This window comes from Eptesicus fuscus, chromosome 15, assembly GCF_027574615.1.
Source record: "Eptesicus fuscus isolate TK198812 chromosome 15, DD_ASM_mEF_20220401, whole genome shotgun sequence".
NCBI classification, from domain to species: Eukaryota; Metazoa; Chordata; class Mammalia; order Chiroptera; family Vespertilionidae; genus Eptesicus; species Eptesicus fuscus.
Window position 1 is genome coordinate 71,398,230 of NC_072487.1, and position 64,114 is coordinate 71,462,343.

The following is a 64,114-nucleotide window of genomic DNA, read 5'->3' on the forward strand; positions in this document are numbered from 1 at the left end:
GGAGGGCGGACACCTAACTTAAGGTTTGGTTGCTGTGCCCCACTTTCAATTTTCATGCTTTCCAAAGGAAAGAGATATTCTACATCCTCCTCTCCTGCCTCGGTCCCCCACTTTGCTCAGAGAACCTCCTGGCACCACTTTGCCCTTTTATGGTGTGTGCTTTCACCTGGCAATTCTGTGGCTAGAAAAAGGCAGTTTGCTCTCTGACAGACAAATGCACGAGTCTGCTGAGAACATGTGGAAAAGGGAGGCATGGTCACACCCCTCCCTTTCCACTGAGGTAGTCGTCTTTGTCAACATTATGGAAATAGTCATCTCAGCCCATCCCACCCTCCCGCAAAATACAAAAGAACTATCTCTAAACAATGACAACACTGTTACATTAAACATCTTCACATTCTGTAAACTGCAAGGAAATGCATCGGCTGCATTCACACAAAAGCATGTGCATCATGTTGAAGGCCATACATTCAACTCTGTCGTGAAATAAATATATAGAAAAATGAGCTTAAAAAAACAGACAAACAAACAAACACTCTTCTTGCTATGGAGGCAACGGGAACGCTGCTGCCCCCATAGCCTCCACCTTGGTCTCTGGCTCTTTCTTCTGGAGCCTGTCCCGCCCACCCAAGGCTTTGTGGCTGGCCTGAGGAGGGGCGCTGGGAACAGCTCACTCCTTGCTCACACTTGTCTTGCAGGAATGCAGCACCACCTTAAAGAGGAGGGGCAGCTGCTCCAAGGGCACATTCACCATTTTTCCTGGGGACAAAGTGGGAAAACAAGAGTTAGCAGTGGCTGCTAGTGGAAGAGCATGTCCCTCTAGTTGGGCTGAAGAGCAGAGGTGGCCTTTTTGAGTGCCTGGGGCAAGGAAAGTACAAGGAGTATCACAAAGACACACACTGGCTAACGTCCTGATACCCAGGCCCACTGGGTGAAAAGTTATAATCATTGTTATTATCCAGGGAATACTTACTCTGTGCCGGGTGTTTAAATGCATCATTTCACTTAATTCTCATGCTATTTCTGTGCGACAGATACTACTTTTTACCCCTATTTTACAGATGAGGAATCTGAAACTGAGAGGGATTCCTAGATGTCCTCTTAAAGCCAAAATACCATGAGAAACTTACATCCTGTTTTCTCTTTTTTCCTGATGGATGCTCAATCATTCTATAAAAATTGCTCTTCAGAGTAGTATAATGGGTTAGTAAAAGTACTGAGAAATCCAGGGTTAAAAAGGACCTACAGGTTTCTTTACTGGAGGCCTTCTCAGAGCACTCGGTGTGCTAGTGTACAAGGTGTACCAGTTAATAATGCGGATTCTGTAATCAAAGAAAACACGATAATTTCAAGAGAAACATCAAAAGTGCTTTATTCAAAGTAATGTCCATCGCTAGCTACACATTTCCTCTATCTTTCAGGTAATCTGTGGATACCGTCCCAATAGAACTTTTCTTGTTTTGAGGCAAACCATTCAGAGAACCAATTTTCCACTTCTTCGTACGTTTTGAAGTGCTGCTCAGAAAGAGCGTGGGCCATCGATCAGAACAAGTGGTAATCTGAAGGAGCAAGGTCTGGTGAATACGGCGGGTGGGTTAATACTTCCCAGGCAAGATCTTTTAACGTGTCTTTAACTGGTTTTGAAGTGTGTGATGGTGCTTATCATGAAGCAAAATTACTTTGCCGTGTCTTCTGGTCCATTCTGGTCGTTTCACGATCAAAGCGTGGTTCAAATTGATTATTTGTTGTCGATATCGATCAGTATTAACTGTTTCACCTAGTTTTAGAAGCTCATAATACACCACACCTTCCTGATCCCACCAAACGCAGAGCATTGTCTTCTTTCCGAAGCGATTTGGCCTTGCAGTCGATGTTGATGGTTGACCTGGATCAACCCATGATTTTGTGCGTTTGGGATTCTCAAAATAAATCCACTTTTCATTGCCAGTCACGATTCGATGCAAAAAAGACTTTCTTTCGTGCCGTTGAAGCAACATTTTACTGATGACTTTGCGGTTTTCCATTTGTCTTTCGTTCAGTTGATGTGACACCCATTTTCCTTCCTTTAAAATCTTTCCCATCGCTTGTAAATGATTGAAAATTGTTTGCTGAGCAACATTTAATCTTTCTGCAAGTTATTTTGAGTTTGACACCCATCTTCATCCAATAATGCTTGTAATTGTTGGTCTTCAAACTTTTTGGTTGACCTGGATATTCTTTGTCTTTCACATCGAAATCATCACTTTTAAAGCATTTAAACCAGCATTCACAAGTATCTTGAGATGGAGCATGTTCACCACAAGCTTCCCGAAGTATATGATCACTTTCAGCAGCACTTTTCTTCAAAATAAAGTAATGAATTAAAACTTCCCGCAAATGCTTTTTGGCACAAAATTCGACATTTTTAAGTGTAAAAATATCTATGATGTTCACACCTTCAGCAAATTTGACATATGAAGTTTTGAAGCTTGCTGTCAATACAACAAAATAGCATACATATCAAATCACATATAAACGTATGTGTAACTCCATCTTTTGAAAAAAATCCGCATTATTAACCGGTACACCTGGTAGACAATAAATATTGGGCTGTGATTCTCCTTGACGCACCAAGAGTTACCTGTGGAGTTAAAAAATACTGATGCCCAGGCCCCCTCACACCAATTGAATCAGGCTCTCTGGAGATGTAACCCACGCTCGGGTATGTTCTAAAAGCTACCCAGTGAGCCCAAATGCTGCCAGGGCTGAGAAGCCCGCTCTGTTTATTTAAGAGAGTGCCTGATGAATATCTCATCTGGTAGAATATCACTTTGAAAATGCTGAGACATAAATATCAAAACATCCTTAAAATTCTAACAGCTGAGCTCCAGTTCACATCTGTAGATTACTCTGGGCCCAAAAAGTAGAATAAAAATTCCTTTGTCAAACTGAAAAATTTTCCCTTCAAACTTGTAGTGCTGAACGTGACATGAGCAATCTCTGTCTAGAGCTCCACTTCTGAGCACCCGGGTCAGTGCTGGTGACTACAAACAACTATCTCTACCAATGAAGTAAGCAGCAATGACAACCAAAACCAGGCCTTTCCATCTCAGGCCTATTTAAATATCCAACTCTGCAGGGGTCAAGACCACAGAACAACAACAAACATTCCTTTACAAACACAGGATTTGAGGATTATTTTTAAAATATTGCTTTAAATGAATGATCCCCTAAAAACCTAGAGGCAATTCTATGAAACAAAGTTAATGTTTAAAATTGAGATATAATTAATTCACATACCATAAAATCTACCCTTTCACAGTTTACAATCCAGGAACAGTTAATTTGAGAAACTCTGAGTCATAATACCACCAACCACCAGTCTTGCAGAGCTTGCTCTGAGGTTCAATGATAAAGGCCACAAAGTACCCTGCACAGCATAGGCGCTGAGGAAATGCTAGATCCTCCTCCCCACAAAGAAAACTCGCACTTCTCGTTACAGCGTGGACTGAAACCGAGGCCAAGGGTAGGACTGCTTTTACGCAGTTGGTCTTGGGCCTGGAATGAGGATCTGAAAACACTGCTTGTCTCATCCCCTTCACACAAGCTAAGAGAAGCAAGGAGGGGTGGAAAGCCAGCACCCAGAATGTTACCTGCAATATACCGAATCTCAGGTAAGCACATCATGAGGTCAGGAAAGCGGTTCGGCTGATGTGTATATTTATATTCAGTGAAATCCTGGCAAATGTACCAGTATCGCTTGTTCAACTGTTCCAGCTGCGAGGCACTGGTCAGACCCCTGATATCTGGGAAGAAAACCACACAGGATATGAGAGAGTTTTCTAATGTGGAGGAAATACCAACTCCTTGAATAGATGCATATTTCAATGAGAAGTTATTAAACACTGCCACACAGAGGATCTGTTCTCTTTATGACATGGAGGAACCAAGTTCTAAATAAGGGAAGAGAATCAGATAAAGAAGAAAAAAAAATATACAGGACAACCACTAGACTGAGCCCCTGAGAACTAAGCGGTATCTTTCTCAACTTCATACCTGGTTTCCCAGTACAGGGCTTGACACAAACAGGCACCAGTAGATGCTGAACCACTCACTATCTGACAATCTACCTTTCCTAATTTATCCTTCACCGTATCTTTAAATTTGCCCTTTGCTGGAGCCAATCAGGAACTGTGCGGACACCTACACATTCATGCTTGTACAGATACTCACATGCTCTCCTGTGTTTCTGCTCATACTACTCTAGAAAAGAGTTCTCTCTCATTTCTTTTCATACACACCTAACCCCTTTTTTATATAGAGAGTATGGATACTCTACATATTAATCTTTCCCAGCCTTTGAAGCCCAACTTAAGACTTCTCCTCCAGGTAGTTGCTACTTATCTCCCCCGATCTGAGGCTCCAGTAATGTGTCACGTGCCATCAGAGTATATTTCTTGAGGCCAGAAACCTGGAATCTACTTTATTTTTCAATGTTTTTAATGGTCACCACAGGGCCTGGCCTATGGGAGACACACAGATCAATGTATGAATGGTGCAGAAGCAGGAGGAGGTGTGTGGGGGGGAGGGGAAGGGGGGAAGAGTAAGCAACGAGGAGGGCCGAGAGTCTCTGGACAGGGCAACTGACTACAGAACAGAGCACTTCAATGTCACAGGCAGCAAAAGAGCCCAGCTCCACTCAGAGCAGAGCACTCACACGCCGCTTTGGAAAAAAGAGAACACAAATTCTCCTTTGTACTCTGGTTACCAGCAGCTACCAAGCCACACTTCGCAGGGAATACTCCACGTTAATCACATCCAGCACACTTCTAGTTAAAAGCCATGCTTGCTATGCGGGTGTGAGCTTTGGTGAACCCCACTCTGCCCTGAAGGGGACTCAGACGCACGGCCAGCCTGTCGCAGAGGCCTTATCTCCAATAGGTTCATCAGTCACTCTGCTCTTCTTCAGTCACTGGCGAACTTGGTACATATTTTAAATGACGCATGTACTGTCCTTGGTGTCTGCATTGAATGCATTGAAATTGACTAAACAAAGCGAATCCTCTTCCTTCCGCTATGAGTTATAGAGACTGTGGCATTTAGGTTTGAAGAAAAAAACCAAAGCACGCCCTGCACTACAGAGGGGCACAATGATGATAGGCCCTCTAAGACTGGTACCCACATGGGGTGTCACATTCTGTGTGACAGTGCTGAGGGTAAAGGGGGGCATGAAACAGGGAAAATGTTCACTGGCAAAAAAAAAAAAAAAAAAAAAAGGCCCCTTCTTCCCACCCAAGCCACTCACCTTGATTTAAGAAGTTAATTGCTTTCATGCAAGCATACTCCTCATTGCTGACCTTTAGCTGATGGAACTTGTGATACAGGTAGATGAGCCGCTCGATCACCTCCATCCCTTCATCACTGAATCTGGGGAACAGATACAGGTGTGAACAGTGGGCTCCGATGCCAGCAGAGGTCAGGCCAGGGAAGGCAGGTTTCTGACAACTCTATAAGGCATCTGACATAGGAAAGAGGCTGAGCTCGGGAGAAATGGAATCCAGAACTATTAGTGACGGACGGGGGGTCCCTGGTTTGTCTAGAGGCCATGCAAGGCAGCTCATACAAGCTGTTATTCCTAAAGTCAGGTAGGGTTGATCAAATCTAAATCCAGTTCCATCATGTAAAAGCTATGAGACCTTGACCTGGCCGGGTGACTCAGTTACTTGGAGCGTCATCCTGTACACCAAGCATGTCAAACTCAAAAGGCTAACACAGCCAAATAAACAAGGTTTAAATTTATGTGGGCCACAAAAAAACAAAAGCTTCAATTTTCATAGAAACGTAGGTTTATTTCTATAGAGACATGCTGAATACAAAGGGCTGAAATAAATGAGTAATTGTTAATATAAAATAATAGAACATTTTAATAAAAATTAATATTTTTTTCTTGAACATTAACTTACCAGACACTAAATAACTGCACAAATTAATAAGCATAACACAAATAAACCTATTTTTCTTGTTCTCCGAAAGTGAAATACTTCCTGTTGCGCATGCCAAACAAGTCAGTGCAAGACTAATGGTGTGGCGATTGGCTGCTAAAATATTCGCTGCTAGTATTAGTGGAGAGGAATGGTGTGCCTGCACATAAGGCACGTAAGAGAATGAATGCAACACAATTATAGTAATCAGTCATTAGCGAATGTTGTAGCTCATTATTAATAATTATGTATAACAGGATACTACAAAAAATAAGTTATGAAATTTTTATTAAAACGTTTCTTACATACCATTATATTGGCTGGGCCACAAAAATATTTGTTGTGGGCCGCAAGCGGTCAGCAGGCTGCGAGTTTGACATGCTTGCTGTACACCAAAAGGTTGTGAATTCAGTTCCTAGTCAGGGCACATACCTAGGTTTGATCCTTTGTTGGGGCATGTATGGCAAACAACCAATCAGTGTTTCTCTCTCACATCGGTACTTCTCTCTCTCCCTTCCTCTCTCTAAAATCAATAAAAGCATATCCTCGGGTGAGGATTTTTTAAAAAAGCTGACCCTTGGAAAGTAATGTGACCCCTCTAAACTTTGAGGTCCTCCTCTGTACAATAGTGCCTGCCTGCTCGGGTAACAAGGGACAGAGGAGTTTGGGATGTAAGTGTGGAGAAATATGACATCATTAACACACGGCTACTGTTGAGATGCAGCTTCAGCTTCAGTGGCAGCTGCCTTGTGATTCTATGCGAGCCTCAGCCACATGCACAGAAAGCTGCTGATTGTATTAACGTAGGTTCACTGATGCCAGCAGGGCTGAGGTTATGCACAGTGACATATTTTATTGGCAAACTTGACTTCAGCTAGGGAGGAAGGGAAGCATTAACTGAGTCTCCGTGCCAGGCCAGTCTCTGTGCTAGCACTTTGTGTGCATTATCTCATTTAACTTTCTCAGGCCTACAGGTGAGATGAGATTGTCATCACCCCTGTACAGATAAGAAACTGAAGTTCAAAGAATAGAGGGGACTGGTCCACAGCATGCAGCTAGGTGGTGGCAGAACTAGAACTTGGAACCAGGGCCAATTTCCCAAGGCCTTGGTTTTTCAGGTATCTAAGGTGACATCCTCTAGCAGAGAACTCCTTTCTTTAGATTAAGTGTAAGCTCCCTGAGGAAAGACCAAGTTTTAGGCAAAGAGGAGCCCGGATAGGGGACTAATACCCTGGTCATAGAGGGGAATCCTATCTAATAAATTAAAAAAAAAGTAATATGCAAATTGACCGTCACTCCAACACAAGATGGCCACCCCCATGTGGTCAAAGATCCTGCCCCCATGTGGACACAAGATGGCTGCCACAAGATGGCCGGCAGGGGAGGGCAGTTGGGAGAGACCAGGCCTACATGGGAGGGCAGTTGGGGGCGACCAGGCCTGCAGGGGAGGGCAGTTAGGGGTGACCGGGCCAGCAGAGGAGGGCAGTTGGGGGGGACCCAGGCTTGCAGGGGAGGTCAGTTGGGGGGACCCAGGCCTGGAGGGGAGGGCAGTTGGGGAGGACCAGGCCTGCAGGGGAGAACAGTTAGGGGTGACCAGGCCAGCAGGGGAGGGCAGTTAGGGGCAACCAGACTGGCAAGGGAGGGCAGTTAGGGGTTATTGGGCCAGCAGGGGAAGGCAGTTAGGAGCAATTGGGCCAGCAGGGGAGTAGTTATGCATCAATCAGGCTGGCAGGGGAGTGGTTAGGGGGTGATCAGGCTGGCAGGCAGAAGCGGTTAGGTGTAATCAGGCAGGCAGGCAGGTGAGTGGTTGGGAGCCAGCAGTCCTGGATTGTGAGAGGGATGTCCGACTGCCCATTTAGGCCCGATCCAGGTGGGATCGGGCCTAAATGGGCAGTTGGACATCCCTCAAGGGGTCCCAGATTGGAGAGGGTGCAGGCTGGGCTGAGGGACACACACACACACACACACCCCCTGTACGAATTTCGTGCACTGGGCCTCTAGTCTATATATATATAAAAGCCTAAGCAACCTTTACGACTGGTCGACCGAACGACTGGTCACTATGATGCGCACTGACCACCAGGGAGCAGACGCTCAATGCAAGAGCTGCCCCCTGGTGGTCAATGCACTCCCACAGCCAACCTCCCACCGTCCCTCCCCCCACCTCACCCCCCCGCCGGCCGGCCGGCCCCGATTGAGACTGGGCGAGACAGCTCCCATCAGCCCCGATCACTGGCCAGGCTGAGGGACCCCGCCCGTGCATGAATTCGTGCACTGAGCCTCTAGTGTTTGATAACAGAGATAGAAATATCACCAAACCAAGGAGGTGAAGGCTTAATGGGGAAGCCAGCATTTATAAAAGCTGGGGTCAGGCCAGCCTCCACCCTTCCAGGGGTGGGCTGGACTGTGGGCCAAGGAGCATTCCAAACAGGTCTTAGATGCATCTCAGCCACAGAGATACTCGGCCTAAGGCTGCTGCCTGGTAATTGTGTTCAGATCTGGTACTGAACATAACCATACAGCCCCATGCCAGGCAAGAAGGTCCTAACTGGGAAGGGTCCAGGACACCTGGGGATGTACTACTGCTTTCTGCATTGACTTTGTAGGCTTTGCAAGGGATTGGCTTCTGGGGCAAGCTGGCCATTTCTCTTCCCTGGGAAAAGCCTGGCTCTGGTCAGGTCCAGCAGCACCTGCACTTCTCAAGCACCAGGGGGAGTCGCAGCAGCAGCTCCTTCCAATCGGATCTCTGACCCTCGGCCTCAAGGTTAGGCTCCCAGTCAGTCTGCTGATCTGAAGTTCAATGGCTGATTCCATTTCTCTCTGACCCAATGGCTTTTATGACTTTATGATATTTTCCCAGACTGACTGATAAGGCAAATTTACTAGCTGTACCGCTTAATAATGCGGATTTTTTTTCAATACTAGTATATTGAATAACCACTATAAATAAGCTTATCTACCACTGTACCATTTGTTGATTGTTTGCTATTTGCCAGGCACTTTGTTAAATAGTCTACATATGTTATTCCACTGTACATTCCCAATAAATCCCCAAAATGGATGCTATAATCCTCCTTGTTCACAGTGGAAACAAAGGATCAGAGATTACTGCATTCTTACATTTTGCCCTCCTGATAACCTGTGAGATAAGTAATATCACCTCAAGTTTAGGGTGAGGAAGCAGAAGAGGTACCTTCCCAAGGTTACATAGTAATTAAATAAGTGGTGGTAGGCCAAGGTTTAAACCCAAGTTTTCTAATTCCAAACCTGCCATTTTCTCAGCACTACACCGTCTACTCTCTGACTGCCTTGCTCTTAACTGGTAACTACAAAAGGCTACCACAGGGGACCAGAGGGCCTCTGTATTCCCACAGGAACTCAGGCAGGGCCCCACTCAGAACTGCCTTGCAGGGCTTCCGTGATGCACTGTGCCCAGGAGTGAGGATCCCTCCTCATCACAGTACTTGGTTGGCTACTTCTGTTCTGGGGAGGAAAAGGTCTTTAGTGCAAACTCCCGCTAGTATCTGCTTGGAGGGGTGAGGCAGGGATGGCATGGGGTAGGATACAAAAAAGGGGGGGTGTAGGCTGAGCACCAGTATCAGCATCTGTCTGGTGGCCGAGCAGTGTAGCAAGCAAAGATAACACACTCACCCTCAATCAGCAACCTCTTGCCCCAAGAGCTCACTCTGGCACTACAGCACCTGCAGGTGTGTGGCTACCAGCCAGACCCCTAGCCAGGAGCGCCAATCTGGTTCCTGGCCGAGTCTTGAACTAAGAGACACAAAAGAGCTCCTGAGTGTCTGGCCTGAGCATATGCCCCAGCTCTGCCCTTTCTCTTGGGGAAAACACATCTCTCTTTTCCAAATTTCTTAGGACCGGCTACCACCATGGACCCGCAGCAGTGGTGGGGAATGGCAGCCAGCCCAGCAGCCCCCACTCACTATCCACAGCCCGACTGCAAAGCTTTCCTCCACACCCGCATCCCACCCCTTGATAAACAAATTGTTCTCTGTTTCATGGGCCGGCTTTCTCCTGCAGCCGTGCCTCCTCCACATCTGCCCACTCCACAGTTCTATCGCCCCTGTATTCCCTGTCTACAAATTATCAGCATTCAAAGCCAGAAAGTTGGACAAAAACACCCATTCTTCTTCTGGGTTCCCATTACACAAGCATGCTAGGACAAGGAAAACATTCCTGTCAGGATCCCCCAAACCACTGGACCATTCAGTCAGCAATTGAAGCTGACACTATGTAAGTTATGTCCCATTACGGGGCGGAGAGGCCAGCTGTCTCTTTTTCATTCATCTAAATGCACCTAACTCCCGGGAGCAGTCACCAGCCACAACCTTAAAGGAACTGCCTCTGAGCACCCACACAGACTAAAAGTAAGACTGTAGCTCCAGGACACACCCCAGAAAGTCACACTTTAGAGACCGTTAGTGAATTTAGTATAGGGTAATGGCAAAGAGCCTGGGCTTTGGAGCACAACCAATTTAGGCAATAATCTCAACTCCAGCTCTCTCTAGCTTCCTAGCCTTGAGTTTTCACCTCTCTGAACCTCATGCTCCTCACCTGAAGAACTGGAATAATATTGGTGCAGCCTCTTAGGGTGGTGTGAGGACTAAAATATGTTTGTAAAGCACTTAAGGTAGAATTTGGCACAATCAACAGCCTATAATTCTTAACTATTACCATTATTAATAGCATCAGCATCAGCGCTCCCATGATCACAGCAAAAAGAAAAGTGTGTGTTTCCTGAATCTTATAGCCAGGGTCTGAGCAGGGAATCTGGGAGGGGCCGCTAGTGCTCATGAGATACAGTGCCCATTAAGGCCCATCTCGTGCAAGACATCTTCTCGTGAGAGTGAAGGAGTCTTGATTAGGGCCAGGAGCAGTCACTGGCTGGTGCTACAATCTGCTTTAAATCAAATTCACCCAGGCTCACTGTCTGATAACAGCCTGATTAAGGAAAATGGGCACCATAAATTTGATTCAATATTTGAGAAGAGAAAAGGAGGTGGTCATGCATCATCTGGGAAAAGCCTTTTCATGACAGCAGGAACTCACTTGCACTCAAGTTGTGCAAGAGTAAAGGCATTTTGGGGGAGTGGGATAGCGCAGAAGCTGGCAAGGTAGGAAAGAGCTATGGCCAATTATAAATGCCACACTCTGGGTTTCTAGCAGAGAGGGGACTGCTTTACAGTGATGAACTTGATTCCAGAGGTTCTCATGGGTCCATTTCCTCTGACCACTTGGGCAGTTCCACATGCATCTCAGATTCAACAGATCCCAAATCAAATTCAGAGTGGCTCATCTCTCAGCCTGTTCTCCTCAGGCGCCATCATCTTGGCTAAGAGACTGGCAGCATCCCCAACTTTTCCTCTCACTGAAGTCCCACTGACTTTACCTCTTTGCCATTTCCTGACTCTGTGCTGCCCTCTATTCCCATAGTCCCTGCTGCCTTGTCCAGGCCTTGCTTTCTTTTACCTGCGCTAAGAAACAGCCTCCCACCCAGCCAGTCCTAGAGCCTTGTCCATACCAATCCATCCTGAGCTTTATAGCCATAGAGCTTCCTAAAATGCAACCTGACCATGTAATTACTCCACTTAAAAGTATCCTATGTCTGTCTGTCTGTCTGTCTCTGTCTGTCTGTCTCTCTCTCTTTCTCCCCCACATTTTTTGAGAGGAGGCAACCAAAATTTTTGGTGGCCTTAAAAAAAAAAAAAGAAGTATCCTATGACTTAATACTAACCATTTACACAATAAAATCCAAATTCTTTAGATTGGCATTTGAGCATCTTAATGACCTGTCTTTTCTGTACCTTTCTTTCTAGTCATTTCTTCCCTCATTCCTCTATGTCTCAAATACATTCTCTCTATATACCCTAATCCACAGGACTGCTTTTGGTTCCCTGCACAAAGCAACTATCCAGGATCTCAACTTATAGGACTTTGCTTTACTCTCCTATTCTCTATAATGTACCAAGAAAAAAATCACACTTAAAGATGCAGCTCAAATGTCTTTTCTTCTGGGAGCAGTCTTTGATAAAACAAGTAGAGGAACTTACTCCCTATAGATTCCTATCTTTGCTTCCAGCCTAAGTCTTGGCTTGTCTTTTTGCCACATGATTGAGTGTGCCAGAGGGGGATGCATCCCAGTCCTGTGTAGCAAAGTGTGGGGACTGTAACCCTCTCCAGCTTTCATTGATGAGGATATCTTTTCTTCCCTCTTTCTTGGTTTTCTGGAATCCTAGTCTATGCTTGTACACTATCTTCACTTGCCCCTCAAACTCCACCAATATCACCTGAGATTGTAGACGGTATCTGCTCTGTGTCTCCCAACCCTCTACACCAAGAATAGGGGCTCTCATCTCAGAGTCCGAAACCACATCTGCACCATCTGTAATTCCCACACTCCTCCCCCAACACAGAGTAGGTACTCAGTAAATGGGCATGGAATCAGAACTAACATGTTGCAGTTTAACTCGAATTTTTCCATTGAAGGCTTCCATAATTGAGTAAGAATCCTAACAACAAATCTATTTCTTATCTTCGAACCCACTTGAGAGCTCAGCAGCAACATGTATTCGAGTCAGCATTGTTCAAAAGAACTTTCCATGGTGACAGAAATATTCTGTATCTGCACTGTCCAAAATAGTAGTCACTGGCGACATGTGGCTATTGAGCATTTGAAATTGTGACTAGTGCAAAAAAGGAATTGACTTTTTAATTTTAATTAAGTTTAAAAAGCCACCTGAGATTAGCAGCTACTACTAGTGGACAATGTAGCTCTAGATTCTCCTTGGTAAGGAGCCTTCCTAGGAAATAAACATTTCCTCATAACGCAGGTGTCACTGGCCCCTGCCTTACTCTTGGGGTACAAGGAATTGGATGCAGTGGAATGGAGTGCCTTATGAAGCTCAAAGCCACAGAGAGTCCTGCATGACCCGTGATCGCTGCCTACCTGCAAAGGGCCTAGGAACACCCATCACTCTAGAGGAAGTAGAACCCACAGACTGACTTTGTAGGCAATCCCAGGATGCACTGGTGGATTCCAGACAAACAGGGGACAGGGCTTGCTTGGCCAGCTCTTCAAACCCTGATATATTAGAGCGGGCTAACTGCTATCCAAACACTCAGTCAGCCCCAAGTTACAGAGCAGGAGATAGGAATCTGTTGGAAACAATGAATTAGAGGCTCAAGACAAGGGGTTAGGTCATTTGCAAAATCAGATGTATCTTTTTACAGGACAAAGTGTCAGCTGGGTTCAAAACTATGCCATTTATAGATCATCCTGAAGCCAGTAGGCATCACTAAAAAGGAAATATTAGAAAACAGGGGAGATAGTCAACACTCCCTCCCTCTGCTGTGCACAGGGCTTGAGGGGGTTGGAGCTTTGCTTCCAGCCTAAGTCTCAGCTTGTCTTTTTGCCACATGATTGAGTGTGCCAGAGGGAGGTGTACCCCAGTCCTGTGTAGGAAAGTGTGGGGATTGGAATCCTACCCTCTCCAGCTTTCATTGATGAGGATATCTTTTCTTCCCTCTTTCTTGGTGCTCTGAAATCCTATGACCTCCATTATTTTAAACTAGAGGCCCGGTGCACAAAACTCATGCAATGGGGGGAGGAGGGGAAGAGTTGGGGGAGGAGGTCCCTCAGCCCAGCCTGTGCCCTCTCGCAGTCTGGGACCCCTCAGGGGATGTCCGCCTGCCGGCTTAGCCCAGACAGACATCCCTCTCGCAGTCTGGGGCTCTCACAGCCTGGGATCCCTTGCTCCTTACTGCCCGCCTGCAGCGGAGGCAGGAGAGGCTCCTGCCACCACTGCTGCGCTTGTCAGCCGTGAGCCCGGCTTCTGGCTGAGCGGTGCTCCCCATGTGGGAGTGCACTGACCACCAGGGGGCAGCTCCTGCGTTGAGCGTCTGCCCTCTGGTGGTCAGTGCACATCATAGCGACCAGTGGTTCCACCGTTCGGTCGATTTGCATATTAGGGTTTTATTATATAGGATTGTCCAATAAAGGTGAATTATTAACATATCTTTTTAAGCTTTATTTTACATATGGATAAACTAATAAGCCAGAAAGTTGTATCAACAGATCACTTGTCCTGATTTTGGGTGTCACCATGTGATCCAGGTCTCCAGAGTAAGTAAAAGACCTGCTTTACACCAGGAGGGTAGAAGGATCCTGGCTAGCTGGGATGAGACTTTATGCTAGAAAACATTGAGGAGGACCAACAGTATCCTAGTCCCATGCTCTTATCATCTCACTGCATTTCAAAGGCAGTAAAAGAACCTAAGCTTTTCACAGGCATAGGTTCAAATCCAGGCTCAGGATTCAAACCCAAAACCTTCAAGGGCAGGTCTCTCTGAACTTTAGTTTTCTCATCTACAAAACAGGCATAACCATACCTATTATGCTGGAGGCTGTGACAAACATGGAAGACAATCATATAAAGTACCAAGCCCAGTGCCTGGCACACAGTAGGTCTCACTCTCTGATTGTAAATCATATCTCAGAGTCTCTCACTTTATAAGCAAAGTTTAGATTTTTGTTTCTCCCAGATACATGATCTTACCTCAGTAATCCAGATGTGATAAAAACAACAACTTAGCACTCTGCTAAGCTTTGCTACACAATACCATTTATTCCTCAGAACTACCTTGTGGGGAGGTTGTTATTATCCCATTTGTTATTTGTTATGATTACCCTATTCTATAAATTCAGGACCTGAGGATCAGAGACTTGACCAAGGTCACAAAGCCAGTCAGTGGCAGAGTAGGGCTTTAATGCTCATCCTTTGGAGTGCCAGGCAAGCCTACTGCCTTGTAGGGATGACAATGGTTTGGTTGCTTGGGAACTGCTCCCCAGCAGCCCTCACCTGTGTAATTCTTCATCAGAGGGTGAATACTTGGCAGTGACATCAGCCAGCTCCCCAAAGATCTGCTTGCTGTAAACGGTGAGGGAGGACAGCAGAATTAATTCCTGCCATGTAGAGCTCAGGAGGCACGTGTAATCCTTGATTGAGAGCTCACAGAAGAAAGGCAGTTTCTTGATCCAGGCAATCTGCCTAAAGAGCAGCTCGTCAGCTAGGCGGCAAAGCAGGGCAAACAGCTCCGCCTGGGTCACAGCATATCTAAGACGAGAGACAGGGGAAAGTCACTTCCAGTGGCCAGAGGGTAAGGACGGGGGCACAGGGAGAAGAAACTCCTGGGCACAGAGGGCACAAAGGGGTTCTGGCAGTGGGCTCCTTGCCTATCACCATGGATCTCCAGCTCCATTCAATTCAGTCTGATAAAGGGACAGGACTGGGGCCAGCAGCAAACTCAGGGCCAGAGAGGCAGGCTTGTGAGAAAAGCCTGCTGAGGGGAATGGAGGCTTAGAAATGCGTGCAGTTATCAGGGATTATGACCTTTAATGTTGGCGTCTACTAATGCTTCATGTGTTAGAGAAAATTCCCAGTCACTCCTGCACTAGTTTTGGTAATGAGGGCTCCAGCTCCATTAGGGGAATCTGGTGCCCACCTAATACAGTGTCTGGCAGAAAAATGAGCCTGGGGCCAAATGGCTGAGAAAGACCAGAACAAATTCAGGAGCTTTTCCTGCTCTCACTGCACCCCCTGGTGGTGAGAGTTCAGGCACTAGAGTCAAGAGTTGCTAAGCCCTTCTAAGCTAAGGCAGGAGGGAAAGAGCAGGGCATTTCTCAGCTCTGGGCTGGAGAACAAGGGGGTTCCAGTGTACTTCTCTCAAGGCCCCTTAGCATGACTCTTCCCCATGTTCAGATTTATAAAGTTTTTGTGTGGCCTTCTTCTAAGGAGATTTGAATTTCCTCTTTGAAATTAGAGACTAGCTTAAGAAATCTCAGGATACCTTCTGGAGGGTTTCTAAGCTTGGAAATACTCAAACAGCATATGCTCCAGGTCAAAGGAGTAATGGGAACAGCAATGGGTAGCCTAAAGGCTGAACTATTATCTACTCAGGTAGAGCTGACAGAGGAGTGAAAGAGTATTTTCTTCCATCCACGCAGGCCTGCACAGAGCACATGGCACCAGGCTCCATGGGTATTTTGGCTAGGGATGCAGACAGGCTACCAGTTAGTGCCTTCAGTGTCTGGCTAAGGAGCCTAGACTTGATGTATGATTATACCCAGAATTATAGCTCATCTCTCGCTCAGAAGTGCTCAGACCCATTCCAGGGCCTGGCTTGTCTAGGCCTAAGCAGAAACAAAAGCCCTTTATTTCTAATTCCCCAGGGATTGATAAATGGCCCCAATTCTGTAAGATGCTTCATATTGTGAAGCCCAGGACAAAGCAGCTAGGGAGGAAGGTGGATGTAGGGTAGGGAGCATTTTGAAGCTGCAAGGGCTAAACAGGACAGGGCTCACTCACCCATCTTCGATCAACATGGGCGTGCCCAGTGGCTCCAGGTCCTCAGCTGACACCAGCTGGTGAATCAGACTGTATGACTGGGGATCCAGGCTGCGAGCTTGTGGGGGCAGAAGTGGCGAGTGGGCAGAATAGCTAAAAAGGTGCGGTATGTATTGATAGTGTGGAGGCACAGACATCCCCATGTACTGCTCCCTGAATGCCATGAATCCATTTAGTTCCACAGACCTACTGGAGAGAAAAGTCTCATGTTAGTCAGAACCTGGCAGGGTCTACTTCCTACTCAAAGGGAATGAGCCAGAAGGTGGCTCAGGTGTTCTTTGACCATGCAGCCTGTCTCCATCAAGCCGGGGACATAATTCATGGTTACATGCACCTCTCTTCTACTAAACAGGGACTCTGCGAGTGTGTGTCCATATAGGTTACCACTGGACACCCAGGATCTGGCAAAGTAGATACTGAGTAAATATTGGCTAAATGAATTCTTAATACAGGTGCCACAGTTAGAGATTCTTTAATGGATACCCACAGACTATGATGATAAAGGTGAGTATTTTGGTTTTTGCTGCTAAGAAAACTGAAGACGAGACAGGCTAATGCCTTGCCAGGCCACAAACCAAATCCAGCACTTAGCAAAGAAATCTGGCATGTGGCAACAACTCCTTAAACATTCAAAGGAAGGAAAAAACTAAGGAACAACTGAATGAATAAAGGTTATAATATGAAGAGAAAGGCAGATTCTTATCTTTCTTTTCCCTGTTTTTGGAGAAATATAGCCACCCTCAACCAATTTTTAAAAATCCTATGGTTTTACCTAGATGCACCTCCTATAACAGGATCAGCACACTATGGCCCATGGCCTGTTTTGGAAAATTAAGTCTTACTGGGACATAGCCACTCATTTACTGACATACTGACTCTGGCTGTTTTTGCACTATGATGGCACAGTTGAGCCCAGATCGTAGACCTGCGAAGCCTAAAATAGTTACTGCCTGGCTTTTATAGACAGTTTGTTGATCCCTTTTCTGTAAGAGAGATTCTGCGGAAAGAAAGCCTTCTCTGGTAGCTGATGGCTATATTTCACACCTAACAACTAACTTAAGGTACCAAAAGTCTCCAAATTGGTATTCCATGATAACAGCAAGTCTTACTAGGTTAAAAAGTTTTCCCTGCCTAACCGGTTTGGCTCAGTGGATAGAGCGTTGGCCTGCAGACTGAAAGGTCCCAGGTTTGATTCCGGTCAGGGGCATGTACCTTGGTTGCGGGCACATCCCCAGTAGGAGGTGTGCAGGAGGCAGCTGATCGATGTTTCTCTCTCATCGATGTTTCTAACTCGCTATCCCTCTCTCTTCCTCTCTGTAAAAAAAATCAATAAAATATATTTTAAAAAATAAATAAAATAAATAAAAAGTTTTCCCTGTTTCTTAAAATTTATAAAGTGAAAAGTTTTACTCTTGTGGAGGCAGAGAAATTATAACTTAATTTAATATTGTCCGTGTGGCTTGTTTTATTTCAGTGATAAAGTAAATGAGAGAAAATAGCTACATTTAAAATGTTATACTGTTAGGTAAAGAATGTATGCACCCAGGTTGCAGCTACAGCACTTTATCAGTCTGCAGAAGAGACCTGACATTTTCAAGGTCCTTAGCAAAAATGGGTTGTGAAATGATGAACCCTACCCCAAAAGACTGAGGGAGTAAGAATACAGTGGCTGAGACAGGCTGTCAGGAATACCCAGCACAGACGGTTCCTGGTGGGTCCACTCTCTGGGTGATCTCTAGATGATGCTGGGATGAAGCTCACCTGGAGGACATAGTAGAGCCCGGTGAAGGCTGGTTGCTCTCTGAAGCCCTGTTCCCAGGGGAACTGTGGTCGCTGTCACCATGGTTGCTCCAGTGATTGGCCTCTTCCTCAAATTCCTGCCCAGACATGATCCTTTCGATCTCTTCCTCTGATATCTTTGACAAGGAATTGATACATGTTAGATTGGGTGTTCAGGATTCCTTCTGTTCCTTCAAGACTGAGAACTTATTTCAACTTCATGGGGATTCCCAAACCTTCTAAAGAGAAACCCAGATACCTTTCCCGCTACCCCCATACTCCAGGCTCATCACTAATTTAGGATGGCATGGTTGCTTGCTTCCCAGCACCATGGTTCCCCATAGCCTTCCTCTTGCTTATTTACCTCTCTCAAGCCATAAAGCCTCTAGGTTCTTCATCACTCCTCTTTGTCCTCGAGTCTATTCTTTCCTACCTCTGAATTGCCCCTCTTCAATAATAAAGTATCATTTGCCCTTCAGGACCCAACTTAAATGTCACTTTCTTTGTGAACACTTCTATCACTACACCCAGACAAAATTTTAGGTCCTTTTTCTGTCCACTCGTAATTCCATGCATTCTGAGAGAGGGTTCGAACAGCATAATGGTTAAGAGTATGAATTCTAGAGTGAGACCACCGTTGTTCTAATCCAGTTTCTATTTCGGCCACTTTCTAGTTGTACAATCTTGGGCAAGTCATTTAATTATTTTAACCTAAAATCCTCCATATATATGGTGGAGAGAATAATAGTATCAATCTCATAGGTTTGATGTGAAGATTAAATTAGTTAATACATGATCACATGTTTAGAAAAGGGCCTAGCCCATAGCAATAATTATGAAAGGCTGACAATGATATCTTAATCATTAGTGTTATTTTTATAGCATTTATGGTAATGAGGCATAAAAATATCCTCTACAAGACCCAAGACTATGACAGGATTTTAAAAAACAAACTAGCCCTGACTGGTTTGGCTCAGTGGATAGAGCATCGGTCTGTGGACTAAAGGGTCCCAGGTTTGATTCTGGTTAAGGGCATGTACCTTGGTTGCGGGCACATCCCCAGTAGGGGGTGTTCAGGAGGCAGCTGATCGATGTTTCTCTCTCATCGATGTTTCTAACTCTCTATTCCTCTCCCTTCCTCTCTGTAAAAAATCAATAAAATATATTTTAAAAAAATAACTAAGTACTCAATAAATGCATGATGGATAACTGAACAAGTGCTCACTTATTAAATATTGACCACAAACCTTCACATGGATTTTCTTAGTAAGAAAGCTGAGATAAATGAATTGATTTGCCCAAGATCACTGGCATGCCCATGTTTGGGCAGGAGTTTGAGGAAGAGGCCAAAATATCCACGTATTCAGTCCAGTGCTCTAGCTGCTACACCATATAGGGAGTAAATAAACACTTCTATAGAGTGTCTACCCCAACTGGCTAACCTCAGCATGCAGAAGGAGAGTGAGTGCTGAGAAGGAAGGGCCAGATGAATTTTTACTTCGTGTTCTTATGAAAAGAATGGGAGGACACTGTCTCCTAAGTCTGTCTAACTCATACCCACATAATTCCTTGCTCCAGGAGCCTGTAAGGAAACTTTGAGCTGTTCTGATCATAACTACAGGTGGCATTTAGAAGTGAAAGCCAGCTAGCACACAGGAATTGGAGGGAAAACAAGAAACATTTAACTGGTGTACAAGTTGAGTGATTGGTCTCAAATGGCTTGGATTGCATATTGAATTGGAGGGGTTGTCTTTCTTTACTCAGTCACATGTTCCACACACACAAAAAACCCCAAAACCTTTTCTCTTAAGGTCCTTAGAACACTGAAATCACTGTTAGCATTTTTTAAGACATGTGAAGACAGATGGTGCCATCAAATGACAGATATCTACTGAGGCCCTGACCGAAGCAGTCTCAGTGATGGTGGTGAGAGCAAGAACAGAGTGTGGTGGGCATGGAATAACTTGAGCTGGGTAAAAAGGGCCAGTCCTGGTAACATGAGCTTATTCCAGCTGGGAGTCAAAGTCAGCCTGCACCCAACTCTTCCATGGGACACTGGGAAATCACTGATTCATTAAACAGGGGATGGAACATGTTGGGAGTGCTTGAAGCTGGGTTCAAATCTCATTTGCAATTTGACTTACTGCTGGGCAAGTCCCTTAAGTTCTCCAAGCATTAGCTTGCTCCTCTTTAGCAGATACTAGAGATAATACAACCTTCCTCATAGCTCAGGGTTCCCCCACAGAGTGCTGGGGCAAAGAAATATGCAGGTTTGAGTCAGATAGACTTGGGAGGTTAAACTAAGATAAGTTATAAAGTATGGGTACATAACAGGTGCTCAATAAATGGAAATTCTATTCCTTATTTTTAATTATGCTTAAACACAGTTAAGAACTTGGAAATCACAGCTCTCTCTTTCTAACACACCCTCGAAACAGTAAAAGAGTAAAAGGAAAATTATATGCCCAGTATCAAAAAGTCAAATGCAGTGACAGATGAAATAGGTTTCTCTAACATCAGTTCCTTTGATTCTAAATAGAGTTTGGAGGTGTAAGGAGAACCACACAGGGTACTCGCCCACAGTTAACCTCAAACACAATGGTGAAAAACTGAAAGCTTTTCCTCTAAGATCAGAATCAAGGCAAAAATGCCCACTCTTAATATTTCTATTCAACATAGTACTGGAAGTCCTAGCAGGACAACTAGGCAAGAAAAAGAAATAAGAGACATCTAAATAAAAAAGGAAGAAGTAAAATTATCTCTGTTTACAGATCTCTGTTTTGTAGAAAACCCTAAAGATTCCACCAAAAACCTGTTAGAACTAATAAAAGAATTCAGCAAAGTTGCAGGATACAAAATCAACATATAAAAATCAGTTGCACGTTTACACTAATAATGAATTGTCCAAAAGGAAATTAAGAAAATAACCTCACAAGAGTATCAAAAGAATAAACTACTTAGGAATAAACTTAACTAAGGAGGTGAAAAGCCTGCACACTGTTGAAAGAAATTAAATACTGCTGAAAGAAATTAAAAACATAAATAAATGGAAAGACATCCTGTGCTCATAGATTGAAAGGTTTACTAGATTCCATGCAATCCCTATCAAAATCCCAATGGTATTTTTTGCAGAAATAGAAAAAACAATCTTAAATTCTTATGGAAGTCCAAAGAACCCCAAACAACATAGCTACAGAGGACTTACAGTTCCTCATTTTAAAACATATTGCAAAGGTATAGTAATCAAAAGAGTATGATACTGGCATAAGGACAGACATCCTTATGGGAACAGAAAAGAGAGCCCCAAAATAAACCATGCATATACACTGAGTGGCCATATTATTATGATTGCTGAACGCATAATCATCTGGCCACGCAGTGTATATCCTATATAATAAAAGGCTAATTTGCAAATTGTCCCCTCGCCAGGAGTTAGGCCAGCAGGCAGGCCGGCCAACCGCCCATGTCCCCTCCCCCTGGCCAGACTGGCCGGACCCCACCCATGTACGAATTCATGCACCAGGCCTCTAATATATATATTTATATACACTGAGTGGCCAGATTATAATGCGTTTAGAAATCATAATAATCTGGCCACTCAGTGTATGGTCAAAAGATCTTTGACAAAGATGCCAAGACTACACAATGGGGAAAGGATAGTCTCTTCCACAAGTGTCGGGTAGACTGGATATCCGTAAGCAAAAGAATGAAATTAGAATCTCATCATACATAAAAGTCAGCTCAACATGAATTAAATATTTAAATATAAGACCTGAAAATATAAAACTTCTGAAAAAGCACAAAGAAAAAGCTTCTTGGCAATACTTTTTAATTGATTTGAGAGAGTAAGAGGGGCGGGGGGGGGGGGGGGGGAGAAGAAGAGAGAAACATCAGTTTCATTTACTTATGCATTCATTAATTGATTCCTGTAGTACCCTGACCAATGATCAAACCCAAAACCTTGGTGTATTGGTATGACACTCTAACCAACTGAACTACCCAGCCAGTGGAATATGACACCAAAAGCACAATCAACAAAACCAAAAATAGGTAAATGGGATTACATCAAACTAATATACTTCAGCAAAGTAAAAGAAATAGTCAACAAAGTAAACAACCTACAGAATGACAGACAATACTTGCAAGCCATATATCTGATAAAGGATTAATATCCAAGATACATAAGGAATTCCTGCAACTCAATGTAAAAAAAACCAAATAACCTGTCTTAAAAATGGTCAAAAGATTTTAATAGACATTTCTCCAAAGAAAACATACAAACAGCCAACAGGTATATGAAAAGATGTTCAACATGATTTGAAATGCAAATCAAAATCTCAATGAGATATCACTGCATACCTATCAAGATAGCCGTTATCAGAAAGAAAGAAAAAACAGGAAATATATCTGGATAGGATGTGGAAAATTGGAACCCTTGTGCATGGCAGTGTGGGAATGTAAAAATGATGTGGCCACTATGGAAAATGGTATAGAGGTTTCTCAAAAAAATTAAAAACAGAACTACCATATGAACCCACAATCCCAGTAGCAGATGAGAGGATCAAGGTAAGCTTCCAGGATGGATCAGAGTGTGACCTAGAACTCACCTGGACTGGCCCAATGCTCTTATTCCGGCCTCCAGGCATGCCATCTTCTCTGATTGCTGAAAGGAAACACAAGCAAGAGAGTGAGAAGCATGCCCACAGAAGTCAGGCACTAAAAGAGAACTTCTTTAGCCAAAAGCACAGGGTAGTAATTTAGTGAAGCCAAGACTAAAACACAGGTCTTTCTGGCCTCAAAGCACATACTCTTATTCCAGGCTATCTCATAGGCAGCAGATACTTTTTGGCCCCCAAAGTGCTGGGTACACACTATACACCCTTTCTACATTCAATATGCTCAACCAACCTGACTACATTATTAATAGTCCCACAGTTACAAATATCCTATTAGGATGACACATCTGAAGACTTTGGTAAATTCAGGAGAGGAATAGAAGAATATTTTCATTTTTAAATATTATTTCCAGTGTAAGTTTGAGTCTAATTTGTTGAATGAGAAGAATGCGTGTGTTTTTTTATTTTTTATTTTTTAAATTAATCAGAATATTGACTTTCATCGTTCCTCCCTATGAAGGCAGTCAGGAGAGTTCCCTTGCCATTGATTTTCCACTCAGGCAATTCAACAAAAGGAAAAAGTTATTTAGCATTTTCTTTTTTTCAAAAAATATTTTTATTAATTTCAGAGAGGAAGGGAGAGAGAGATAGAAACATCAATGATGAGAGAGAATCATCGATTGGCTGCCTCCTGCACGCTCCCTATTGGGGATCGAGCCCACAACCTGGGCACGTGCCCTTGAGCGGAATCAAACCCGGGACCCTTCAGTCTGTAGGCCAACGCTCTATCCACTGAGCCAAACCAGCTAGGGCTATTTAGCATCTTCTAACTGTAAAAAGCATCCTTTAAATAGTACTAATCTCATTAAGAATTACAACTACTAATACTATTACTATCATTGTTGATGGAGCACTTAGTATGGGGGCAAAAGAAGAAACCCCTAATTTGCAATTTCCAGCCTCTGGTGTCTGGAAAAGCTTCCTAAAAAAGACAACTTCAAAACTGAATCTTAACAGATGATCAGGATTTATGCAGGCAGGGAAAAGGTCTCCAAGCTGAGTGAAGAGCACACAGAAAAGCTGCAAGTGAGCATGGAGGCCTCTTTCTGGGAATTTCCAGTGGTTCAATCTGGATGGATGAGGGGAAGAGAGCCAGAGAGAGAAGAGCAGCAAGAGATGAGGCTGGAGAGGCCAACTGAGGCCAGATCACAGAGAGCCTTGAATGACAGGCTGAGAGTATGCCCTTTAGCAGAGGAGCCTGAGGATGACAGAATGCAGGAAAGGGATAAGGTCAGGCTGCCATTTTTTAAAAATCCGTGATGGCCACTGTGGAGGGTGGTTTGGAGGGAGTAAGAGGATAAACTAATGACATCATATGAGAACAAGCTTTGCTATAATATACCTACTTGGAAAAAAATTACCATGAAGAATGTAGGAAGTCCTTGGGGTAGGTTTGGTTGCCTCAAAAGGTGAGGGCTTGAATCATAACAGTACCTGTGGTAACTGAAAGGCTGACAGGAAGTTCGTGTTCCTTAAAGCAGACGTCATTCTTGGTATCCTGAGATTATACACTTCAGAATTAAACAAGTTTGGGTCTAATCCTGTTTCTGCCTTGTCTGTACATATAGACAAATTTCTTCACATCTCTGAATAAATAAAACTTCAGAATAAATAAAATTTACTGAAGAATAAAGAGGGGCTTGTTTTATGGGCTACTGTAAAGATTAGATATAAAACAATACAGCTCAAGAACCAAGCATAGAGCCTGGCTTATAAAGTAGGTACTCAGGAACTAATCCTTCCCTCTCCCCAGCCCCTTTTCTCCAAACACAGGAGTTAAAAAACTAAGGTTCCATTCTCAACTTTGCTGGAGCCTTAGTATCTTCATCTGTGAAATGGAGGCAACATAGTCTTTCCTACTGTGAATTTGGAGGGAAAAACATACATAGCCACATACATAGCCCATGTTAGAATCATGTCTGGTTGTCTGGGAGCCCTCTTTCGATGCTCTAACTACTAAGCTACCTGGCCAAGGCCCATCCAGGCTCACCTTACATTTCCCCTGCCTCAGTCCTAGAATCAGTCAATTCTCCAAGGATTCCTTTTATTGATATTTAGAAACCAGGCTGGGCATGCTCATTGCTACTGCGTTATTACTGCTTTAGCCACTTTCAATGGACACCTATATATATGTACACCAACTCATGCATCTACACACTTTCTCTATATTTTTATCAGTCCTCCGAAGCATGAGTCCATGTTGATCACTCTGATTTCAATCTGGCACCAGAGGTTTCATTCTATTCTTCCCCTTTCCTGATTTATCACTTCTTTCTCTGATGTGAGAAACCTGATTCTCATTATCTACAACATATTTATTTACTTGTCAGTTCAACTCTAGTTCCCAAATAAAGTAGTGAGAACTCTGAAACAAATTTACAAACTAGGGTGCTTTGTTTGCATGCAGTTCTTTTTATTCAACCTTATAGTATAAAATCAATACACTGCTTTATCAAGGTCAGCTCCTTTCTTCCCATTCCCTTCAGTTAGATTTGTTTGTCACAGTCTGCATTTCCTCCCATACACAGGTTACTTTAAAAAATAAACAAACCAGCAAACAAACACTATATACAGTAAAATTTGTGGTGTATAATTTTATAGGTTTTGAAAAAGGCATAAAACTATGTGTTGAACATCACATTTCCATGCAGGACAGTTCCTGATTCCTTAAGTATTCCCCCAAATATTCCAATGGCAACTTTAATTGCACTTTCCCAGCACCAACCAGGAGGTGGCAGTGTTTCCTTCTTAAGAGGAAGCCTTCACCAGGCAGCTGAGCCTGCTTGCTCAGCATTCGGATGGGCCTGGCAGGCAGCTCCCATTCCTCCCATCCCTCCAGTCATCTGGCTTTGGTTACAAAGGTTAAGAGGTTAAGCTCCTTCTTCCCGAAAACAGGTGAGTTTGGCTGGAAGCCTCAGAATCTCACACACCAACCGAATAAGCAGGATGATTCATCTTAGTCAAGAATGCAACCCACAAATATGCTTTGATAAAATCTTCACAGTGAAATAAACAAACAAAACTCCACCAAAATTCAAACGAAAAAAATTTTTTTCACAGTGAGGGTAACAAAGGGAGATAAAAAAAAAATTAGAGAACAACGCCAAATCCGGTGAAGGTGGGCAGATGACCACAAACTCTCTTCAAGACATTTCTTGTTTGATATTGGTGGCTAGTGTGGACAAAAAAAAAAAAAAAAAAAAAAAGGGATTCTATGGAAAGTAACCTCACAAGGTGATCTGATCATAAATTCCTAACTGGGAAGGTCATGGTGGGTAGTCACGTCCCAAACATATTACTTCTTTAGTAAAAGATTTATCTTTGCCTTAAGCAAGCCCTGTCCATTGTTTCTGTGCATCTAGGTTACCACACCTTTGAAATAAACTATCCTCAAGAGAGCACATAATCTTAACTACCCTGTAATCCAATCCACATGACCACCCTGAAGACAGCGCATAATCTTAACTGCCCTGTAATCTTCCTTACATTCCCTTCTTAATCTCAAAATTCGTAAAAGAAACAGCAAACTGTTGTTCTCCGAAGCATTGATCTCTCTCAGTCTGATATACCTGCTTCCAGGTATATTCTCTTTTTGGCTCCAATAAATTTTTATGAAAATTCTCTACAGGTTTGGCCATTCTTACACTGACACCACCACTAAACTAATAACTGGGTAAATCATATTACCTCCCTAAGCTGCACCTGTAAATGGAGGGTAATAGTAAGAGGGTTGGTTGTGTGTATGAGATAATGCATAGAAAGTGCTTAAGAGTTTTTGGTACACACAGTGCTCAAAAATATTAGTATTATAAATAAATGATTTAAATTTATCTCAATGACCTTCTCCTATATCTCTTTTACCTTTTTTCATAATGGGCAAATTTTCAAAAGATTCTTCTTATCCCACACAATAAAAAAAGCAATCTGGCTCTGGCCAGTGTTGCTCAAAGGTCAAAGCGCTGGCCTAAGCACCAAATGGTCCCAGGTTAGATTCCTTGGTTGCCAGTTCGCTCCCCGCCCCGTCTGGGTATGTGTGGCAGGCAACCAGTCAGTGTGTTGTACATCGATGTTTTTCTCTCTTTTTTTTCTCTCTCTCCCCCTTCCCACTCCCTTCTACTCTGTGAAAAGCAGTGGAAAAAATAACCTCAGGTGAGGATTAACAACAACAACAACAAAAAAACCCACAAAAAACAATCTGGATGCCTGCACTCTTTAATGCTATAGATCAATTTGACCAGTTCACTAAATCAGACTAACTTCCCACCCCTGCATATTAATCAACCCCTAACACCTTGCTGGGTACTTCTTATACATTGTCACATTAATTCTCTACAGAACTCTGAAAGGTTAAGTATTATCAGACCATATTACAGGTAAGATAACTGAGCATCAGAGATAAAAAACAAACTGCCCAAGGTCACAGAACTAGTCTGTCACCAACCTCTGCCTCCAGAGCCTCCATGCTTTCCACTGAACTACTCCTCTCCACCATTCATGAAAACATCCTACAGTTGGGACACTGGCTCTCTTCTTCTGTATCCAAGTTCTCTTTGGGTGATTTCTACCCACTAACAAAATCTTACCACTTCTATGCCAACAACTCCATCTTGCAGGCAGGGCTTATCACCTCAGTTCCAATTCTAGATGTCCAATTTCCTTGGTGGACATCTGTATGTACCTCAAACCCGGCATTATCAAGGCCAACATTTTGCCCCACCTTGCTTTTTTATTCTGACTTTTTTTCCTGGGAAGGTCAGTACTATTTTTTTTTTAAATATATTTTTATTGATTTCAGAGAGGAAGGGAGAAGGAGAAATAGAAATATCAATGATGAGAGAAAATCACTGACCAGCTGCCTCCTGCACACCCCCTCTATTGGGGATTGAGCCTGCAAACTGGGCATGTGCCCTGACCAGGAATCAAACCATGACCTCCTGGTTTATAGGTCAACACTCAACTACTGAGCTACACCAGCCAGGCAGGAGGGTCAGTACTATTAATACAAATCTTCAACTTCAACTTTTGGTGCTGGCCAATAGCCAGTATGTCACCAGCTCCTACCAGGTGAGCTTCTCCCACATCTCCCCATCTTTTGGCATTACTTTCCCCTCTTCAAGTCCTTCTGCCCTCTGGATAATTCCTCTTAAAATACCCGTTTAGTTTTGTCATCTCGGGCTAATGACTCTTAGAAAGCTTCCCAATAAATTCCAAATTCTTCACCAACATGGCTGCAGACTCCTGAGCATACCTAGCTTCTGAGTTTGCCATGATTCTAACAAACAAAATGATATCACATTCAGAGGACCTACTAACTTCTTATCTTTTCATCAAAAATCCCCACTTCCTGTCATCACACCCTGAGAGAAGAACTAGTGGAGCATATGAATCCCAGTTAGCACTTGATTGTTAATTGGGGTCTTGCCACATGAAGACTGTGCATTCATTCTCACAGAATCCTTAACATCTCACGAGTCTTTCTCCCCACGTAGCCTGGGAGGTCCCTGTAGGCAGGAACTGTGTCAGATTCATTTTTGGGTTATGAGTACATAGTATAGGGCCAGGCATATAGAGCAGGCTTGGAAATGAATAACTCCAAGGCTTAATAGCTGACACTAAAGGTAAAGTGATGGATGAAGTGTGGATAATAGAGCCACAAGCACCACTCACCCTTCCGGTTCATCCCCATCTGGAGGCATTTGAGCAGACGGCAGTACTGGCACCTGTTCCTCTGCTTCCGAGACATGACACAGTTCTTGTCACGGCTGCACCGATATACCCGCTTGTTGCAAATGCTCCGCTTGAAAAACCCTTTGCAGCCCTCACAGGAGATGATTCCATAGTGCAAGCCTGTGGCGCGGTCCCCACAAATGAGACAGGTTCGTTGTTCAGCCCGATCATCTGGAACAGAAACTGAACATATTCAAGTTAGAATACAGTGGGAATAATGGCTTTAAGCCTGCAGTTCTAAAACAAACAATGCTGCCCTGGATAGATCAAGAACATTACCGTCTCCAGGATAACTGACAAACAGGGGCATCTTTAGAACCCTTGTCCTAGGAACAGATCCCTGCATCTACCTGCAGATACTACAAATATAGCCTATCAGAAAAAAGAACTCGTGTTCCTCTCCCTAGTTTTTATCATCACTTGGGCCAATATCCAAGTCAGAACTGGGAGATATCCTTGACTCCTCCCTCTCCCTTAGCTTCTTCAGCCACAGCTCATCACTTTTACCCTTTGCTGCAGTCTTCTAAATCTTAGGAACAAGCTTTAAAATTTTTTAAAAATCAGAAATTATCCTAGTGCAGGAACTATCATATTAAATTTCATTCCTTCTAATTTTAACACCCCTGCTGAGATAAGTAAGGGTAGATGCAGAACTTGGTTGGAGTCTCTATGAACACAATTTTTCAGAGGCAAAAACGTCAAATCCAAAGAAATAATGAATAAGGCAGCTGATATGGTTGGCCTAGAAGATTAATAACAATCTGAACCAGGTCCAGAGCCCTAGCAACATCTTTTCAGAGCACCCATGACATACAGCTGCGCAAATAAATCCAAGTTCCATCTCTACATTATTTAGCAGGAATAATAAGTAAATGAGAACAAAAATATTTATAAACAAATCTGGTCACCAATCGGACCAGAATTTTACAATTCTTAAGTTCTTGTTTTATAAAAGCAGAAGGACTCCTTATAACTAACCATGGTTACATTGCAGGTTAAGTCTCAAAGAGATTATTAACAGCAACTTCTGACACCATGATTGCTACAGAGAAAATGCTCATTTTATTGAAAGAATGGACATCTATATATATATATAAGCCTAATATGCAAGGTGTCCCCTCGGGAGTTCGACCGACCAGGAGTTTGATCGCTCTCTATAACGTGCGCTAACCACCAGGGGGCGGTGTAGAATGAAGGTCCCTGCCGGCAACTGGCAGCTGAGGAAGAGGCCCCAGCTGGCAGCCAGCAGCCGCTAGGGACCCTACCCATACATGCATTTCGTGCACTGGGCCTCTAGTAAACGAAAAAAATGGTATGTGCAGGGCTTTCCAAATTACAAGTCATAACCCATAGTATCATGACTAGTATTTTTGGATAAAATAGAAAATATCAAAGTAAATCTCATGTAGTAAGGATAAAAAATTGGGAAAACTTTTTTTAAATTAAGGTGTGTACATTTGTGTCAGTATATACATCTGCAGGAAGCTGGATCACTTCCTAGCTTTGTAACCATGGACTCAATTCTCTAAGTCTCACTATCAACTGTAAAACAGATGACATTAGCACTCACCTCATGAAGTTACTAGGGAGTAAATAATGTAGACATACAATAATAACAATTAACATATACCTAGAGCTTATTACATGACAAGCTTTGTTCTATATGTGTTACATGTAATAATTCACTCACTCCTCATAACTCTATAAGTGAATATTACTATTACATTCTTTTGCGGGTGGAAAACATGAACTACACATAGGTTAAGAAATATGCCCAAGATCCCATAGCTAGTAGGCAGCAGAGCCAGAAAAAGCAGACAGTTCTGCACCAGAATCTGAGACCTTTCATACTGCTTAATATAATGCCTCAGATATAGTAAGTACACAATAAATGATAGTTGTGCTATTGTTATTAAAGATAGGTTTTCTGTAAGATTAAAACCTGATAAAAATTTGCAACATTGCTATAGACAGAGCAATTCATACAATGGAATACTACACAGCAGTAAATATATTTGAACTACTGCAACAACAAAGATGACTTGTACAATGTTGGGTGAAATAAGTCAGAAAAAATACTATAGGATTCCATTTACATTAAATGAATCAAAACAAAACAAAACAAAAAAAAACAAGCACAGAGGGGAAAGAAACAGTGAGGCAAGTGCTGGGGTGAAGAAGAGCTTTTGGATCCTGGCAAAATGTTCTATTTCTTGACTTGGGTGGTGCTAGCTTTATAGTAATCCATTAAACAGCACACTTGTGTTTTATGTATTTTTCTCTAAGTGTTGTATTTCACAATAAAAAGGTTAAAAAGAAAAGCTAGCAGGGCACTTCAGGAAAGGGAAATGACATCATCCATGGCAAAAGGAAGGAAAATGAATATAAGGAGTGTTTGAGGGAACTGCACAGGATATTATCTATTACAGTTAAGTAGTAAGATCTTATGGAAGAACTAGAGGCCCGTGCACCAGTGGGCTCCCTCAACCTGGCCTGCGGGATCAGGCCGAAACCAGCTCTCCAACATCTCCCGAGGGGGTCCTGGATTGTGAGAGGCAGCACCGGGCCTCTAGTATACATATAAGATCTTTGGTTAATCTCTTCCCGCCTTCTCCCCTTCCCTCTAAGATTTATCAGTCTGTTCTATGTTTCCAGGCCTGTGCATTGAGCGTCTGCCCCCTGGTGGTCAGTGGGCATCTTATCTACCGGTCAAACGGTCGTTTAGGCTTTTATATACATAGATCGTCAGAGATGAGTCTAGAAAAATAATTTGGAATAGATTGCAACAGAGTTTACCCTACTCATAAAAAGCTACTGAGATTTTAAAATAGAGATATGTCTGGAATAAAGTAAGATTAGGAATATTAATTTCACAAAGATGTGCAGGTGGATGGCATGGGCCATCTAGGTTCCAGAGGGGGATGGAGAGGAGGAGGAGATAAGAAAGTGTCAAAAATAAACTGGAGATTCTAAACCAAGGAGGCTATGAAAAATGTGGTATCGCTAATAGAAAAGTTGAAAAGCAACAGCTGAGTGAGAGACAAAAATCAATGACTTTAGTTTAAGAGAGGATGATGGGTGAGTCAAGCAGAAATATTCCACAGGCAGTTATTTAGGGGGCAATGGTTAAGGCTAGAGTAAAGGATTTGGGAGCCAACAACATATGGAAGAGTTGAAATAATGGCAAATACTCCAAGAAGGAAGATGTGTGGAGAAGCAGCAGAAGGATGAAACCTGAAACAAAGAGAAGGGAAGGGAAGAGCTTGTTAAGGGAAGAAAAGTGAAATGACATGATCAAAGAAGAAACAGGTAAAATAAAAATCCATGACTATAAGAAAGATAAAGGACAAAAGCAGTTTACAAAGAAAAGAGCACTGCCCTGGCCGATTTGGCTCAGTGGATGGAGCGTTGGCCTGTGGACTGAAGGGTCCCAGGTTCGATTCCCGTCAAGGGCACATGCCTGGGTTGCAGGCTTAATCCCCAATAGGGGGTGTGCAGAAGTCAGCCAATCAATGATTCTCTCTTATCATTGATGCTTCTATCTCTTTCCTTCTTCCTTCCTGTCTGAAATCAATAAAAATATGTTTAAAAAGAAAAGAGCACCGTCAAATGCAATGTAGGTCAAAAGTGTGAGGAATAAGAAAGGCTCAAAGATCACTACTGAGAGCCTTTCAGGAACTGGTTAAACAGGTGAGTGGTAAAGAAATAAAATTCGTATTTTGAGTAGTATTGTTCCATTCGATTGATAAACATTTTGTAGGAAGCAACAGATTTAAGCATATGTTTTGTTTTGTTTTTAACTAGGAGAGATTCAGGTGCATTTTAAAAAGATAAACATAAGAACAATGGCTTTTAAGGAGAATTACCTGTAATCCGGATATACTTTCAAAATAAAAACTTACTTGGAAAGTAAAAGAAGTTCAAAAACAAAAAGTTTAACATTTTAGTTTTCCTTATGTATTTTATTTTTTATTAAGAGAAAGACAGGGTGTTTCATCTTGAAGGGTGTTGCTGGTTTCTGTTCCGTAAGAGCTGCATTTAATACCAGTCATTGCAAGTGATACTCATCATGGTCTCCGCTACTCAAATTGATAATCACTGGGCCTGGTTGCGAAGAATAATGCAGAAAGGATATTCAAGTAGAATCTGCAGGCATCTCATGATTATTTCTGGTATTATATTTCTCATCATTCACAAATGGATAGCCATTTATGACAGATACCGGGAGTCACAAGAAATTGCCACGATCCAACTAGAATTATCGAGGTGTCTCATTAAAGGATCACATTGATGCCTCATAAAAGGAAAAATGGACAGACACCAACTCAGGACGATCTTAAATTAAACCTGGATGCCTCTGGGCTTTGGGGCCTTTTTAAAGTCTCTTGAGCATTTTTAAATAGAAATAAATTTGGGAGGGAGGGAAGGAGGAAGAAAGGAAAAATTACTTGCCCAGGTTCAGAAAAGTAAAGTGATTCACCCAAGGACACATAGTAAATCAGCCAGTGATGGAGCTGGTGCAACCTTACTACTTTTCCAAAGACAAACTTCCCATAATACCAAACTACCTTTTATGGGGGTGGGTGCAGGAAGAGGATGGTATGAATCAAAATTGAGCTTTAGTGCTGCAGCTTTTTTTTTTTTTTTAAGCCAAAGAAACAACATGAGTCACAACAAAATCTGTGAAAACAAAGAACTAGAGGTATTCTTACCATTCTGTGAGTGAACACTAAGTACCTTCATATTAGTGACCAGTTCTACTTTAATTTGGTTAAATACAGACCAAGCTTTGTAACCAAAACACTTCTTACTCTCATACCTGACTCAGCCCTGCTGTTAACAAAAATACCTCCTCCACCCCCAAGAAGAGCATTTTACCCATTCCAAGGGCTTAGGTTACACACATTACATTTGGAAACTGATTTTTATCAAAACCTGCTTTTCAGACTGTGATGAAGGCCAGATTTAGGAAATGGAGAGCACAGCTGCTCCCTTGACCAAAATTATACTGACATTTCAGGCAATCTGGAACTTGCCTAGCTAACGGGTATTTAAAACAAAGGGGATCTGTTTCAACTGGATTACTGGTTCCAACTCCTTGATCAGCTGCACAGTCTAAGGACTGACTCCACTCAGTTTCACAGGTTGCCACCATCTGAAGTGAAGGCAAAGGCCTCAGGAAGTGTGGCAGAATTGAAATTAGAAATAGGTACCCTCCAAATTTTATTTGCAAACATAGAATTTAACAGAAATAAGTAAAAATCATAGGATGTCTGCTCTACTCATAAACTTCTCCTCCACTACACATATTACTATACAAATCCATTTCCAGGGGCCACACATGAGTTCCTCAGGAGACATTTCTAAAAAATGACATCAAAACAACAAAGTGACAACAAATACATATCTATCAATAATTGAATCTAAAAATCAAATGAATAAAAAATCTGATGAACAGAATAAATTGGTGAATGGAATAGAATCAGGGGCATAGAAATGGAACAGACTGACGATTCTCAGAGGGAAGGGGGTGTGGGGAGGTACGAGAAGAGATTAGACAAAGATCTTACATGCATGTATGCATTACCTATGGACACAGACAATAGGGTGGCGAGGGCCTGGGGTTGGGTGGGAACCGGGTGGAGGGGAGATATGGGGGGGAAAAGAGGGATATCTGTAATAATCTCAACAATAAAGATTAATTTAAAAAATTCTTTTAATGTAAAAAAAAGACATCAGTTGAATGTAAACATGTGAGCAAATCACAAGACCAGTGTGAACTGAATGATTGGGAGTGATCTTTACAGATCACTAAATAAAAGATGAAAAAGGACAAAAGAATATATTGCTGGCATTAACTGCTTAGGCTTGCAAACAAAGGTCAAATGGTTCACAAATTACAATCAGCTGAAGCCACAAGAAATGAATCTGGGGAAAATGCTACTCCATCACTCAACAGGTGGGGCAAGAAAATAAAAATTCTGACCACAGTCCCTAGTTCCTTCCTGTCTCATAAGTAGGAATTTCTGAATTAAGAATTAAGTTTCTATTTGTGATAAAAAGTTTTCATACTCATGCATTTAGGTTTTCCAGTTGGAGGAAAGAACCCGCAAGTCTGTGGTTTGTCCTATTTGGATTGATACTAGGAAGAGGAAAAAAAGAGTTGGTTGTCTGAGAGTTTTCTCCGAAAAAAATAGATATTTAATCATTAATAGATATCTTGGACCCACATGCTATAATTCTAAACAAATAAGTATTTTTGAAGCTGGAAATATAGATACTGATTCACTAATATTTACTGCTTCTTGCTTCAATAACCTCTTGACATTTATTCATTGATAACTATTTGAGGGTTCCTCTGTGCCCTTCGTGTACCTTACAATACTGGTGAGGATTCAGTGAGGCTTTTGATCTCAGGCTGGTCATTTTTCTGTATATCAGAAAGTAAAATAGTAAGTACGATGATTTTTATTAACACCAAATTTTCTATTTTTTAGATGTATTTTAATATTTATACTTTTGCCCCAGTTTTGAGACATAATTGATATATAGCACTGTATAAGTTTAAGGTGTACAGCATAATGACTTCACTTAATATACTGTGAAATAATTACAACAATAATGATTAAAAGGATGAGCTAAGAAGTCAAACTGAGTTCAAATCTCTGCTTTTCCATGTATTAAATGCATGGCCATGCTATCTGTTCCCTCTTTGTAAAACTTGGATAACAATAGTACTTATATCACAAAGTTGCTGTGAGGATTGAGTTAATAACATATGTGCTGAGAACAGAGTTAATATATGTGAAGTTCCTAGCACATGGTAAATGCTCAATAAATCTGAGATAGTAATATTACTATTATCATATCATAACCATTTGTCTCAGGATATCCATCAGTAAAATGAGGACAGTGATTCCCCCTGGAAAGTTCCTATGAGGGCTAAATAGAAATGTATGAGAACGTGCCCCATATATTCCAAAGTTCAGGATGCCTATGAAGGGTGGTAATTCACCAGAGTGAGCTTGTAACTCTTGCATGCCTGGGACCTACTGGGTTTTGCCTATCAGTCAGGTACGGAAAAATGCCTTCCTATAGCAACTTAACATATCTGACTCTCCTCAGCAGCCACTTTGCTCCCCTTCACATCTACCTATGGTTTTGGAGATTATTGCTTGAGATAGAGAACCAACAACTTATTTATTGACCTTTTGCAGTAAATTATCCTTTTTTTAAAATTTCTTTATTGATTAAGGTGTCACATATTTGTCCTCATCCCCCCATTCCCATCCCACACCCCTCCCCATGGATGTCCCCACCCCCCTGTTGTCCTTAACCATTGGTTAGGCTCGTAAAATTATCCTTGATGGGTTTTTGTTGTTGTTTATTTTTACTGTAATTATAAAGTCAAAAGCAAAAGCAACCCCAGCTTTGCATCCCCATTAGTCTCTATTTTAGCTCTATGACAATCCCTCTGAACTTCAGTTTCCTCATCTATAAAGATAAAAATATATTCATTTTACAGGATTATAAAATGAATGAAGAGATTAAAATATGCAAAAGATTTGTAGTGTACTAGAAATGAAGATGTAGATCAACAAATGTAATTGTCTTTTATTTTAATGTATTGGTTTTCCCTAGGAGTTTATTTGGGCAGACCAGGGGACAGGGAGGCCCTGCATCTAAAAGAAGGTGTTGGGCCTCTTGGTGGTGAAGTGTGGTTGTGCTGGTGATCAGGTGGGGCAGCGGGAACTTGATCTTGGAATCGTGAAACTGCCAGTCTGCCGAGATCTCTTCCACCTTCATGATATGGATTGAGTGGGCGCAGGCACGGTGCCCGGCCCCCATGCCTCAGCAGCACTACGTGACCACACACGTGGTGGTCAGGCCGGTACATGTTGTGGGTGCCACTGTAGGAGTTGTAGCATAGCCAGATGCCAGAGTTCTTCACTCAAAGGGGGTATTTTTCAAACATCTACCCACAGCAGATAATTCCCCCTGCAGATTTCTTCATCTTCTTCAGTTGAGACACAAAGTACCAGAAACAGGACTTGGAGATGACATGGTCAGTTAGGTGCGAAGATGTGTATGTGGTAGAGGGGTGGTGTGGGCAGGCAGCGCCCTACCACTTGTACTCTGGTAGTGTGCCCAGGGCCTTCATAGCATTCTCTCTACATTCACTGCCACCCACAGAAGGTGTAGTTGTATTTTCTTATGATTACAGTTATTATTTCTCTACCAAGGGATCATAGCTCTTTTAAGAAATATCTTCCATGACTTTGAGTTTAATTTATAGGCCTCTATCAGAAAGGTGAAAATACACAGACTGCCATTATACCAAACAGTTAAACTAGAGTTGTCAAAATATCCTTTAGGAAATATGTATACCCAAAATTGTCTTTGGGTTTATTCCAAAGAGACTCTCAGGGACTTTCATTATTCTTGCGCTTTCATCATCAGACACTCAATTAGAAGTTGATCTGGTACGGAAGGTTTCAATGATAAGGACATTACTAACTTTGAGGGTTGATGTGTTTTTTATGTATCTCAGTCAACTGTGATTGATTATTCGGTTTGGGATTATGAAGTCATTAAATTTCAGAAACAGAGGAGCTTTAAGAAATATATTAGTTCCGCATCCTCACTTTACAGGTGAAGAAACTGAAGTCTAGAGAATTAAAGTAACTCCCACATGCTTACCTAAGTAACCTCTACATTACAGCTGCCTCTGCATTTCATTTGGCCTTTATATCTATATAATATTCAATGGCTGCTACTCTGGATCACATGGATTTGCAAACCAAACTATTCTAGTAAATTGATGACTCTGCAAAAATTAAGAATACTGTGGATTCATCATGAGTGTTAAGATGTTCAAGGCAACTTTCTGAAATTTTAATATCAGTACGTAATATAGATGGGCCCTCAGAATCCCTATATAGCTTTCACACTGAAATCCTTAAAATATACAGTCATGCACCGTTTAAAGACAGGGATACACTTGTAAGAAATGTGTCATTAGTGATTTCATCATGTGACCATCATAGAGTGCACTTACACACACCTAGATGGTATAGTTTACCACACACCTACGCCATATGGTACAGCTTATTGCTCCTAGGTACAAAGCCTGTACCACATGTTAGTATACAAACAAGAGATTTGGTAAACACAAGATGTATGAGGCTGGCTGCCACAATAACATGGCATGTTGTTACTAGTATACAGCAAACTTTTTTTTAATAAGTAAACTCTTTTTTTACAAGAGTACACTCTAAAATAACAATAAAAAGTATATTATAGTAAATATATAAACCAGTAACATCATTAATTATTCTATGTGATTGTATGTGCTGTACTATGAGTGGCAGCACAGATTTTTTTTTACATCAGCATCACCACAAACATGTAATGCCTTGCACCATGACATTTTAATGTCCATGACATCACTCCATAAGAATTTTCCAACTCCATCATGTTATGGGAACACCACCCATCATATTTGCAGTCCGTCATTGACCAAAATGTTATTATTAGGCACATGACTGTGTATGTAAATTATATGGGAACTAGCACATGAAATCTTATAAAATAAAAGTACTCAGGAATGTTTGCTGGATGAATGAAAGAAATTGGACAAGCATCTTAATTTTCTCCTTTTTAAAACACTTTCCTCCCTTGACTGCCAGAATACCACTCTCTTGGTTTCCCTGCTTTCTCTCAAACCATTAGTTTCTCAGTATCCTTTATAAAGCACTCTTTTGAACTCCTGAATGTTAGCATATCCCCAGGGGTTAGTCCCTGGAGCACTTTCCTACACATATTCTCTCTTTAGATGACTTTGGCCTTCCACCTATGTTATGATAATTCGACAGAGTGTACGTTTACCAAAACCTCCCTTACGTTCCAGACTTCTATACCCAAATTATCTATTTAACATTCCATTTGGCTTTCTAACAGGCTATCTCAAACTTACCAAAGTAACACGTAAGTTTATAATCTACTCCTATTTCCTATATCAACATGTTTCTTGGATAACCTTCCCCCCTTTTACTAACTGAAACCAATATCCATTAGATGTTCAAGCCTATAATCCAGGAGTCATTCCTTAATCCCTTTACTATATTCTGTCATCCAAACCATCAGCAAACCCTATCAATTCTCCCTTCTTCTCTTCAGCTAGATTTCAGGTGGTTCTGAATGATGGTTGTTCTGTATTTCAGTTGTAATTCTATGTGGTTGAGGGAGATTGCAGAGTCCTGCACTTTCCTATGCTCATTTTGCCCAGTATATCCCAGCCCAATTCTTTGACTTGATCTACTAGTAATTCTTCCCTTCCTCCACTCACTATGCCATATGCTGGAAAGAATCCTTTCTCACTGTCAAAGAGTAATTTATAACTAAGTAGAGGATTACAGAGGGCTCAATCATAATACATCAATTAGTTGTTTAACATTTCTAATCATATACAGCACTGTAGAATTGTGGGAAAACTCCCTGTGTCATAAAGGGTGGCTATTAAAGAAAAAGGCAGAGTATTGTAAAAGATCTGAGAATTACCTAGAAATATAAGCAAAACATTTTAATAACCCTAGATTGTATCCCTTTTCTATCTTCAGACCTTTAACTTTTGTAAAAAAAAAAAACTCATCCAAAAAAAGGACTTATATCCAGAATACTCAAAAAACTCCCAAAATTCAGTAAAAACAACAACAACAACAACTAAAAAGTTTTTAAAACTTGGACACTTCACCAAAGAGGTTATGTGGCTGGCAAAGAAGCATATGAAAAGACATTTAACATCATTAGCCACTAGAGAAATGAGATACCACTACATATTAGAATGGCTAAAATTTTTAAATGACAATACCAAGGGATGGTGAAGATTCAGAGCATTGCAAGGAAGAATATAAAATGATACAGTTTGACAGATTCTTATAAAGTTAAACATATACTTACCATATGACCCATCAAGTTCATCCCAGGTATTTAACATAAAACATGAAAACTTAGGTTCACACACAAATTTGTACACGAACATTTATAGCAGCTCTACTCATATTCACCCCCAAATTGGAAATAAACAAAATGTCTTTCAAGAGCTGAATGGATCAGCAAACATACAAGGGAATACTACTCATCAATTAAAAAAAAAAAAGAACGAACTGTTGATATATGTAACAATTTGGATGAATCTCAAAGGCACTATAGTGAGTGAAAAAAGCCAACTTCAAAAGGTTACATACTATGATTCTATTTATATAATACTAGTGGCCCCGTGCACGAAATTCGTGCGGAGGGGGGGGGGGGGGGGGAGTGGGGGTGTCCCTCAGCCAGCCTGCACCCTCTCCAATCTGGGACCCCTAGGGGGATGTCCGACTGCTGGTTTAGGCCCGATCCCTGTGGGCTGCTGGCTCCTAACTGCTCACAGGCCTGCCTGCCTGATCGCCCCTAACCACTCTGCATGCCAGCCTGATCAACCCCAACTGCCCACCCCCGCTGGCCTGATCACATCCAACTGCCCCCCCACCAGCCTGATTGCCCCCAACTACCCCCCCATGCCAGCCTGATCACCCCCGACTGCCCTCCCCTGCCTGCCTGTTCACCCCTAACTGCCTCTGCCTCAGCCCTGCCACCATGGCTTTTTCTGGAAGGACGTCCGAAAAGTCTCCCGGTCTAGTTAGCATATTACCCTTTTATTAGTATAGATGGACAGGAAGATAAAATTATAGTAGCAGAGACCAGATCAGCGGTTGCTAGAGGGTTAGGAGTAAAACTGCTCTGTATTTTTACTTTAGTGATGGTTACACAAATCTATATTCATAGAACTGCACCCTAAATTTTACTGTATGTTAAATTTTAAAACAAAAGCATATTATCCAACAACATTATTGTAAAGCTTTGGTCACTAGGTCATCAACTACTAGTATTTCACCAAGATCTAGGTAAAACTCCAATGATTATCTCGGTAAAACATACACAACTTGTCCTAGAAAACCAAAAGAACCTTTTAGTTCAAACTAGTGAAAAAGTGTGGGTAAGCCACTGAGGCACTATTTCTTTTCTTTTTCTTTTTTCTTCTCTTTCCTTTTTTTTGTTAATCCTCACCCAAGGATATTTTTCCATTGATTTTTAAAGAGTGAAAGGGACGGGGAGAGACAGAGAGAGAGAGAGAGAGAGAGAGAGAGAGAAACATTATGTGAGAGACACATCGACTGGCTACCTTCCACATGCGCCCCAACCTGGGCTGGGGATCGAGCCTGCAATCGAGGTACGTGCTCTTAACTGGAATCGAACCTGTGACCCTTCAGTCCACAGGTCAACGCTCTACCACTGACCCAAACTGACTAGGGCAATGCTCTATTTCTTCATTCATTAAAAAAAATACAACAGACTCAATCTCAAGTTTGGAGCATTCTCCAGAACACATATGGCTCCCAGCGCAGAGTGTATAACTTACAACTATTTAATAGAGGACTCTCCTCTGGCAATTTGTAACAAGGTTAAGAAAGGATACTACATGCTCTCCCTAAATCCAGCAATGGTGTCCAGGCCTCCAGCTCTGAGCAAAGTACACTAACCTCTTGAACATATTTGCAAAGGGAAGACTAACAGTATTGTGAAAAGGGCTCTCTTCTGCGTCCATTCACAGACCAAAGTTCTCTCTAGGGGTTTCCTTGCATCTAAAATCAATCAATCTTTCTGTTTTCTGAGCTTGGTAACTCACCCCATACCCTGCCGGGTTGTTTTCTATGGTCATGCCTTTGTTTATGCTACTCTTTCTGCCTGGGATACCCATTCCCACTTTACTAGCCTGACAAACACCAACCAATCTCTCACGATGCCTTCCTGGTTAAAGCCTAACCTGACAGCCCAAATAGAAATGAGCACTTCTACCTCTGCACAAACTCTGTATCCCCCAGGACTGCTAACACCCTGCCTCCAACATGCTGCTGCCTTTTATTTATCCCCCTCTACTAAACGGTATGCACCGCAGTCTGTATCCCTAATGTATGCCAAGCACAGAGCAACCATTAGTGAATGTCAGTTGAATGAACAGTGTAGCTTCTCTACTGGCAAATCAAAGCACACAATTTATAAGAACTCTAGACAACAAACCAGTGGGCTAGCCCAGAAACCCTGTGCCAATGCTCAAAGCTTACTAGTAGTACTCAGCTCCTTCGGTCCCTGCCCAATTCTAAGGTCCTGGTGAAAGAGAGATCAATTAGCATGCTTTAAGTGAAACCATATGTTTCAGGAGAGTGGAAAATGTAGCTGCCACAATGCCTTACCGAAAGGTCACTTTCTCCAGAATTCTGATCAGATTTAGTAGAATGGGCCCAGAACACAGACATGTACATTAATGGAGACTCACATCCTACTGGCCATTAAGTGCTTTTTTAACTACTTCCATGTGTAAAACAATGTTCAGAATAATGCTGGAGTCTCTGTGCATTCATCACTAAGACCACAAATTATGAAATTTGAACAGTGCATATGAGCATTACACTCTCATGGTTTTACTAATGTAGCCATCAGAACCCAAGGGTTTTGCTTCCCTGAGGCACTGGATCAATCCTTTCATAAAACTAGCACTTCTTCCTCCCCACTCCTTAAGATTCCCTAGATTTCATCATTCTTTTACTTTAGTATGGCTAATGTTGTAGAAATAAAGAATAAAGAAACTGCATCCAAATATTTTTCCACATATGACATGAACTTTTCATACAAAAACTACTCTATGGAGGGTAGTTTTTTTCTAGAACAAGGCTGATAACTTCATAGCAAGTGTCTCAGTGTACATGATCCCAAAAGGCATGTGGGGATTAGAGGAGACAGAATTAATTTCTACGCATTAAAAAAAAACACCACTAGTATCCTAACAGCACAGTGATGGTCAGTTTCTTAAAGTACCATTTTAGTACACGATATGGTTAAAAAAATGGATGATTGGACTATATCCAGCGACAGGAAAGACACTAATTGTGGTACTTCATCACCTCACCTCTATCCTGCCCTAATCAAATGAAAGAGGTGAGGGTGGTAGATTTTCTTGTCAGCAGCATTTAACAACTATCTCACAGCAAACTTTAAAAAAAGCCATGACTGTATATGAAAGTATGTGCATGTAAACATCCTATATAATAAACATGTAGAATGCAAATTATCCCCTTGACCGAGAGTTCGACCAGGGAGCAGGGCTGGCCGGGAGAAGGAAGGGAGGGAATACCTGGCCAGCCGCCACCAGCCAGCCGCTAGGGACCCTACCAGTGCACTGGGCCTCTAGTACTCTTATAATAATGACAATAGCCAAGATTTCAGGACTAGTGCCAAGCCTTTCATTTATATATCTCCTCTTTCCAAACTGACCCATGTGTACAAGGTTTATGATTAAATGGCCACTGTGACAGTGTTCACTTTTTTCTCTTTTTAAATGTCCAAAGCACACATTTGTTGTACAGCAGTAACTTAATGAACTGTAATTGACATTGACTAAGTTATCCATAACTTAGCTCCTTTGAAAAGCAAAGCTAGGCTGCTGTAGCCATAGCACAGAGGGCACATGCTGAAATCTCACCAACAGAAAACGTTTTGCTAACAGTAAATAGGATGCTAACAGAGAAACAGACATGACATTTAGAGTCTCTCCACACACACCTATGCCAACTACAAGTCCAGGACTCTAATTTTACTATCTTAAGAAAAATTTTGAATACTCTGTTGTGCAACCATATATCGGAAGAGCAAAAATGGTTTAAGAAATGCCTGGCAAACATAGTAAAAAACAAAACTAAACTAAAAACTAAAGAAATATAGGGCCCCAAAGTGAAAACAATTCCCACTGCCAGTTTTAAATAATGCTTTGTTAGCCAGATGTTCCTCTTTTCCCTGTAATTACTCTAAAAAAAATCTATGTTTTAAGTGGTGAATAGCTAGTATCTGTTAAGCAACATTAAAATTATTTTTCCCTCTTTGTAATTAAAAAAGGGAGCTGCAATTCAGGTAAGGAATTATTCACCTATGTTCCCAGGGCTTAGAACACAGAAAATGCTCAATTAATGTTGGCTACACAAATTATAATTTTATACACCTAGATCAGAATAATGAGCTTCTGAACCCCCCAGAAGGCAGGGAAACTGAAGACTCAAAAAGTAAGCAGAGCAAGGATTATCATGCTAATAGTCCCACCTTTACGGCTTTATGGTAAAGCTTCAGAGAAGGGCTATTAAGCATGGCCGTGGTAATTGTCTTGGCATCTATTTATCTACCAAAACATATGGAAGGAGATAGGAATAATGTGACTATCCTTTTCCTGATTATGATTTAACCTGTGTGCTCACATAGAGCCCATCCCCTCTCCTTTTTCTTCCAGTCAACACAATAGTAAAAGACTCTCTTAGGGGAAAAGCCACAAATTTTGCAGAGACCCACTAATTATTTTAATTAGCCCAGGAATACTATTGTAATCCTTTGTAGGAGACAGCTCAAGTAGCTCACCTCACTAGTTGTACAGCATTTTCAAGATAAATTTCCAAAGGGCCCACTGAATAGAGGCATCATTTCCTGGGGATTTTTCTACTTGGTATTTAAACAGCACCAGCCACAAGCTCACCCAAGAATCCTCTCCTTCCTAATCTCCCTAATTTGCTACTCTTTAAACTCATTTCAATTTCAAGGCATATGAGAATGTGTTGGGCACTGTGACAGAGGTTCTCTTATTTAATTCTCATTGTAATCCTAAGAGATTGGTGTTAATATCCTCTGCTGTGTACATGAGGAAATTGAGGCTCACAGTGACTTGGCCAAGTGACAGAGTCAGGCTGCTTAGATTCTTTCCCCAACACTGGGAATCCTGTGGCCAAGTTTTTATGAGCCATCTGGGCAGCAGGGGACAAGTCCTTACCATATAGCCCACGGGATCTGCTCAGAGGCCATGGAAGCAGCAGCAGGGTTTATTTCTGGTTTGGTTTGGTTTGGTTTGAATGGCTAAAAATCCTATAGGAATTGTGATTGGCCCCAATGACTATCCACCAAAGCCCACCAGCCGGTTGACTCCTGACCTTCCGTGCTTCTCACCCTAATTAATGCAAGGTCCTTGGATCACAGTGTTAGCATCAAGGCCCTGTTAGAGTTAGCAATGACCTTTACATCTATCAGGCTTTTCAAAATATGTAAAACAGCTGTGCATTGGGAACACCCCCAAACTCTCAACCTTGAAATATGTAAGAGTAGATGCATTTTTCCTAATTATGGTATTTTTACTAAGTCTTTGTGACATGATTTTTATGTGTCTAAAAAACATTTAAAGAGTGGCTAGTTTTTCAATTTCCTAAGCAATCCACTGAAGCATGTAAAAAGAAGATGCTTGCAAATGAACTGATTTCCTTGGCGTAAAAAGAAACCCTAGTAGCAGGGAAGACAGAGAAGAGAATGATCTAAAAAAACTGGGGGAAGGGAAAATGTTTGGCTTCCTTACTTGTGCCTGATATCCTTTTGTTCTCCCACCTCATTGTATTAAGGACGCTAAATCAAACATGATTGCAGTGATGCTTGTGTGTGAAAATGACAAAAGCAATGGGCTAAAAATCCCAACCTCATCTTGAACCCTGAAGACTTTTATGGCTTTTCCTTCACTAGGCCCTCCCCCTAAAGCACATTAAAGACCACATTGTTCAAAGGGGTCATGGTAGGTTTCATACCCCATTTTAATGCAATGTAAATAGTAACTGAACTTCCAAGTTTTTTTAGTAATATTTGTATCTCTCTGGAAAATGCCCATTGAAAGAACTGCTCCTTTGGTTTAAATATTAATGCAGAATTATAATATGTCAGACAGGCAAAACAATGGTATTAAGGAGGTGCTGTTTGTGGTGATTAGATTTTCTTCCTATACATTCTTTTTCCCTAGGAAAGGGTTATAGGTTAGGGATGGGTTAAAAATATCCACATGATCTTGTGAAGTGTCTTAAGTATTCTCCTGAGCCTCAAAAACTGTCCAAAAGAATATGTCAGATCTCCACTCAAGAAGCATAAAATGAATTAAACTTACGAGCTCATTTCAAATGCAGGTCTTCCTCCCCTCCACCCCCCCAACCGGCGCCCCCACACCCCTATTCCATTTGTATGTTTGTAAGTCACATTATGCCTCCACCCCAGTGTGTTTATGCATTTATTCCTGGAAGATTTCAAATTGGGAGAAGGATATTAGAGGCTCTTTATAATTCCATTTCCACAGCTGTTACCATCAGTTGTCACCAATACTTTAGGAGTTTAACGGGAAAGAGGCAACAATAACTCCATTACTCTTTCCAACTGTCATAAAGAATTCGCATCATAGAAGTACCTACAGAATCACTACCTTAGTTGGGCTGAAAAAGGATACAGCTAGTCCTGGGAAAGAGGATTTGGAAAAATGAAAATCTGGTCTGGAGTAAAAGACCAACAAACATGGTAGTGCTTTTCAAATTATAAATTCATTGGTGGAACTGTTCACTTTCCCAAGCTCAGATTATCTCTGTTTAACACAAATATAATATGCATTAAATGTGGCATGATATCACAACTTAAGTACATTTAAAAATATGACCTATGATTTCTGTATTTTCTTGGCTACAAGTCTGTTTAAACGATCTCAAAATAACACACCAAGAGCATCTGTTTAGCTCAGTTGAACTTTCAAGAGCCAATACCAGCTGCTGGGGGGAGGGATTTCAAACATGTGTTACTCAAATCCTAACCAAATTTTTTGTGTGTGTTTTCATTTCCTTAATGATGATTCTAATACCAATAGAGTAAAGCAAACATTTGAATAAAAAAGAAAAAAGGTTATGGGGGAAAAAGAGAGAAAGAAGAAAGAGAGAGGGAGAGAGAAAGGGAGAAAGAAAGAGAGAAAGAAAAAAGATTACTCAGTGCTTTGATGCATGAACTAAGACCAAAATGATCATCCTCTCCAATTCAATACAGTATTAGCATGAGGACAAAAGGCATTTAAAAATCAATTTGGAGTTATTTTTAGTGGGAACTGCCTGATTTCAGCAAAGGTGAGGAATGAGAATATTCTTAACATTAAAAAGGGCATTCTTAAGTATTGTTTTTCCTTTAAGAGCAATCTGATTTTCACAAGGAATTCATTTGATGGCATTGTTTCAGTTTTAGGCGTCTGCCCTGCCAGGCAGGAGCTGTGCACAAGGGCTGCATCTATCTTGAAGTGTGCACAATGGCCTCTCTTGCAGCTTGCTCTCTGTTATTGATCCTTACAGATGCTCCAAGGCCCTTCCCCCACCTTTCTCCAAATCCCAACCCCCATTCTGAAAGATAGCTTAAGAAATAAGACTTCCTGCCTAGCCACTGGCAGGGCTGAAAGACCAGATTGTATGACTCCACAGATCAGGCCTGCCACAGTGAAAGCTTGAATAGAGTTAACCCTCTGTGAACTAAAACAAAACATTTGTATGCCCAGCTGTGACAAAGGTTAATTTAAATGGACAAGGGCCCAATATCTAAAACCAGGCAATGCTTCTTTACAGTAGCATTTTCACAGGTCTCTTTTTAAGTAGTTTGGTTTTACTTTTTAAGCTTCCAGAGACCTCCTTCAGCTGGAATAATTCAAAAATTCACGTCCTTGTTTTATGAAAGATCTTGTTTTAGTACCGTAAGTTATTTTCTGCCATTGAACAGCTAAGAAAAGTCTAAGTTTCAATACTTAATTAAATAAGCACTGAGGGAGAACTTTCTGTTTAAACCTTTTTTCTCTTTCAGAACTTGTGGACTATATATCACTAAGAGATTCAAGCTGGCTGGAAAAAGAAGAAAAGGCCAAATCCTCCAAAGCTATCCCATCCAAACTCATATCACCACTGCTCTGGTATCAGACTACCGGTAAACTCCTATTCCAATGGACCCAGGGCAAATCTTACTTCTTAAACTACTCCTTTCTGGGAAAGCTAGTATATCCAAAATAGTTTAACAAATAATTTCTGTGTGAACTGGGGGAAGAGGAGAAGCTGTTCAAGAGAACAAAATAACAGGTCTTGCATGTAATTGATACTTTCTTACAAACTTTGTTGTTTCTACTAATTTACAACAGAAATCAATCAAGTAATTCTGGTATATAAGAACATATAAGGGAATATTACTATAAAGTGTTACTATAAATAAGAATGCTATGAGAGGGAGTCCATTCCCACTTCCCTAGTTTGTGCATCGAGTGAGAATGAAACTGCAAAGCTGCCTGCGTATGGCAGATGTTAGCTATGCTGCAAGGGGCTGGGAAGCTTTCCCTGGATGAGCTATTTCATAGGTTAATGCCCTAGAAATTAACCAACTACCTCAAGGAATCTGACACTCTCCTGGCTATAGCTCAGCAGTGCTTGCTTATAAGAAACCAAACTCTTGGCAAGCTCTTAGATTCCATACTTTATAAACACAGCAAACAAATACAGCGCATCTTTAATACTAAAATTCATCTTCTAGATGTTTCTTTAGCTGTGTATGTCTTTCTGGCCCAAATAATAAAGGTGTGGGGCACTCTATAATAAAAGTAGGAGCCTATCTCCAAATATATGAACTGCAACACTAACTAGGGGCTATTGATGAGAGAGAATATTTACCCTTTTAAAAACAACCCACTTAAAAAGAAATTAGCAGTAGTCTTATGCCCAAACTGCAAAGTATCTACGTTACCCAAAGTGAATGAGGTTGCCTTATCAACAGCCTCATGATCCCAATTCTACCTATAATTAACAGTACTGAATAAGGCGCTGACAGACAGGATGGACAGGATTAAGAAATTTAAAATATAAACAAATTCTGTCAAGAGGTAAACAGAATAATTTTTTTAAATGTAAACTTAAGGACTGTGATGTAAAATGAAGTTTAAAATTTTTTTCAAGTGACTATAAAATTTAAATTGTTTTTCCTTTTTTCCTGCTTTCTCTCTTAAAAACATCAACCACAACAATCAATTCAGTAGTTTCCCTCAATTTTTTCTATTCCAAACATTTCTAGCCAGTTACTACATACAGGAAAACTTGCTGGCTGAATTCTGCCAAAACACAAAAGAGGAGTGGATTGCCTCCCTGCTCCCTCAAAGCTACTGTTTGCTTTAAACCTTCAAAGAATTTCTGAACCTTCGATTTGGCCCCAGTCTTAAACAGTCAGTTCCCTTACCTTCCCATGTCTCCATTTCATGCTTCTTGCAGTTTGTTGAGAAGTTCTATTGCAGCCATGAAGAAACAGATCACAGGACAAGTCCAGCTTGATAACCACCCCTCCGACACTTGGCCAATTTCTCTCTCTTAGCAGGGACTACGACAGTCATCCTCACAGGTCAGTTTACAAGCCGGTCATGTGATTAGAAAGTTCAGGCGCTAAGGTCACAACGTGTACGGAGTTCGTTTATTACCAAAGGTTATCTAAGTGGAACTGATAGTCTTATTTTCTTTAACAATACTGCCTAGCATGTCTCTAATGGAAACATTTAATGGGAAATACTACTCTGATGTTCTTTAAGCTGAGATTCTAAAATTAAAAGAACGTTTTAGGAAGACCTGGTTTTCATTTAATTTTTAAAAGTTCTAATATGTGGGATTTTCCCCCCTTCCCCTTCTTTCTTTCAAGAACTATTCTATACGGAACTAGAAAATTTAGAGTTGAAACCTTTGGCACAAGGAAAAGACAAACAAGAACTCCACGTTACGCATGTGTTTGGGGGAGGGGAGGGAGGGGCGTGGGATTCCCTGCCTTTTGTCATTATAATAAACAATGACAAGGCAGATTTTTCTGAGAAAATTACAATGCGAAGCTCTGAGTTATTTGCTGGGTTCACTTTAACTCTGGTCCTTAATTTCCATGCTCTGGTTATACACACTGGCCTGAAAGAATGTGGAGAAAGGAAACTAGGTCTGCAAAATCCTTTTAGAAAGCAAAGGTTAGAAATTCCATTCCCTGCCCCCAGCCAAATTCTTAAATCTTTAAGTAAGCTTCCTGCTTCATTCCTTTAAAACTCCGAAGATCTTAAGCAATTGTTAAGCTCCGTCTCCCTGCTTTGTGAATGGTACCAGCAATATGCGGCAGAGTGCGTCATGCCCGCTGTGCGTTACACCTTTCAAACCCTGCCACAGAGCCGCAGAGGCTGGCAGATCTGAGTCAGATGCTATCAACACATGACGCCAAACATCCAGTTATCTATTCAGATATCAGAACCCACTAAGAGGGCAAGTTCTGCCTGGGTAGGTGGGATGGCCCAGAGACTGATTCCTAGGTATAAATGCTTTTTAAATGCACAGTGTTTCATCCTATGAAATCTCCCTTGCACCTTAGCTTTGGGAATAACTTAAAAGCCAGGCACATTTTACAGCAGTGTTCCAGAAAAAAAGGAGACCCTGCTTGGGGTGGAGTGGAATCTGTCACTTGGCAGCCATATAATGAAATGGCAAATATTGCTACTACTGTTTACTAGAGGGCTTTTCCAACGAAGAGAGAGCATTAGGGTCAACTTACAGCATAGGTCCCAAAAACAAAGTGACCAATGATTAGAGAAGAAGAAAAGGCTATAATTTATCTGCCTAAAAATAAATGTTCTGCCACTGCTATACCACATACCTCATCCCAAACACCAACACATCAACCAGTTTTCCTACCCCCACTCCTACCCAGTTAAGAGATTAATATTTTCTTCTCAATCCCTGTGGAACTTAACATATCTCTATAAATAGAATGGGGGGAAAGGCTGAACAAGGGGAAGGTCCATCAGCAAAAAGCTATTCAACTGGGAATACCCATTCAAAGGCAGCTCTCTGTTTCTCTGAAGGATACAGATTTACCTGAACTCAGCTCCTGCACACAACAGAAGTGTAGTAATAAGCCTCTTTGCTTTATGGCACCACTCTTTGGAGGAAAAGATGAAATGGGAAGCTATTAGACTGGCTCCTAGTATCAAGACAGAAGCAGAGTCCTTGATTTTTTTATTTTTATTTTTTTAGGGGGGGGGGAGGGAGGGAGAGAGGGAAGGAGGGAAAGAGGGAAGGAGGAAGGGGAGAGAGATTGACTTTGCTATTTCACTCATCTATGCATTCATTGATTGATGCTTGCAGGTGCCCTAACTGGGGATCTAACCTGCAACCTTGGGGCATTGGGACTATGCTCCAATCCAGTTACTGGCCCCCAAGGCCAGAGTCCTTGATTTTTGAGGGTGGGTCTTAGTAATAATCCATCAATGTGAAAGAGAAACATCAATAAGTTGCCTCCCACACACACCCCGACTAAGGATGGAACCCACAACCTGGGCATGTGCCCTGACCAGGAATGAACCCACAACCTGGGCATATGCCCTGACCAGGAATGAACCCACAACCTGGGCATATGCCCTGACCAGGAATGAACCCACAACCTGGGCATGTGCCCTGACCAGGAATGAACCCACAACCTGGGCATGTGCCCTGACCAGGAATGGAACTGGTGTCCTTTTGGTGCACTGGACGACACTCAGCCAACTTAGACACACCAGCCAGGGTGGTAAGTTTTATCTTTGCACAGAGTCATATTTCTTTAGCATCCTCAGTCCCACAGGTTTTTTGAGAGCCCTTTATAGGCTCTACTGAGAGGAAGGGGGAAGAGAATAAGACATGCATCTCATGGACCACATGAATATAAAAAACTAACTCTAAATCTTAACTAGGGCTCCCAGTAAAATTGTTAAAAACAAACGCCAAGGGGAAAAAATCATTTAAAAAGACTAAAAGGATTCCTGGAATTTATGAGTAGGAAGAGGAGAAAAAGAAATAAGAAATCAGTGCATATTCTACTTGCTAATATTAATTTTGTAATGTAGAGAAAAATAGATGAACAAAATTCTGCATCCAACATCTGCAGCATTTGCATACTGCATATCTAATAGAATTTAAAATTTTAGTTCAAGTTGTGAATGGCAGAACCTAAGTTAACCTTGTAAGAAACTATTTCCACTTTTATTTTAAAGACGGGGAAACTGAGGCCCCAAAAAGGAAGAGGCAGGAGTTATCAGACCAACTGAGAAGCAAACCAAATACCCTACCCTCTCATGTCTTCCATTATACCACATATCTGGGACAGAAAAAAGAGCCTCTTTTTAGATGCTATTATTCAAGATAATTTCCCATCTTTATTCAAAAAGCAGCTTTCAAAGAAGACTGCATATTTTGAAGCTAAAGGGGGGTATCAAAATGTAATATGCTTAATCCTTCAATGTAAAACAAAAGATAGCAATTCTGGTGGCCACACGATCACTGGAATCACCTCAACCTTACTTGTTTCTAAGAAGTTTCAATGAAAATCTCATGCAAAGTGAAAGCTATATGATCATTCTGATGGAGGGGAACTATCCATTTTAGAAATCCAGAAATACGAAGAAAATGTTTTAAATCCTTTTTAACCTTGCAAACCACACACACACACACACGTACACACACAAAAGAGCCCAAGGCCTCTGGTTCTTATCTGTCAGATCTTACGGCAAGGAAAAGAGTTTAATTAGACCAAATAGGAATAATAAAACACAGCCAAGTGAAATCTATACTATGAACTAACAAGCAAACCTCCTAAATGCAGAAAAAGAACAGAAGCAACAAAGAACATACTCAGATATAATTTCCAGTTTTGCCTTCTATTCCTGTAGTTGGAAAGGTGAATTCATAGTTCGGTAAACTAAAAACAACTAAGAATTTTAAACTAAAAATGTTCCAGAAATTAGGGTGTTTTTATTTAACAAACATTCCCTGAGTGCCTCCTATGAGCTAGGCACTATGCTGGCTGAAGTGACAGAAATGACTTTTATGTCACTCTTGCCCTAGGTGCTAATTATGTGGTATCTCTCCAGCCTTATTTTCCGCCACTCTATACTAACCCACTTGTAGTACAAACACACTAAACAAATAGATGGCAATATGATCTTATGAGCACTGTAACAGAGGTAGGTGTTAGGGAAACAGATGAAGGGACAATTCATTAGACTGGAGTGGAATGCCACAGAGAGGACAGTACATTTGAGCAGAATCTTGGAGTTCTGCCAGTAGATAGGAAAGATATTTCAGGACTCAAGGAATGGGTAGGACTGGGAAAACCTCAAAAGACTTTTTAATGCCTATGCTATGAAGTCTGGAGTTAAATCTGTATGCAAAAGAATAACATGATTGGCTAATGAAAGAAAAGGCTACAGTGTATGATTTAAGAATAGCCTTATATATAACAACCAAATGCGATGTATGTACCTTTTTTGGATCCTGATTCAAACAAATCAACTGTAAAAAGACATTTCTGAGATAATCAAGGAAATTTAAATTTAGGTGGAGTATTTAAATAGATCAGTTTCCCACCCACAAATTGAAGAACCTGGAAAAAGTAAGCCTGCGCTCCTTTTAAAAATCTCCAGCCCTAGCTGGTGTGGCTCAGTTGGGTAAGCATTGTCCTATGCACTGAGAGGTCACCGGTTTGATTCACAGTCAGGACACATGCCCGGGTTGCAGGCTTGATCCAGATAAATGGTTCTCGTTCATCAATGTTTCTCTCTCCTTCTCGTTTCCTCTCTCTCTCTCTCTCTCTCTCTCTCTCTCTCTCTCTCTAAAATCAATACAAACATATTTGAAAAATTTTAAAAACATAAATTTTCCAGTTAAGATTTTGCGCATGAGTTTTTAAAGTATCACACTCAAGAACCAATTACGTTAGTCCCTTTTGAAAAGAAAAAGAAAAAAAAACATATACAGTATATAAACAAAATGCAACCAACTATTATATGTTCTGAAAGGTTTGAACAAATTGAACTTACTCATCACAATATGGCATCCCTGCCTGTTCACCTTCACAATTAAGACCTAGATCAGCCCAGAGATTAATGCAAATAAATATTGTAACTCTGAGTATAGCAACATCTCAAGCTGCTGTTAAGCAACATGAGCAAATAAAGTACACACACACACACACACACACACACACACACACACACGTTCCAAGTAGTAAAAAGCAGCACTTGAGGTCAGGGCAAATGGACAGAAAGCCTTTCTCCTTTGGTGCCCCTAAAAAGGAAGACCACTTGAAGTCCAATATTTTTTCAGATAAACCCTGGCCTCAGTGCTGACTTCGTAAGTTGTTTCATTTGCCTATCTACCCATCTGTCTGACTTGGGGAGGAGGGGGGGTCAGGTGACACAGGAAGAGGCTTCTACCTACAAGTAACTCCTACAAGATAAAAACCTCGAATAACTGTGGCATGATCTCACTATAACTAGTCAATGGCTCCCAGGCATCTATAATATAAAGGTCCACACCCCAAGGCCCTTTACCATCCAGCCCCTGCTGATCTCTCCAGCTTCATTTACCACCACTCCCATAAAAGCACTCATCACTGGAGCCATACTGACTCACCTGCAGTATAAGTATTCATTTGCCTGGATAACTCTTCTCACTACTTCCGTATAGCTTCCACTACCACTTACTCATCTTCCTGGACTCAATTTAAATAACTGAGGTTCTACCCCAAAGTAAGAGGTATTCTAAGACTCCTACCTCCCAGTCCCCAAATCAGAGGTATTCTAAGACTCCACCGTGAGGTATTCTAAGGCTCCAACCTCTCAACCCCCGAATCAGACAGAGTCAAATCACATCCTTCTTCTATTCTGCTTGGATCCCTAAAGCATACCATGACAATACATATCACTTAGTATTTTATTTTACAGTTATATCTTCTTTATTAATCTGAATGTACCCCAAAGAGTCAAGCCTTGGTACTCCTAGGGTCCAGCCTTAGGTTTAGGTTATAGTAGGCTCTCATAATATGCTAAAGCAATTAGAAGGCTCTAAGTGTGTGTGTGTGTGTTGGGGGGGCGGGGGCTGGTGTGCAGTTATTTCATTAAACTTAATGACACATTCATAATATACTTCATTTTCACATTTTCTAACTCTTTCATCTTACTTCAGAGGAGTCTCTCCCCACCCCCATACAAACTCCACTTCAGACTCCTTTATATGTCAGGCCTTTGTTTTATATATATTTTATGATTTGTAAGCCTACCTGTCACTGAATCTTTCAATAATGAAGGTCCAACACTGGTAGTAAAAGATTTTTTTACTAATGTGTCCTATTTTCCGAGTTCCAATATTAGTGTGCAATCATATATTGCTGGTAGTCTTTTGATTAACATATTTAACATATCACACTAGGTTCCAAGCTACATGAAGATAGGGACTTTGTCCCCTATTCTGTTCATCATTGTATCCACAATACGTGACACAAAGCAGGAGTTCAATGAATATTTGTTGACTAGAAAAGGGAAGAAAGGAAGGGAGTTGCTTCAGAGAGCAGGATCGTGGGGGATGGAAAGATATCTTTAAGGAATACTGATATTCACGAAAAGATTGCTCTGGGCCATTCCTGTAAAGCCAAAACCAGTTCACACAGCTTCAATTCCAACTCTAGTAAATCCCACTCATACACAGAGCTCTCCTCTAATTGAGGGATTGGGTTTAGTAAATCTGAAAACCAACAAGACAAGACCGGTTGTAAACCAGACAAGTGGCAATCCTACCTGCAACCAACCCTGTCCTTCCTACTCTACTAGTAATTGAACCTGACTCTCTAAATATAGGCACAATTACGCCTAAGGTGCTTAATATTCTTACTTTGGGGTAGAAGCTGGATTCAGTTGGCAAAGGGATTGATTTTTATCAAACAAAACTCAATGTAACACACATAAACCCAATCTGAGTCAACCACACATAGCACAGGACCCTATCCTGGGCCCTAGAGTCATGAATTGCTCCCCTGAGCCTCACATCTTGATATCTAGCTGCCTTCTGGGCATCTCCATCTAGATGGATCTAAGCACTTGAGACATATCCAGACATGTCCTCCCTTTAAAACCCGCTCCTCTCTCTGGGTTCCCTGTTTCAGTGCACAGCCTCAAACACATAAGCCAAAAACCTGCGACTTTTTTCTTCACTCCTTTAAAAAAAAAATTATTTAAGTTCTTTATTGTTTAATGTATTACTTAAGTCTCCTTTCCCCCCATTGACCTCTCCCCTCCCCTCCCGCCCCCCATCTGTGTCCATTGGTTATGCTCATATGCATGCATACAAGTCCTTTGGTTGATCTCTTACCCCCTCACTCCCTGCCTTCCCTCATAGGTTGGACAGTCTATTCGATACTTCTATGACTCTGGTTCTGTTTTTGTTCATCAAGTTTATGTTGTTCATTATATTCCACAAATGTCTTCATTCCTTTCTCACCCACATTCAACCTATTATTCCTATTTTTCCTATCCTCTCAAAACCTGTCCAATCAGTCATCCTCTCACCACAGATGGGACAATTTGAGTATCCTTAAAACAATTACAATTAACTGAAATGCAAATGTTTAAATCCAGGAGTTAATAACTATAAAAATTTAATTTCTCACCTCTGAGAAATTTAATTACTCACACAGCATTTTGAAAAACTGTAAATAAAGGGAAAGAATCAAGTATTTATTCTGCCATTTCTAGATTAAATATACCAGAGTAATAAACAGCAATGGAAAAGTTACTCTTTATTCAAGGTAACAGATGAATAAGAAATACTAGAATTAGAATATTACTATGAAATAATAGATCCTAGATATTGATCATTAACCGCTAACATAAAAAGAGAGAAAACAACAGTACATATCTTCTGATGGAATAACTCAACACCCCCATAAAGTAGTCTTGCCAAAAAAGTTGAACCTGACGGTGATCAGGCCTGTAGATCCAACAAGTAAAATAAAAGAACTCAGTGTTTCAGAGGAACACATTCATCTACATCACAAGGATGCAATCAGCAAAACCTGGTAAATTCAACAAGATAAATCACCTAATCTCTTAAATTAAATTAGAAGGGAATAAAAAAGATAAAAAGAGAAATCTACAGATTAAAAAAATATTTTAGAGATACACACTGGAATATGAATGGATGAAATGATGATACCTGAGTTTTGTTTCAAAATAATATGGAAGGGGAAGAAGTGGGTGGAAGTATGGGTAAGACAGAATTAGCCACTGGATGATGGTTACTGAGACTGGGTACATGGGTTCATTATACTACTTTATGTACTTTGATGTATATACAAAATCTAATAATATAAAGTAAAATAAACAAATCTTCTTGAACTCATTTATTTTCATCTCTACTGTCCTTTTCTCAGCCACCATTATTTCTCATCTGGCTTATTTCAAGACCTTCCTTATAGGTCTGTCTTGTTAGCTATTGTGTGTTTTTTTCTATATGTCTAGTCCTCCCCCACTCCCAGATACCTGCCCCCAAATCCATTCTCCACTCTGACTACTTTCTAAAACTCAAATAAAACCTTGGCACTTTAAAATCTGTCAGGAAGGAATAAAGCACCTTCCCAAGATTACAGGGGCCTTCCTGATTGAGCCCCTTGCCAACCTCTCCATTCTCCTTTCTCCTACTCCCAATGCTCTCAATAAAGAGTGCTATTTAAGTTTCCCAAATGTGCTTTTGCATGTACTGTTCCTTCTGCCTGGCTAGTTTTTATGAGTTATTTAATTCTCAGCTAATTCAGACATTACATCTTCCAAAAATCTCCAATTCTTCCCTGACCTAAAGGTTTTTTCCCAGAGCACACAAAACCTTGTAAGCAAATGCTGAACCATAAACCTTTTTTAAAGAGATGAACAGCAGAAGACTGATTATAGTCAATATTCAAATGTTCTTGAAATTTAGATAACTAAAAAGAGCTGTAGCTAGAATAACCTAAGTCAGAAAACACGTCACTTATTACTTAAATAATCTTTAATTTTTCACCTGTAAATGAGGATAATTACACTCAATTGTCCTAACTCAGGAATGTTCTAAAGAACAAATCAGAATGTGTGGAAACATTTTTATAAACATAAGTGCCATGTACTTATTATTTTTAGTAAAATTAACTATTGGGAGAAGGAAAAGTCTTTCTATGCATAACATAAAACTCAGACATCACTAAGGAAAAGATGATCATCATATCTGCATTTATATAAATTCTAACTTCTGAAAGGCAAAGACACCTAAACACACTCTCTCTCTTTAACACACCCATTAATATTTATAAGCATAAAGAAATCCTGTAAATCCAAAAAGACAAGCAAACTCCTCAATGAGCAAAGAATATGACCAAGCAAAGATGACCTCATATGATTATACACCACTTATTATCCAACTAATTGGCAAAAAAATTAGAATGCTAAGAATATTTCAGTGTTAGAGAGGTTTGAGAACATGGATATGCTTATACAATGTTGGTGGTTGATATACAACTTGAATACAGCTTACAGTGTCTATCAACATTTAAACTGTCCACACTCTTTGACCCAAGGACCCCACTTTTACTACTCTTTCTTACAGAAATACTAACACATGTTCACAAAGACATATGTATAAAGATGGTCACTAAAACATGTTACAATTTTTAAAAGCTGGAAGAAACTCAAATGTTTGTTAATATAGGAAAACTCAAGAAGTGAGAAAATGATTAAGGAGATAAGACACCAGACTTTTTAGACTGTACCTGGCCACTTAGCAAGACTCATTCTAGATTTTAGTCAGCCAATCATTCAGCCAGTCCCTTCTCTCCATTGCTACGTGCCTAAAGTGATGTCAGGCTATAGTAACAGGCAGGCAATGCATTCCTGGTCACCTGCACGGGCCTTCCCTGACCATCCCCCCAAACAATCTGGACAGAATCTCCAGCACAGCAATGCAGGCATTTCTTCTGGTGTTAAGACCCTTATGAAAATTAAATAAGGGGCAGCAAAGTACATCCTTGGGGTAGGGGTCATCTTCAGGTAAGTAGATAGCACATTTTAGCAGTAATTTTTAGATCTCAAGTGCAAAACACACTTCAAGGATTAACTCATTAGTGGGCTACTCCCCCTTGTGCTAAACCCACAGCTGAAAGCCAAGTGGTTGACCAAACCTGCTCAACCAGGCAGCCACTTCTAGAGCCCAGAGTCCCTAGGCTCTGGGCCCAGGCTTAGTCTGAGAAAGGATAACGAACAATCTACCTTATCACACCAGGAATGTTTTCCTCAACGTTGAGTACAGGGCCTAACACAGAGACTATTTGAGAAACAGGGTGATCCAGTACTTATATGATCCCAAGAGTGACTCTGCACTTTGGGTGTCTCATTTGCCTCACCCTAGCCCTGGCCCTATTGAAAACTAAGTAATTTACTTGTTAAATGAAAAGGATCCAGACATATGAGTCAATACTTACTATTCCCACCCACCCAAATGTATAATGTGGTGCTTCATTTTAGAAAACAGAAGTTTCCATTTTGCAAAAGGCTCCTCTCCCTCTTCAAGGCTCTTTACAAAAAGAAAATTCTCAGAAATATCAGATAACCTATTCCACTGAGCATCATTTGAAGTGCAGACTCACACAGGGAGGGAAGTCAGATCCTTGTCAAATCACATAAAGTAATGTCTATATTCTACCTGGCCTCTTCTATTATAAAAGAAACCACAGGTGAAGAGACTGCTCAGGAAGTTCCTGTCACAGTTGGGGTGCCTGTTTTAGTCTGTTGTTACCTTACTGTCCTAGGAAATCAGGTCTGAAGGAGGACCACGCATCATAGAAATATTTGTAGCAGGCCATTCAAGTGTCACACAGTGGTTTCAGGAGAAAAGACAGAATATAACAATACTAAAGAAATGTATGGACATACTGTTTTACTAACAATGCAATGAAACATCAAAGGAAATCATCCCAGCTTTGACAACTAGTTTTGAGGATGCCAGATTAGCCATAAGAGATATCTCCCATGACTGCAATTGCTATATTCTGCCTGGGTTTTGTTTTGTGATCTTTTCATCCTTCCATGTTGTCTTTTACATAGCAAATTTTAGCAGCTGTAAGCACAAGGCCAAGTGCTAGACACCTAAGTTTTATTATTTTGGTACTACAGATAATGTTACAATGAAAGTCTCAGTACTTGTATATTTTCTAATGCCAGTGGAATTATTTTCATAGTAAGATATCTTAGGGTTGGTTCATGAAGTTGGAGACTATGGAAAGCTTTATGACTCTGGCTCCATATATCCATGTCAGTCAGTTCCCTTAGGGATCAGACCTATCCCCAACTGCTGTGGCTGTCCTACAGTCCACCAGCAGAGGGCAGCATCCACCAGACTAAGGCCTTATGATAAAGAAGACTCCAAGCATGGAAGCAGAAGACAAAGGCAAAAAATCCACAGGGCAGTGCTAACCAGGGCTCCCAAGATCTGGAAGGTATAGTAGGCCCTGGCTCAAGCAGGACAATTAGGGATCATCCATAACTAACAACTAGCAACATTGAATATTCCTGTGTCCTTGATTCTTTTACTGGCACCATGATAAAAAATTTACTTGCCCTTAAACAGGTTTATACAATGCTATATCCTGCTAGTAACAGAGATGACTGGAGCCTTACCCCCTGGGGGAGACTAAAAAAAGGAAAGCATTAGGCTTTTGGCTCCACTTTGGCTGTTTTTGTTGAAGGAAAGGGTTGGAAAGAGTAAGCATACCTATCTATCACAGATGTCCAAGTTCTCATTTCCCCTCTTCTTAACTTCACTTATAAACTGAGTTAGCCGCAAAGTAGAGATACTGTAGGCAGAAATGAGGCAAAAGGTAACCAGGAGACCAGAAAGTTAGGGTATAGACCAAAAAAATAAATAAAAAGGAAACAATTGTAGCTGAAATGTCTCAGTGTTCATTTTAGATTGTCAACCAAGTTGAATCATCTCAAATTAATATGCACTACAGCTTGGGCTACTCTAATACTGCAGCTCTTGAGAACCTAGATAAATGCTAAGCCCTTACCTGTCAAAAGGCTGGAAACCACTGGTAAGCAACTCACTACTACCCCTCTCTGGAACATTTATATGATTGACATCAGAGTCATCATTACAGAGAGAATGCAACATTAATGAGGGTGGAAAAATAGGCTTTCTTAAATCCTGATTGCAGGGGTGAAGGGAGTCTGGGGGAATGGTATTATTTATTTACCACTTTTCAGTGTGTGTGGGGGGGAGTGAAAAGAGGGGGGGTGATTAAGAGCACTAAAATGTACAAACCCTCTCACTTGGAAATTCCACTTCTAGGATTTTATGCTGTAAAAGTAATGCCACAAGCAAGCAAAGTATTATACAAGTACATTTGCTGCAGCCATGTTCATAACAGAGAACAAAAAAAAGCAACCTAATGGCCACTAACAAAAGATGAATTAAACAAATCCTGGCCTATCCATTCAATGTAACCATAAAAATAATGGCTATACCACTTACTAGAAGTGTAACTTTACATTTAATCCTCAAATTTCAGTTTCCTCATAAATGGGAAAAAACAGTATCAACTTCAAATGATTATTTCATTCATATATTCATATATATAAATGAATTGAATTGCTGCCCTAGATATATGGCAACACAGTGCCTGGCATACAGCCAGCTCAGACCACTCAGATGATGATGGTGACCATTATTACTATCATCACCACCTGTGGGAAGTGTCATTAAGGAGGTGACTGATTTACAAATTTTATACTTCCATATAAAAAGAAACTTTCAAAACAAACATCTACTACTTTTATAGTTAAAATATGTATCTTTTATACAAAAAAATGAAAACATATGTCCACACAAAGCCTTGTATGTGAATATTCATAACATTACTCCTAATAACACCTATCTTGTCCATCAACTGGTGAATGGACAAAATGTATAGTATATTCATACAATGGAATACTATTCAGCAATAGAAAAAAAAAACTATTCATCTATGCTATGACAGAGACAAACCTCAAAACCATTATGCCAAATGAAAGAAACAAGACACAAAGAACACACATTGTTTGAGCCATGTATATGAAATGTCCAGAAAAGGCAAATCCATAGAGTGTAGATTAAGGATTGCTTGGAGTAGAAGTTGGGAATAGGATTAAAGAGTAAAGGGACACAAGGGATTTTACCAGGATGATGAAAATGTTCTAAAATTGATTTATGGTGATGGTTATGCAATTTGGATAAATTTACTAAACATCACTGCATTGTGCAGAGTGAATTATATGATAAGCAAAATATGCCTCAATGAATTTGTAAAAAAAAAATAAAGGTTGGAAAAAAGATGTTTATTAACCATGCATTATTTTATGCTCATATAATGCTTTGCCTTCGGAAAAGAATATCACTTGCATTACCCTATTTGACCCTCATGAGCATCATGTGAAGTAGACAGAGTAAGGATCATGCCCTTTGAAGAGAATAAAAATGATGCTCAAAGTGATATAACTAGACTGTAGCCACTGCTTGCAAGTAAAGCAACCAAAGCGCTGCTCTAAAATACAACTAAATCAATAAATGTGGCAGAAAAATGTGCCAAAATTCACCCTAGCCAGTGTAGCTCGGTTGAGTGTCATCCCGTGCACCGAATGATCACAGATTCAGGGCACATGCCCATGTTGCAGGTTCAGTCCAGGAGGCAATGGATCAGTGTTTCTCTCTCACATCTATTTCTTCCCCCATCTCCTCCTTTCCTTTCTCTTTTTTATTTATTTTTAATTTAATAAATCTTTATTGTTCAGATTATTACAGTTGTTCCTCTTTTTTCCCCCCATAGCTCCCCTCCACCTGGTTCCCATTCCACCCTCTTCCCTTACCTCCCTGCCACTGTCCTCATCCATAGGTGTACGATTTTTGTCCAGTCTCTTTCCGCACCCCCCACACCCCTTTACCCCTGAGAGTTGTCAGTCCACTCCCTCTCTATGCCCCTGATTCTATTATATTCACCAGTTTATTCTGTACATCAGATTTTTAATTCACTTGATTTTTAGATTCACTTGTTGGTAGATATGTATTTGTTGTTCATAATTTTTATCTTTACCTTTTTCTTCTTCTTCCTCTTCTTAGAGAATACCTTTCAGCATTTCATATAATACTGGTTTGGTGTTGATGAACTCCTTTAGCTTTTTCTTATCTGTGAAGCTCTTTAGCTGACCTTCAATTCTGAATGTCAGCTTGGCTGGGTAGAGTACCCTTCGTTGTAGGTTCTTGCTATTCATCACTTTGACTATTTCTTGCCACTCCCGTCTGGCCTGCATAGTTTCTGTTGAGAAATCAGCTGACAATCGTATGGGTGCTCCCTTGTAGGTAACTAACTGTTTTTCTCTTGCTGCTTTTAATATTCTCTCTTTGTCTTTTGCTCTTTGCATTTTAATTATGATGTGTCTTGGTGTGGTCCTCTTTGGATTCCTTTTGTTTGGGGTTCTGTGCGCTTCCTGGACTTGTAAGTCTATTTCTTTCACCAGGTGGGGGAAGTTTTCAGTCATTATTTCTTCAAATAGGTTTTCAGTATCTTGCTCTCTCTCTTCTTCTGGCACCCCCATAATTCTGATGTTGGTGCACTTGAAGTTGTCCCAGAGGATTCTTACACTAACTTCAAATTTTTGGATTCTTTTTTCTGTTAGCTTTTCCAGTTGAGTGATTTTTGCTTCTTTGTATTTCAAATCTTTGATTTGATTCTTGCGTTCTTCTAGTCTGTATATTTTTTTTTGTATAATATTTTTTATTTCAGTCAGTGTATGTTTAATTTCTAGTTGGTCCTTTTCCATATCCTCAAGGGTCTCTCTCATATCCTCGAGGGTCTCATTAAATTTATCGGCCTTTTCTAGGAAATTCTTGAAAAACCTTATAACCATGGTTTTGAACTCTATCTCCAGTCGTTTGTTTTCCTCCATTTCTTTGGTTTTTGATCTTTTTCTTTGTATCTGCATTTTCACTGCTTCCCTGAGTTGGTAGGGTGGCTTTGTGTGCTAGGTGTCCTATATGGGCCAGTGGCTTGGCCTCCCCAGTTACCTGAGGTGAACACTCTTGGTGCACCCCTTTGTGGACTGTGTGTACAGCCTTGTTGTAGTTAAGTCTTGATTGTTGTTGGTATCTGTGGGAGGAGTTGACCTCCAGGCCAATTGGCTGTGAGGATCAGTTGTGTCTACGCTGGGAGACAGCCTTATTCGACTAGACTTGCAAAATTGTAAAAGCCTCTGTGCTCAGCTTGGATGGGGCGGAGTCTCAGGGTGGAGCCTACAGCCTTGGCTTCCCGTCAGCCCCGCCCTATGAGGTTCCTGGGTCTCAGTGTCCCTCAGTGTCCCTCGGTACTAGCTGCAAGCACCTCTGAGAGAAAGGCGCCCTGGAGTTTCATCCGCTGCCAAACAGTCTAGTCTCTCCCCCAATGAATCTGGATTCCCAGATTCTCGCCCAGAACTGGGGTTCAGTACAGTCGGAACTGAGGTTCAGCGCATTCCGGAGCTTTTGTCTCCTTCCCGCTAGGGCAATCCAGCGGCACAGTCAACAGTCTGTCCTCTGCGCGCATTCACGTGCGCGCCTCCGGAGCTCTGCCTTTCGCCGCTCCCCTGAGTTTCCGCCTTATAGCCCAGATTCCCCCAGTACGAGCCTGGGTCCCCAGGGTCTCGCCCGGAACTAGGGTTCAGTGCAGTCGGAGCTGGGGTTCAGCTCAGTCTGGAACTTTTATC

At 41.3% G+C, this 64,114-nt stretch overlaps 1 protein-coding gene and 1 pseudogene across 1 annotated transcript; both read right to left on the reverse strand.

The window, feature by feature from the left end:
- Positions 1 to 426: 426 nt before the first annotated feature.
- On the reverse strand, positions 427 to 28,750 carry NR6A1 (nuclear receptor subfamily 6 group A member 1; the record flags this gene model as incomplete). The annotated part of the gene is made up of 8 exons (XM_008155279.3): positions 427 to 759; positions 3,633 to 3,785; positions 5,285 to 5,406; positions 14,837 to 15,091; positions 16,343 to 16,567; positions 18,143 to 18,297; positions 22,768 to 22,823; positions 28,504 to 28,750. Coding segments are annotated over 8 exons (1,302 nt in total), but the record flags the coding sequence as incomplete, so codon positions are not given.
- Positions 28,751 to 36,245: 7,495 nt separating this feature from the next.
- Positions 36,246 to 36,748, reverse strand: LOC103298506 (60S ribosomal protein L18a-like; annotated as a pseudogene).
- Between the last annotated feature and the right edge of the window lie 27,366 nt (positions 36,749 to 64,114).